Source organism: Lactuca serriola, chromosome 9, assembly GCF_051521515.1.
Source record: "Lactuca serriola cultivar US96UC23 chromosome 9, Lser_US96UC23_V15, whole genome shotgun sequence".
Taxonomy (NCBI): Eukaryota; Viridiplantae; Streptophyta; class Magnoliopsida; order Asterales; family Asteraceae; genus Lactuca; species Lactuca serriola.
This window is the reverse complement of record NC_136416.1, coordinates 161,800,623-161,872,711: the sequence shown is the minus strand read 5'-3', so window position 1 is coordinate 161,872,711 and position 72,089 is coordinate 161,800,623. Positions and strand designations below refer to the sequence as shown.

At 38.4% G+C, this 72,089-nt stretch overlaps 3 protein-coding genes and 1 pseudogene across 5 annotated transcripts; 2 read left to right on the top strand and 2 right to left on the bottom strand.

Annotated features, from left to right (window-relative positions):
- The first annotated feature begins 10,206 nt into the window (after positions 1-10,206).
- LOC145077160 (TMV resistance protein N-like) lies at positions 10,207-15,648 on the top strand (annotated as a pseudogene). Its single transcript, XR_013692986.1, has 6 exons — positions 10,207-10,839; positions 11,357-12,458; positions 12,551-12,856; positions 12,962-15,082; positions 15,266-15,353; positions 15,468-15,648. The product of XR_013692986.1 is annotated as a TMV resistance protein N-like (transcript).
- Positions 15,649-37,164: 21,516 nt separating this feature from the next.
- LOC145076889 (GDSL esterase/lipase At4g26790-like) lies at positions 37,165-43,239 on the bottom strand. The gene is made up of 3 exons (XM_079022688.1): positions 42,742-43,239; positions 38,282-38,771; positions 37,165-37,368 (listed from the first exon to the last, which is right to left on the bottom strand). The coding sequence occupies exons 1-3, from the start codon at positions 43,108-43,110 to the stop codon at positions 37,175-37,177; spliced, it is 1,053 nt and encodes a 350-aa protein (XP_078878814.1). The 5' UTR covers positions 43,111-43,239; the 3' UTR covers positions 37,165-37,174.
- A 7,673-nt stretch (positions 43,240-50,912) lies between these two features.
- LOC145072863 (grpE protein homolog 2, mitochondrial-like) lies at positions 50,913-54,145 on the top strand. The gene is made up of 5 exons (XM_079019346.1): positions 50,913-51,179; positions 51,999-52,346; positions 53,444-53,614; positions 53,686-53,814; positions 53,918-54,145. The coding sequence occupies exons 1-5, from the start codon at positions 51,039-51,041 to the stop codon at positions 53,984-53,986; spliced, it is 858 nt and encodes a 285-aa protein (XP_078875472.1). The 5' UTR covers positions 50,913-51,038; the 3' UTR covers positions 53,987-54,145.
- On the bottom strand, positions 54,081-55,449 carry LOC145072864 (uncharacterized). Of its 2 annotated transcripts, none has more exons than XM_079019348.1 (3): positions 55,089-55,449; positions 54,530-54,682; positions 54,081-54,426 (listed from the first exon to the last, which is right to left on the bottom strand). In XM_079019348.1, the coding sequence occupies exons 1-3, from the start codon at positions 55,368-55,370 to the stop codon at positions 54,295-54,297; spliced, it is 567 nt and encodes a 188-aa protein (XP_078875474.1). In that variant the 5' UTR covers positions 55,371-55,449; the 3' UTR covers positions 54,081-54,294. The 2 variants fall into 2 exon arrangements, with proteins under 2 accessions (XP_078875474.1, XP_078875473.1); XM_079019347.1 differs by having other exon boundaries at positions 54,081-54,432; positions 55,089-55,444.
- Between the last annotated feature and the right edge of the window lie 16,640 nt (positions 55,450-72,089).

Genomic DNA, 72,089 nt, shown 5'->3' with positions numbered 1-72,089 from the left:
TCTTGAGTGCAAAGGGTTCTTAGAGTTGTCTTGAGATCAACTGGAAAACCAAGCTTGTTCTTCAGATCCAAAATCTTCAATCGAAGCAGGTACACAATCTCCTTCACCTATTTTCTTTTATCCAATTCGAGAGTTTAAGATCTGGTCTTGAAAGCTTCCGCATATATAGAATAAGTTAATAAACTCCATCAATAATGTAACATCCCGAAATATCAAGAGTAGAGTGAAGGGCTAAAAGAGTAAATGGGGAAAGAGCAACTCGGTGAGTCCATGTGTGGACTCGGCGAGTAGAGTCGCGACTGGGTCGCGTGTTAAGTAGCCGACTCGGCGAGTCAATGAGATGGACTTGGCGAGTAGGCGCTGAGCGGAGTAAACCCTAATTCTCGGGGTTGAGCCCTATTTAAAGATCATTATGTCTCATTCTCAGCCTCTCTATCAACCCTTGAGTCCCAGAAACCCTAATTTCGAGGAGAAACACCATGGTTGAGCAAATTGGAGCTTGGAGAGGTGATTGTTGAAGAGATCCTAGAAAAGAAGAGGTTTGGAGCAAGGGGCTTTGCTTGGAATTGAGTTTCATTGCAGTTGGGGCGTCCTCTTGGAGGTAATATCTCGTTTTTGAGCTGCTATTTCTTTAATGCATCATTTTGGGGGTGTTAGAGACCATATCCTTGGATGTATTGGAGTCTAGAGGTTAGATCTGAGGTTGCTACCTCAGATCTGGAAGGGAGAAGGATCAGAGAGCATGAAAGTCCCTGTTTGTGAGTGATTGATGGAGCTATTTTGTCCCAAACCCAAACCCTAGAGTGAAAATGAATAGATCTCTTTGGATTCACGTAAAGTTTGCCACTTTATGTGATGGATGAGTGGTAGGAGGCTAGATCTATGTTTTGGAGCAATTGCATGGCCTGGAATGCTTCTGAATGGATTCAGACCGGTGGTACTCGGCGAGTCACATGAGTGTACTCGACGAGTTGCTTGAAGATGAGCTGGGACTCGGCGAGTTGGAAGAACAACTCGGCGAGTTGGATGAAGATGGCCCGGAACTCGGCGAGTTGTATGAACAACTCGGCGAGTAGGTTGATGATAGTCTTGGACTCGGCGAGTCTATTCTTGGACTCGGCGAGTCTTGTCGAAGAGTCCTGATATTCCGTGGATGAGTCGAGAATCGGTGAGTCAAGGGATGACTCGGTGAGTTGTGTGCGAGTGGACTCAGAGTTGTTGGACTCGGCGAGTCTCGGGGTGACTCGGCGAGTTAGGTCGCGAATTGAGTGAAGTACTGATTATGGGAACTCGGCGAGTCATAGGGTTGACTCGGCGAGTAGGGTCAGTCAGGGGTTGACTTTGACCAAGAATTGACCGTTGACTTTTAGGGTTTGGTCAGCGATGTGGCCTTTGGGCCAAGAGAGGGGTAGAATAGTCTTTTACCCTTAAGAGGGTGCATTGAGAGGATTGATTCTAGTCTCGAGAGTTATAGTCATGAGAGTTTTTGCCTTACGTGTTAGGCGGTGGCGAGTTCGAGATTCAAGTGTGGAGATATCTGCTTTCTGCTTGCCAGGTGAGTCTTCTCACTATACTTTACCTTGAGTAGGTAACCAGAGTTATGTGACAGAGTATTTGTATGCTATGTATGTTATGTGTTGTACTGCATATTTCTATGTGATTTATGCTGTGCATGTTTGCAGAGTTGGAACCGAAGGGTTCCTAGAGTTAGAACCGGAAGGTTCACAGAGTTAGAACCTGAGGGTTCACAGAGTTTGGGTGCACGGACCCATAGAGTTATAGCCTCGAGTGGCTTATATGTGTTATGTGTGTGGTATTTTGGGGAACTCACTAAGCTTCGTGCTTACAGTGTTTGTGTGATGTTTTGCAGGTTTCTTTCGGTATCACGGGACGGCACCGGCTTGATTGTACACACCAGAGAAAGAGTTATGTTTTGGAGGATCCTGGTTTTCTATGCAAGTGAAAATGGAGTTATGTTTTGTAATCCGATTATGAATGAGATTCTAAACAAGTGTTTCTAAGAATAAAATGATTATTTTAAATGAAAAATTGTTTTGAAATTTTCGGTGTTACAAGTTGGTATCAGAGCCTTGGTTTGAGGGATTCGGATGCGCCTTCGGGTAAATCTGGACTCAAACTGAGGAAGTAAGAAAAGTTTTTAAAGAAATAATTTTCTAAAAGTGAATAAGAGTCAAAGAGAAAGCAAGAAAGAGCAGTGTGTACAATCAGCCAGAGCCCGAACGGTGATTTCCCAAAATACCCTTACTTTTGTGTTATGAGATATTTATGATGCACTTTATGAGATATTATTGCATGCTAGAGACAGGATAGGTATTCCATATATTAGGACTAGAGTGGCCTGATTTGTGATGCCTTAGCCTAGGAATTGCTGTGATATGCGATGTGCTTTTGAGTATGTGATGAGTGAGAATATTTGATTGGAATCCTTTAGGGGATTTGAGTAGAGGAGTAATCTAGGGGAGATACCTAGATGAGTAATGTGGTATTTGGAGAAAGAATAGTTAGAGACCGCGAGGAGAAGAGTTGCAGAGTTCGGTGGTACTTCCGAGGATGAGCAGAGCAAGCGGAGTTATCACCCAGAGTGAGTCATATGTATTCTTCGATGCTCGAATGCTGCTTGCTTTGTGCTTTGTGGAACTCTCGATGATGAGAGTCAGCTACCAAGTGAATATGACGATATTCAGGAGGTAGATGGCTGGCATCATTAGGAGCTCTTCAGCAGCTGATAGCAAAGAAGTGGGAGGACAACGGAAGAGCCTAGGGAGTAACCCTAGCCAGATGAGTGCGCTGGCAGAGTAGAGAATTTCGCTGGGGAGCGAGCACGCGCGATGGGATTGGTGAAAGAGCAGGTAGAGCAGCTACTTAGGAGCTTTGGGATGGTCCGTGTGGAAAGTATGGGTAGATGTGGCAGGTAGTATGGGCCCGTACTACTGAAAGCAGAGGACCCATACTTGATACAGGGAGTATTCTGAAGGTTCTAAGGAGCGGATTGAGGAGTGATGTTATGGTTCGAGTACCATACATCGGAGCGGATTGAGGAGTGATGTTATGGTTCGAGTACCATACATCGGAGCGGATTGAGGAGTGATGTTATGGTCCGGGTACCATACATCGGAGCGGATTGAGGAGTGATGTTATGGTCCGGGTACCATACATCGGAGCGGATTGAGGAGTGATGTTATGGTTCGGGTACCATACATCGGAGCGGATTGGGGAGTGATGTTATGGTTAGGGTACCATACACCGGAGCATATTGAGAAGAGATGTCATGGAATGAGTACCATGGTTCGTAGTGAATGATGCTTGAGGTTCTCCGGTTATCCGGTCACAATTGATGAAGTAGAGATTGGACGCTATGGGTTTTAGGCCTGTAGGCCATGATTGAGTTTGGAGAGGCGTCCCTCGAGAGGGAAGTCGAGAGCCTATCAGAGTATTTTGGTAAGGAGTTAGAGGGAGAGGAGAATTTCGGTCTGAGTTGAGCAATCAGTCGATAGAGGAGAGGTCACCTTCTATGTGAGTGGTGCTATTTATGTTCGTGTGCGGAACATGAGAGGCCTGATGTTTTAGTTTTGGGGTTTGGGGGTAAACCCCGCAGGTCGTTATTGATGATGATTTCTCCCAGAGTATCAGGTAGCATGTGTGCCGCGAGGCAGTGATTTATCATGAGCAGATAGTCAGTTGGAACTGAGATAGTCGAGGACCACACTACACCTATTTGAGTATAGTAGGATGTATTGTAGTGGTATCAGTGGGGAGTTCAGTCGAGTTTAGCAGTGCAGAGAGTTTTCTATCTATGTTGGGTGTTGAATATGGGATTGGGTCCCTGTTCTTGGGATGATCCCGGTGTTGGAGCGATGTTTGATGAGTTGAGGTGAGGGGTACGATGATTTTGTGGTTCGGTCTATGAGCCAGGGATGTTATTGAGCAGTTGAGTTGTTTGGTACTAGATTGGTACGAGATTTGGAACGACTAGAGGCAGTCGTGGCGAGAAGTTCTTGAGGAGTTCATCTGAGGATCAGAGTTATGAGATCGATTAATTTCCTTAAAGGGGATTATCGGATGTTGCGTAGCACTTTCCAGGGGCAGGTGCGTTATTGCTGGTGGAAATAGTTCGTGAGGATGATGAGGTGTCAGATAGTGATGGTTCGAACCCTAAGTGGGGGAGAACCGGGTGGTTTATTGAGAGAACCAGAGATTTGTGCAAGAGCGGTTAGGGGTTGGATGCAGAACCTGCGGCTTGAATCATGAGATCAGGGTCATTGGTGATTAAGGAAAGGTGCAGGGCGAGATAATGCATGTGATATATGTCTAAGAGGAGGATGGGTGTCTCCACGGCGGGTGGTCATTGATCAGGAATCTGATGGTGGTCAGAGTCGTCTCGAGTGGAAGGATCGTAATGATGGTATGGGCAGTTGAGAACTTCTGGGTTGAGATATGGGTAGCCGATTATCGAGTAGCCAATTCCCTGGCTAGGATGTGTATTCTTGCTTGAATTTTGAGCAGTAGTGGAAAGGGTTTCGGAGGATCATCAGTGTGTTCTGAAGGGTTAGCGCCTTCCTTGTATTCCAATTGAGTGTTTGGATGCACTGAAGTTGCGCATCGTGTGATATCAGAAATTATTATGGGATTCAAAGGAGATGTATTGTCGTGAGTGTATGGTATTGGGAGTAAGGGAATCAGTGGTTGTGGCAGGATCTTGTGATGTTCTGTTGGGATATTCCGAGGTATCCGGGTATGATACCTTTATTTCGGAGTTACTCGTGAATCTTGAGTTGAAACAATTTGTGGTGTATCAGGTATCTACAGATCTAGTGGGAGCCCTTCGAGTATGGGCATCCAGGGAGATTATTAAGAGAGTGGAGCTTCGCAAGGGTGGGCATTTTGATATGTCGATTACTTTCAGAGTCTGGAATGTGTATTCGAGTCGAGTATGGGTAGCCGCTTGTGATAGTCTGCGGAGCATGAGCTAGTGGAGTTAGAGAGTGTCGTGATACTGCGGGGAGCCGTAGTACTCACTAGTCAGAGGGTGTTGTGATACTGCGGGGAGCCGTAGTACTCACTAGTCAGAGGGTGTTGTGATACTGCGGGGAGCCGTAGTACTCACTAGTCAGAGGGTGTTGTGATAATGCGGGGAGCCGTAGTACTCACTAGTCAGAGGGTATTGTGATACTGCGGGGAGCCGTAGTACTCACTAGTCAGAGGGTGTTGTGATACTGCGGGGAGCCGTAGTACTCACTAGTTAGAGGGTGTTGTGATACTGCAGGGAGCCGTAGTACTCGCTAGATGGCAAGAGAATGTGATGATGGAATGATCTCCGATCAGCGTATGATGTGGAAGAGTTTTGGGCTTGAGTAGCCCTAGTATTGAGTTTTGGAGCCTGGGTGTTGACCCAGGGGTGATACTGGGGTCTCCGTCTCTGCCAGGAGATGCGGCGAGATGCGCAACAGAAACCAGAGATTAGAGTTGAGACGATCCTCGGTTGGATTGTATTTTCTCGCATGAGGAAAAGAGAATTTTGTGACTTGCGTGCCCCTAGGCCGGGATAGTGGCCACGGGGAGGAAGTTAGCGGGATATTTGGATCATGATATGGGTGACCTTTGGAGGCTCAGCTGTGGAGCCAAAAGCTGACCTGGTGCTCAGTCTCGAGGAGAGATATGAGAAATGAGCTAGAGCTTATCATGATGATGTCTGAGGACACTTTAGAGCGAGCGAGCGATTCAGACGCTCGAAGACATGCTTCGGACATGTGTATTAGATCTCGGAGGGAGTTGCGACACGTATTTATCTTTGGTTGAGTTATCCTATATCAACAGCCATCATTAGTGCACTAGTATGCCACCCTTTGAGATGTTGTATGGGAGAAGGTGTCGGACCCTCATTTGCTGGGGAGAGGTAGCGCATGGACCCGAGAGTCCTTGCGAGCAGATCCAGAGCATGTGCGATACATGGAGTAGTGACAAGGTTGATAAGTGTATTTCCCTGGGTAAGGGAAGAGAAAAGTATGTAACCCCGAGGGGGGGGGGGGAAAGTGTTAGTTCACGGAAGTGAAAGTAGTAGTGAGAATGGAAGATTTGGAGTATGGTGGTTGAACACTGTGTCCGTGACAGTGGTATGGAATGACATAATGATGGGATGTCTGTTGAGGACGTGGAAGGGATTCCGTGGGTGTAGAGCCAAGAGTCTCAGGTTGGATGCAGAGATGGAGTCTGGGACTCCTAGCTTGATTCTGATCAAGGGTTGCGTGCGTTGTGGTGGTTCTTCCTGGGGATGTTAGAAATGTCGTCAGTGTGACGGGTTTTTCTTAAACCGAGGGTGCGAAGGTTGGTGTAGCATGTGTGTGTGATTGCAAGAAGAGGACTCGTGGGAGTTGCTCTGGGATTGAAGAGTGTGTCTTTCTGTCACCATGGAATGGATAGAGTGGGATTCGGATCGGGGATCCGGTGGTTCGTGATTATATCTAGCTCGTAGGGGGTCGAGCGATTGTTGAGATTTGGAGCAGTGATGCATCTCGGGTAATTCTCGATTGTTGAGTGTGATTATCAGAGGGTACAACCGGTGCCCAGTTCGAGACGGTGGTCAGGACACCGTAAGGAAAGGGAAAGTGTGTTCGAGTTTCGATGGGTATGCCTTGTGAGACCTGGTCCGATTAAGGCTAGGTGGCACGTGTGGGAGTATTTCTGGAGTTGAGTTGCTGTAGGCTTCGAGGACGAAGCCTAATTTTAGTGGGGGAGAATTGTAACATCTCGAAATATCAAGAGTAGAGTGAAGGGCTAAAAGAGTAAATGGGGAAAGAGCAACTCGGCGAGTCCATGTGTGGACTCGGCGAGTAGAGTCGCGACTGGGTCGCGTGTTAAGTAGCCGACTCGGCGAGTCAATGAGATGGACTCGGCGAGTAGGCGCTGAGTGGAGAAAACCCTAATTCTCGGGGTTGAGCCCTATTTAAAGATCATTATGTCTCCTTCTCAGCCTCTCTATCACCCCTTGAGTCCCAGAAACCCTAATTTCGAGGAGAAACACCATGGTTGAGCAAATTGGAGCTTGGAGAGGTGATTGTTGAAGAGATCCTAGAAAAGAAGAGGTTTGGAGCAAGGGGCTTTGCTTGGAATTGAGTTTCATTGCAGTTGGGGCGTCCTCTTGGAGGTAATATCTCGTTTTTGAGCTGCTATTTCTTTAATGCATCATTTTGGGGGTGTTAGAGACCATATCCTTGGATGTATTGGAGTCTAGAGGTTAGATCTGAGGTTGCTACCTCAGATCTGGAAGGGAAAAGGATCAGAGAGCATGAAAGTCCCTGTTTGTGAGTGATTGATGGAGCTATTTTGTCCCAAACCCAAACCCTAGAGTGAAAATGCATAGATCTCTTTGGATTCACGTAAAGTTTGCCACTTTACGTGATGGATGAGTGGTAGGAGGCTAGATCTATGTTTTGGAGCAATTGCATGGCCTGGAATGCTTCTGAATGGATTCAGACCGGTGGTACTCGGCGAGTCACATGAGTGTACTCGACGAGTTGCTTGAAGATGAGCTGGGACTCGGCGAGTTGGAAGAACAACTCGGCGAGTTGGATGAAGATGGCATGGAACTCGGCGAGTTGTATGAACAACTCGGCGAGTAGGTTGATGATAGTCTTGGACTCGGCGAGTCTGTTCTTGGACTCGGCGAGTCTTGTCGAAGAGTCCCGATATTCGCTGGATGAGTCGAGAATCGGTGAGTCAAGGGATGACTCGGTGAGTTGTGTGCGAGTGGACTCAGAGTTGTTGGACTCGGCGAGTCTCGGGGTGACTCGGTGAGTTAGGTCGCGGATTGAGTGAAGTACTGATTATGGGAACTCGGCGAGTCATAGGGTTGACTCGGCGAGTAGGGTCAGTCAGGGGTTGACTTTGACCAAGAATTGACCGTTGACTTTTAGGGTTTGGTCAGCGATGTGGCCTTTGGGCCAAGAGAGGGGTAGAATAGTCTTTTACCCTTAAGAGGGTGCATTGAGAGGATTGATTCTAGTCTCGAGAGTTATAGTCATGAGAGTTTTTGCCTTACGTGTTAGGCGGTGGCGAGTTCGAGATTCAAGTGTGGAGATATCTGCTTTCTGCTTGCCAGGTGAGTCTTCTCACTATACTTTACCTTGAGTAGGTAACTAGAGTTATGTGACAGAGTATTTGTATGCTATGTATGTTATGTGTTGTACTGCATATTTCTATGTGATTTATGCTGTGCATGTTTGCAGAGTTGGAACCGATGGGTTCCTAGAGTTAGAACCAGAAGGTTCACAGAGTTAGAACCTGAGGGTTCACAGAGTTTGGGTGCACGGACCCATAGAGTTATAGCCTCGAGTGGCTTATATGTGTTATGTGTGTGGTATTTTGGGAAACTCACTAAGCTTCGTGCTTACAGTGTTTGTGTGATGTTTTGCAGGTTTCTTTCGGTATCACGGGACGGCACTGGCTTGATTGTACACACCAGAGAAAGAGTTATGTTTTGGAGGATCCTGGTTTTCTATGCAAGTGAAAATGGAGTTATGTTTTGTAATCCGATTATGAATGAGATTCTAAACAAGTGTTTCTAAGAATAAAATGATTATTTTAAATGAAAAATTGTTTTGAAATTTTTGGTGTTACAAATAACAATTTAGTGTGCTCAGTGTGCTCAATTTTTGCTTAAATAGGAAATGGTTAGTTTAATTTTATTTAACATTGTATTATTAATAGTATTTAAAATGAATTTGATCATAAAATGAAACATTCTACTATTGATATTAACCATGTAGTTTTATGTGCTATGAATAAGTAAAGACAATTAAATTTTTTTGGGCCTTCAACATGTGAAGGTGGAAAAATAGAATGTGAAGAGTAGTGTTATATTTTTTGAACTCAACTATTTAAATTTTTTACAATTTTTGAAAATTTACCTGTAACTCGATTTCTATTGCTACAGGGGCAAAAGGGAAGAAGAGAGTGATTCGCTTATAAATGTGTGTTTAAATATATCGTATTAGTAATCCTATATTTATGGCAGACAATGGAAAACAAGAGAAATCATATGTTGAAAAGCCTCTAAAGATCTAAATTCCATCAACTCTAAAAAAGAAACTTGTCGATGTCGTCAAGAAGATTATGTAGGAAGTTGTAATCATCGTTTGGGTTGTCTTAAGAACAAGATTGCTTATTTTTTTTTACTCATATCATTAAGTGTAAATTTGGATTAGTACAGAGTTGGGATTTAGATTTCCAGTTACTTACTTATGGTATTATAATCGCTTAAATTACTTTGTAGAATCTTTGGGTATACCAAGTTTTATACCGGATTTTGTTTGTGTTTTATGTGCTTTATATGTGCATGTTGGTGTAGCATTTTTTTACAAGTTTTTTTAAGAAATGCCTGTGGATCGTGCTTAGCACAACCCATACACCTACCTATTATGATAGAAATGAATTGATATCTTTACATATTTAAACTTTCATTTCTATATTGTGTACTGGGCTCTCTAGATGGTAAAGCAAGAAGAGAATAACCGACTTCTTTTAATCTTTCTTCATGACGAGTTGGAGAGAAAATTTTCAGTCATTTAGAAATTCAAATGATGAGGTATATTTTACTCTCAACATATTACGATATTTTGTTTAAGCATAGTTATAATTATATATGTTTTGTTTAGGATAACAATCCAAGTCAAAGTTATGAAAATGAAGATATATCAGAATTCTCATAAAGTATCACATCTTATTTTTATAGTTAATTATATAAGTTTTATATTTTTATATTCGAAGAATTTCGTATATACCCCTTTATAATTATTTATTGGAATTTATATCAGTATAATTTTAACAAAATTTAGAATATTCATATTAAAAATTGGAATACCCATAACACCCGTACTTTTATTTTTTCTTCAAATTCGTTGAGGAAACTTTAGCCAACAACATATATAAACGAAATCTTTGTCAAACACCTACCATAGTTATCTATTAGGAACATGAAAATTTACAAACGTAATCTAACCTTTCTCATAAAAATCATATAAAATGGGGATTTGATTTCCCACTCATCTTTGTTTTATTATATAAAATAGGTAATCAATTCAATATGAAATGGGGATTTGATTTCCCACATTGATTTTTTTTTAAAGAGAATGGTGCTTTTTTTTTTTTTTTTTTAAACCCCGTATAAATTCAAACAAAAATGGCCTTTCCTAGTTCCTTCTCGAGAATACCACTTTTTCAATCACTCCTCGTTGGCATTACCAGACAACCATCTTCTTGAAAGGGTTAGTCAACTCAACCAAATTCACATAAACTTTTAGGCAACAAAGATCCGAATAGGAGATCCTTCAAGCATTAACCTTCAATGGCCTCTTCTTCGATTGCATCCATTCAGAAAAGCTTTACATATGATGTATTTTTGAGTTTTAGAGGTGAAGACACACGCACCAATTTCATTGATCATCTTTATGAAGCTCTTAAGCAGCAAGGCATTTATACTTACAAGGATGATGAGGCAATTAGAAAAGGGAAAAGGATCAGTGATGAGCTCATCAGTTCCATTAAAGACTCAAAATTCTATATCATTGTTTTCTCCAAGAACTATGCATCTTCAGCTTGGTGCTTGGATGAGCTTGTGATGATAATGGGGTGTCACAAGACGACTGAGCATACTGCATACCCCATCTTCTATGATGTGGAACCGACAGAGGTCCGGAAACAAAGCGGGGCAGTCGGAAAAGCTTTTGTTAAACATGAAAATGATGAAGCTGCTGGGAAATGGAAAGAGGCTCTAAAAGAAACCGCAGATCTGGCTGGATGGGAGTTGAAGAACACTGCAAATGGGTAATTCCTTACTTCATCGATCATATCTTTGTATAATTATTCTTTAATTTTGATCACAAGATCCCGTTTTGGTCGATATAGTTTGGACCGGGTTGTTATACCTGACCCGATTTTGACCTGCCGGGACCCCTTTTTTCTTATCAATTTTAACCAAACTTACGACTTACGAATAATTCCTAATCATGTCCATTGCAACTCAGTTTCCAATTTCAATTTTCTAATAATTTCTCAAAAGAGGTCTCTGTTTATATTGTTTTCCATAATTCAACCTTAAGGAAAAAATAAGTTATTTGAGCTTATCTATTAGTTTAATTTCCAATCTGCACGGTTATCACTATTCTATTATCATATCTCTACAATATTCCTTCATTTTGTTTGTTAGTAATCTATGTCCCAAAAGGTCATCCAAGATATCTCATGTTGTTGTATGGTTATGTTATTATTTCATATACTTTGTATTTTGTTATAGTTCACGTGGGATTTTGAGCAAACTAACTGAATCTTCTTTAATATATAGGCATGAAGCCAAACTCATCCAAAAAGTTATTGAAGAAATTTCACTACAGTTACGTTCCATTGATTTCAATGCTGATGAAAAACTAATAGGCATGGAGACCAGGGTAAAGGATGCTGTATCATCTTTAGAAATTGGTACCGATGATGTTCGTGTAATCGGTATCAAGGGGATGGGAGGTGTTGGGAAGACAACTTTGGCTAGAGTGGTTTTTGATCAAATATCCTTTCAGTTTGAAGCTAAAAGCTTTGTTGAGAATGTCAGGGAAAATTCAAATACTTCTTTGTGTGGTTTGAAATCATTGCAAAATCAAGTCCTTAAAGATGTCTTATTTGATCAAGGCAATGTGAATAGTGTGCATGATGGGAAAATCATGATGAAGAAGATGCGTAATAAAAAGACTCTTCTTGTTCTAGATGATGTGGACCATATAGACCAGCTTGAGGCGTTAGCTGGTGATCTTAATTGGTTCAAACCGGGAAGTAGAATTATCATTACAACAAGAGATGAGCAGGTGCTCGTGGCACACCGGGTGAAGTTGATTCTTGATGTCAATTTGTTATCAGAGGAGGAAGCGATTTGCCTCTTCAGTAGGTATGCATTTGGGGGAGAGATTCCAATTCAAGGGTATGAAGATCTATCGGAACAAGTTGTACGGTATGCTGCTGGTCTTCCCTTAACGATAAAAGTTTTGGGTTCATTTCTTTGTGGTAAAAATGAGAGTGAATGGATAGATGCACTAGAAAGATTGAAAACAATTCCGTTAAAGGAAACTCTTCAGAAATTGGAATTAAGCTACATCAGTCTAGAGGAAGATTACAAGGAAATATTCCTAAATGTTGCATGCTTACTGAAACGGTGGTCGAAACCCGTGGTAATTGAAGCGCTTGAAAGTTGTGGATTTCATGCCACAAATGGTTTAAAAGTTCTTGAGCAAAAATCTCTTATAACTATTACTAGAAAACCTTTTGAGTTTGTGCACATGCATGACCATATTGAAGAAATGGGCAGAAATATTGTTCGTCGTTTGCACCCAGATAAGCCTCAGAAACACAGCCGATTGTAGATTGATGATGAAATTAAAGATATATTGGCTAATGACTTGGTAAGGTCAAGTTTATTTGTAAGTTTTATGAAACTAGCCTATTATGCATTTCTTATGACACAAGTTTCATGGTGACTGCTTTTGCATTACAGGGTACTAAAGCAACAAGATACATACAATTCCAGTTAATGGGAGGCAATTTTGAAATGGTTATGAAGGGTCTTAGAAAGATGAAGGAACTTAGATTTCTTCACATATCTCGGAATACAAGATATAATTTTGCGGAAGAAAGGAAATATGCTAATGTCAGCCAATACTTTCCAAATGCTTTACAATATCTTTGTTGTAAGGAGTATCCTTTCAAGTCTTTACCCCCAACATTTCAAGCAAATAATCTTGTTGCCCTTAAGATGGCTCAAAGCGAAATAGTACAACTTTGGGAAGGGGGAGAAAGAAAGGTAGAATTATGGTTGATTGATTATTTTACACGATTCATCATGATGCTATACATCCATTGCTTTGTAATTTAACCAATATTGATCTTGTTCATTTGTTTATGTTAGGTTCTTAACAAGCTCAAGAGTCTTGACCTCGGTCATTCAAAGTTGACGACCCTTGATCTTGAGCTTAGTCCAAATCTCGAGACGTTATCTCTAAGTGGATGTCGTGACTTGGTACAACTTCACATGCTCAATGGATGTCGTCAGCTCAAATCCATCGACCTCAGTTATTCAAAGTTGACGACACTTGATCTTGGGTCTAGTCCAAATCTCGAGGTGTTGTCTCTAAATGGATGTTATGACTTGGTTCAACTTCACATGCTTAATGGATGTCGAAAGCTCAAAGCCATCGACCTCAGTGAGTCAAAGTTGAAGACAATCGACCTTCGCCCAGCTGTGAACCTCGAGCTCTTACATCTTAAAGGCTGCAATGCTTTGGTAAAACTTTGCTTACCAAATGGATGTCTAAAGCTCATATCTGTTAACCTCAGTGGTTCTAAATTGAAGACCATTGACCTTCATTCATGTGTGAATCTCAAGTTGTTAGATCTTGAAGACTGCAATGCTTTGGTAGAACTTCACATGCCTGGTAGATGTCTGAATCTCAGATCCCTGACACTCACTAATTCACAGTTGAGGAACGTAGACATTGGGTGGACTCCGAATCTGGAGGATTTAGATCTTAACAATTCTTATGATTTGGAAGACCTTCACATGGCTGATAAATGTCTAAAGCTCACATCCCTCAACATTAGTCATTCAAAGTTGAAAACCCTTGACCTTGGGTTGACTCCAAATCTGAAGAAGTTAGATCTAAAAGAATGTAAGAATCTGGTACAGCTTCATGTTCCCATTGGATGTCTAGAAAATCTTGTCTACTTGAACTTAAGAGGCTGTTTGGGGTTTACATCTTTTATGGTTGACAAAAGGAATGTTGCTTCTAGTAGAAGGGATGAATCACTTGAGATTGGTCCTTCAGCTGAGTCACATCTGATTGCCAAGTCCCTTGAAAGATGTCCACTTCACCCGGACAATACTTTGCGACAGTTTCAGTTTGAATGCTTTTACATTGATGATCCCTCAGTGACTAGAAATCTTGAGAAGCTTATTTCTGAAGGTCTGTGTGCTTGCACAAACCTTGAGACACTTTCAGAAAGCATTTTTGGGTTACGATGTTTAAGAATGCTTAAACTCGAAGGCTATCCGGAGGCTCCTAAGGACCTTGACCGGGTAGAATGTCTAGAAGAGCTAAGTTTTTCTAGGACAAATATGAAACATCTTCCGGATAGCATTTGTATGTTGAAACATCTGGAAATTCTTCAACTTAAAGATTGTTGGAGTCTTGAGAAGTTACCCGAGGATCTTGGTCGATTAGAATATTTAGAGACTCTATATTTGTCGAATGCAAAGATCGAACATCTTCCAGATAGCATTTGTATGTTGAAACATCTGAGAACACTCACTCTATTTCGTTGTTGTTCACTTAAGACATTACCAAAGGATCTTGGCAAATTAGAACATTTGGCATGGCTAAATCTGTCATCCTTGATCATCAAACATCTTCCGGATACCATTTGTATGTTGAAATATCTGGAATGTCTCAGACTTGATGATTGCAAATTACTTGAGAAATTACCGGAGGATCTTGACCAATTAGAACGTTTAGAGCAGCTAGACCTAGGGGAGTGTAAGATTTTACAAGATATCCCAATCGGCATCTGTAAGATGAAATGTTTAAAATGGTTAAATGTAGCAGGTACAAGCATAAGTCGTCTTCCGCATGACATTTGTTTTTTGAAAGGCATGCGTATTTCAGGATCGAGAGACCTTCTTCAATCCTGTGGTTTTACATCCGAGATACAAACCTTCGAACATACTTGCTTCGTAGATGTGTGAATATCACAAGCCAGGAGTCTGTTAGTGTTAGTATCCCACATCATGACCCTGTATGTCTCTATTTATGTTGGAGTCTACCCAATATTCGTAAGGGCTCTTTTGGAGCGAAAACATGACTACACAAATATCAATGTTTGTGGGGGAGTGTTAGTGTTCCACATGATTCGGTATGTCTTTCTATATGTTGGAGTCTATCATCTCTCCACGAGGACTCTTTTTGAGGGTATATGATTTTGAGATGCTCCCATGGCCTAGGAAAATCCGATTCACAAAGAACTATTCTAATAGGTACTTTCTTTGTTTTTTTATTGATGATTTGAATTTTGAAATCAATGACTACAATTAATTCTCTTAGCAAAATTCAGTAATTGTACTTAAAAAAAAATACTAGTACTATTATGCATAAAAAGAATTACTGAATTTTGAATTTAGAGACTTATATTTGAGTTAAAACCATCAATGTCTTGGCAGATCCAAATACAATGTCAGAATTGATCAAGAATTAAGTAAAAAAAATCATAGAAACACATGTGGATTTCATGCAAATTGTACTTAACAAGTAAAGCTTGTATTCCCTTCTTTTTCCCATTTTTTGCATCATTATTGTATTTGTGTTGCTATCGATCCTAACATTTAAATAAATCATTTATTGCAATTTGGAATTTGATGTCAGGAAGCAATTGGAACACATGCGAGGACCTTGATGAAAATGGTGGGAACTTTGATATGACTTTTTAAATGGTCCTGTTAATAATATGTTAAGGAACAGTTTTTGCGTAATTTAAAAACATAAACAAGCTTGTATTCCCTTCTTTTTCCCATTTTTTGCATCATTATTGTATTTGTGTTGCTAATGATATGACTCATCCATGATTCATCGTTTGATTATATTTCAAAGCGATTATTTTGTTAGAAAAATGAGCTAAGAGTTCTTATTACTTCTAGGGCCATGTCAGTAAAGGGGACAAAATGCTGATGGTGCAGGGCAAATTGTTAGGATCCATTATATATATATATATATATATATATATATATATATATATATATATATATATATATATATATATATATATATATATATATATATATATATATATATATATATATATATATATATATATATATATATATATATATATATCACCACCTTCTTTTACTTAAAAAATTACTGTGAAGGGATTCATCTTTTATTTTTGTTTCGGACCTTAAATCAACTTGAATCGGTGTCCCTTCGGGGACATCCGATAAAACTGGAACGATATAGATGTTGAATCGGTTCTATCTGTTTGAACCCATAACTTCATTTAATTTTTTTGGGGGAAAGAGAGAATTTCAATATAGAGTATATAAATAATAAATATCAGTAGGATGGACATAGATTGTTGTCTAATTGCATATATGTAACATCTCAAACATAAGAGATCATCCAGGTTCTTCCATTAGTGACATTATTAGACATTTAAGGCGTTGTTTGATTTTTTTTTTGAGGTAAAATATATGCAGTCTGTGGACCACATCTACAGACCTCTGCTGTAGAAGAGGTGGACCAAACGTCTGTAGTTTGAAAGAAGAAGATTGTTTTTTAACATCTACAGACTGCTAGAATTAAATAAAAATTAATTAAACTGGTTAAAAAAAAACTTAAAAGAATTTTTCAATAATTTTGTGACTTTATTATAGATAAATAAAAATGAAGATCAACTTTTATGTATTATTATATAAAAGTGAAAATAAAATTGTACTAATTAACATATATATTTGATAAAAACCAATCAACTTTGGTCGCAAAATTATACATAAACATTGTAATTAGAGATAAAAAAATTTAGGACATAAAATGGATGAAAATAAACTTTGAACTTGAGTAAAAAATTTCAAAATTTTCATTTTACTTTTTCAATTAAATCTATTAAAAATTGGTCATAAATATTTTTCTCAAGAAATAAATGATACTACATTAGATAATGTTTTATAAAATTTGGCACAAAATTTATAAGACAATATTAGGATTTTTTCGTATCTATATAAATAACTCCAACGACCATTATTGCAATTAAATCTTTATTTATAAATTTATCACAAAGGTCATAATTATGTCGTCAAACCTTTTTCCTTAAAGTATTGTAACTTTTTTTTTTTTCAAATTGTTTATCATACATAAAGTTGGAATAAATCTAAGTTTAAAAAAAAAAAAGATATATGTGTTTTTTAGTCTAGAAGATGTTTTAAAACTCTGGTCTACATCTGTGCCGAGGACGCAAATACATTTTTAGGTCTATAGTCTTGAAAGAAAAAAAAACAGTTTGCGAAGTCTAATGTCTACGCGTGGTCTGCATGGTGCATACAGAAGAAGCCAAGTATAACATCCAAAAAATTTCAAACAATTAAATTTATTTCAAAACAACCCATTTACTAATAAAGGTGTTTACAAAAGCATTGTTTCCAAAACATTATTTAAAAACCAGTGTCTCCCAAGATCAATGACATAAAATCAGGATGTGTGCGGTCACGCCTTCGCCTTTCCACGGTCCTCTAAAGTACTTGAAACCATAAACCAAAACTGTAAGCACGAACCTTAGTGAGTTCCCCTAAAATACCACCACATAAACATAACAAATAACATATATAACAACATGTCGGGTCCAATCAACCATCGGGCTGGAATACCCCAACCCCAATCAACCTCCGAGTCCAGTCATCCTCGGGATGGAATATCCCAGGTTGGAATGCCATTGCACTATGGGTCCAGTCAACCATCGGTTGAAATACCCCAGGCCCAATCAACCTCTGGGTCCAGTCATCCTCAGGATGGAATACCCCAGGTTGGAATGCCACTATACAACGGGTCCAGTCAACCATCAGGTTGGAATACCCTCGGGCCCAATGGCCCCGGTCTGTTGGCTCATGTACATAGAAGTAAAGCCTCAACCACCAATCAAAATATATGCACATATAACAAATAAACATAAAATCAATCAACAGACAATCAAGCAGATCTACGTATCACTAAACATAACATCATCCTATATATCATGATATAGATCTAACAGATCAATACAACACGATAACATACAATCACATAAAAGAATATCCAATCCAATGGGCCGGCCGTGGTGTCTTCGACCCGTAAGTATAGTGAGGAAAACTCACCTTTCGATCTGATTAATAGCTGATGGGGTCCTAACTCTAAATCTGGGCTCTAAGTGTCACCTATCCATCCAAATGACCAATTCTCAAACACAATACAACATACCCAAAATACCCCTTGGTCACAATTGGTCAAAATCTGGTAAAAGTCAAAATTCCAAAAATTCAACCGAGTCAACCCAGCTGAGTACGCCCAACATACACGTTAGTTGACCAGGTATAGTCCTGTTGGCCACGTAAGAGCAACATACACCTTGTACACCCAGCGTACACAGCTGGCTGCCAAACCAAATCATTAAGAGGTTAATCCTTAAGCTCTTAAGCCCATTTTCCAGATCCAAACCCAAAATGATATCCTTGACCATAAAGTTTCCCACATTATAGTCTTACATGGTTCCGGGTAAAGTGGGTCTAGAACCGGAAAACCCGGAAACTTCAAAGTGGGTAGGTTGGAACCGGATAAAGTGGGTTTAGACCCGGAAAACCCGAAAAAACCGGAATTTTTTGGTAATTACTTACAACTTAGTGGGTTGAACTTTGAAAATTTTTATATTGATATCCCCACTTTGGGGGGCTGTAACTTATTGAATACGAAACCACAATTAACAAAATTATAGTCTAAAATCATGTACAAACTCTAAAATACACTTTGGAAAAACCCGCATGTCAATCCGAATTTAAACGAATGAGATATACTTGTGTTAATATTTTCACATAATACAAAGTACAAAAACAAATAGCTGAAAAGTTGAAAGTTTTCAGTTTTGATATCCCAACTTCGGAGGACTGTAAATCATTGAATGTTAAACCAAAAATGACAAAATTATAGTTTAAACTCATGTACAAACTGTAAACTAGAAGTTGGAAAAAACCACATGTCAATCCGACTTCAAACGAATTAGATATGCATGCTTTAAAACTTTCACCGAATACAAAAAAACTAAAAAACTAAAAACTTTCAGCTTTGGTATCTCAACTTTTGAGGACTGTAAGTCAATGAATATAAAACTAAAAATGAAAAATTTATAGTCTAGAATCATGTACAAACTCTAAACTACATGTTGGAAAAAACCGTATGTCAATTGGAGTTGAAACAAATAAGATATGCATCTTGTAAACGTTTCACAAAAAGTGGTTCCGGCCCTAAAAGTGGTTCCGGTTCCAAAAACCGGTTCCGGATTTTAGACCCGGTTTACCCGGACCCAATGGACCCAAACCCGGATTACCCGGAACCCGGATAAAGCCAATTTTTAAACCCGGAACCGGACCCAGTTCTATATATTCCGGTTCTAACGGGTCCGGTTCCGGTTCGGTTCCGGTTCCGGTCCGGTTTTCCAGTTCTAAATCTCATCCCTACCACCGACCACCACAAGGGTGGTTGTGGGTGTGTGTTATTTTTAGTATAGTGTATGTGTGTATGTTATTTCGTGAGTGCATTGTAATTGTAAAAATTGGAATAATGAAAGGAAAATCAAACCACCACCATAGGGTGGTGGCTGCCGCCACCGGCCGCCGTGTCGGGTGGCGGTGTGTTTTCCTTGTGAGTTTGATTCGTTTGGGGGTGCTTGAAACCCTAATGGGCCAAAGTAGCTCAAATGGGCCCAATAAAGCTTAACGGACCCTAATAAAACCCTAATGGGCTCAATGATATTCTAGTGGGCTTGATAGGCCCAATAAAGCCCTAAATAATCTAAAAGTCCAACAAATTAATAATGGGCTAGTATTTGTGTTGGAAACCCTAATGCCAATAAATCTTAATTTGGGGAATTAATCGGGACTCTCTGGAATTATATAATAATTTGGAATATTGAATAATAATCATTAGCGGAAATTAATCTAAGCAATATTGGACGTAATGGATTATGACCTTAATGGGTTAAGTAGGAAACTTAACCCTAATCATCATTTTATGTGAAACCCTAATTTCACTTGGGTTTAGTGTTGGGCCTTTCTATTGGGCCTAAATGATTGAGATAATAATGGACCATCCAAGAGCAAGCAATTGAACTAGAATAATTTAATGGGCCTAGGGTAAGGCCCATGTAAGGGGTTTAGGCCCAATTTGGAAAATTAGGCCATAGATGGGCCATAGTTTGGGCCTTAATAATTACATGATGTTGGGCCTCAGAATAAGACAATGTATAGGCCTAGGCCCAATTTGGAAAATTGGGCCATGTGTTGGGCTTTGATTCCTAGTCGACTTTGGGCCTATGGATTGGGCCTTGGGCTTGAATAAGCCAAGCTAGGGGTAATGTAGTAATTACCCAAAGAATGTACTTATGGTTATGTATTGGGACCCAATTATTAATTGGGTGTTATTTTGGTGTTGACAGTTCGGAAATTTGTCAGCCAGCAGCTGGGGTCGAGTCTGCGGGACTTCAGCAAGTATGGGATTGTGTCTTCGGGACTTCAGCAGTGTGAGGTGAGTTACCTTCCAGTAGCGGTGGGTCTACGGCCACAATGTCGGCCCACCAGTAGGAATTGTATGATAGATGTTTGTCTCTGTGATATTCATATAGGGTTGCTACTACCTGTGATATGTTATTGTGCTAGTATGATATGATGCTATGTGCTAGTGACAGTAGGGGGAGATAGTCCCCCAAAATACCGGTCGATAGGGCCGAAAGGGCGGTCATGCCCAGCCATGATAGATAGATTATGTGATATATGTGTTATGTGGTAGTAGTAGGGGTGAAATAGTCCCCAGTATCCGGTCGAGAGGACCGAATGGGAGGCCAGCTCCCAGACATACTAGTTAGTATCCGGTCGAGAGGACCGAAGGGGAGGCCAGCTCCCAGACATGCTTGTCAGTATCCGGTCGGGAGGACCGAAGGGGAGACCAGCACCCAGGTATGCTAGTCAGTATCCGGTCGAGAGGACCGAAGGGGAGGCCAGCTCCCAGATAGACTAGTCTGTATCCGGTCGAGAGGACCGAAGGGGTAGGTCGGGCACCCAGATATGCCTGACAATATATGTATGTTATGTGATTGTTTGGTATGAGGTATGATGGGGGAACTCACTAAGCTTTGTGCTTACGGTTTTCAGTTTTGGTTTCAGGTACTTCGTGTTTAAAGGAAAGGAGCCGGCTTGATCGCAGTGCATCACACTATGGTTTTCCGCACATGAGATCTTTGGGATTACACTTTGATATTATTTTATGATAACACGTTTGATTATTTCTACTTTGGTTTTGACATGACATGATATTACAGATGTTTTATTACACTATTGGTTTTATAATGACGTATTTAAAAATGAAATTTTTGGCCTGTATTTTTGGGATGTTACATTCACACTCTAAGAAGCTTTCTCTCTCTACTCTCTCTCTCTCTCTCTCTACAATTCCGAGTTTGATCAAGAACCATCAAGAATGTAAGTGATTCATCACCTTTCTTGTGTTTTAATCCCTTCTAAGTGATGAATCCATGTTTTCATTCCATATAATTTCATCTTTGCTAGATATCCTCTCTCACCAAGAACACAAGAACACACACTATGTTTGGTGGCTAAAAACCTTATTCCAAGCCTCTCTCCGTAAGTAACAACCCTCCATGCTTAATGTTTTTTGGAAACCACTGATTTTTGACCTACATCGACCCAAATCATAAACTCGGAATGGGTTTACGGCCATACACCCTTCAATAGCCACAATCTCCATTTTAGGTCGATTATTGGCCTTTAAACCCTACTTTGAGCTTTGCACAAGGCTTAGAATAATTCCAAGAGGCTAGAAAGGACCCTTTGGAGGCATTACCTTTATTGTACGAATTATTAAACGATTACGAGTGTGAAATATGAGGCAACGAAGATGGGTCGAATTATTAAACGATTACGAGTGTGAAATCAAGTACCACCCGGGCAAGGCCAACGTGGTAGCTGACACATTGAGCCGGAAGGAGTACTCTAATCGTCGTGTGAAAACACTCTCAATAACCATCCAATCCCACTTAACCACTCATATTGGAGTAGCCCAATCAGAGGCCATAAAGACGGAAAACAGAGCAAGCAAAGCATTACGCGGACTGGAGAAGAATCTAGAGGTAAAAGAGGACGGAGTATACTACTTCATGAACCGTATTTGGGTCCCTAAACTCGGAGGATTTAGGGAGGTAGTTATGAAGGAAGCCCACAAGACGCGATACTCCATCCATCCCGGTTCGGACAAGATGTATTTAGATGTTAAATAATACTATTAGTGGCCTAACATGAAGGCAGAGATTGCCACCTATGTCGGTAAGTGCCATACTTGTGCCAAGGTAAAGGTGGAGTACCAGAAGCCCTCGGGGTTATTACAGCAACCGGTGATCCCTGAGTGGAAATGGGAAGGGATTTCTATGGATTTTGTGACCAAGCTGCCCAAGACGCCGGATGGACTAGACACCATATGGGTAATAGTCGACCGCCTAACGAAATCCGCTCATTTCCTGCCAATAAAAGAATCCTACAAGATGGAAAGGATGACGCGTTTATACATTCGAGAAATCGTGAGACTCCATGGAGTACCAGTGTCTATTATCTCGGATAGAGACAGTAGGTTCACTTCGCGTTTTTGGCAATCACTCCAGAAAGCACTTGGAACCCATCTCGACATGAGCACCGCTTACCACCCACAAACGGATGGTCAAAGCGAACGAACCATTCAAACGTTCGAAGACATGCTTCGCGCATGTGTGATAGACTTTGGGAAGTCTTGGGATACCCACTTACCTTTAGTCGAATTCTCGTATAACAACAGTTACCATTCGAGCATCAAGGTCGCTCCTTTCGAAGCACTGTACGGGCGTAAGTGTAGATCACCGTTATGTTGGGCTGAGGTGGGCGACACCCAGCTAGAAAAGGCACTCACATCGGACAAGGCACTAACGGGACCGGAGATCATTCGTGAAACCACGGAAAAGATAGTTCAAATCAGAGCTCGATTACAAGCATCGTACGACCGACAAAAGAGCTACGCCGATAAACGGCGAAAGCCCTTAGAGTTTCAGGTCGGGGATCGAGTACTGTTAAAAGTCTCACCTTGGAAGGGAGTCATTTGTTTCGGAAAACGGGGAAAACTGAACCCACGATACATTGGATTCTTCGAGATCGTCGCCCGAATAGGTCCAGTGGCGTATAAACTGCAACTACTCGCAGAGCTAAACAGTGTGCACCCCGTGTTCCATGTCTCTAATCTAAAGAAGTGTCTATCGGATGAAACACTCGTCATTCCCCTTGACGAGATTGAAATCAACGAGAATCTCCTGTTCGTTGAAGAACCGGTTGAAATCATGGACAGGGAGGTGAAGCGTACTAAGCAAAGTCGCATCCCGATCGTGAAAGTACGGTGGAACGCGAAGCATGGGCCAGAATTCACATGGGAACGCGAAGATCAAATGAAGCAAAAGTATCCTCACCTATTCTAGCATTCTCAAATCTAGCTTTCAAACAGAATTTCCGGACGAAATTCCCTCTAACTGGGGGATGATGTCACAACTAGAAATTTTGTGCCTTGTAACTACAACAATTAAGTAAAATTATGAATCAAAGACTTAAGAGCATGTATGATGCTTACTTTATGACAACAAAAATTCAATCAAATACACCATGCAAGCATTTCAAGTAGTCAATAGGCAATTGGAAACCCTATAAGTTCTTGTTTAAGTCCACTTTTGGACTAGGACTTCCTTATTGGGCCCAATGGACCAATAAGCTTCCAATTTGACCATCTTGGGTTTAGAACTCTTAAATGGGCTCTAATTGGACCCATTTCCATTTAATTCAATATTTTGGGCCATATTGGGCCTAGAATGAAATAGATTAATTATATGAACCATTTTGGACCATAATTAACCTAATCTAGCCTAATAAAGCATAAAAATCACACTTATATTTTTATAGGGCCAAAAATCATTCAACCTAACTAGAACATGGGCTTAAGGGCAAAAAGCCCAAAAACCTCCCCTCACTCTCCCCATTCTCGGCCCAAGCCCAAGAGAAAGAGGAGTTGACTTGTGAGTGACACCTCACCATTATCCATGGGACACCCATGCATGAGAACTCAAACATCTATGCACTCACATACTTCCAAGCTTAGCCATTCCTTTCTCCTTCTCTCTCTCTTTCTCTCGGCTGATTTCAAGCACACACACACACACACACATTTCACTCATCTTTTTCTCTCAAGAAACTCTCTCATTTCTCCTCCAAAATTTCCAGATCTAAGGAGCTTTCAAGGAGATATCTCCACAAATTCTTCACCTAAGGTAAGATCAAGTTAGGATCTATGATTTTGGTACTTTGTTTTATCAAAATCTTCTTCTAATCCATGTAAAAACCTTGATCACTCTCCTAGAAACTCTCTAAGTTCGAGATCTTCCAAGGAGAGGTACTAAGGCCAAACTTTCTTCTCACTTCTTCTAAAGGCCGAAACCACACCCAAAGGTGAGCTTCATACCCCCTATTTTTCGGTTTTTATAAGTTTTGTGGGGGGGGGGGGAGAATACAAGCAAATATGTAGATCTATGAGTATATGTATGCTTTGTGTGATTTCTATGTTTATATATATGTTCTTATGTGATTGTGGTGTTGGATCTAGTCAAAAAGACCCTAAAACCGAGATCTACATTAAGTTGTATGAAATAAGTATAAATTATATTATTACACACAAATCATTTCTAGAAAAATAACCAAGTTGGTTAATATGAACATCTTTGGGCTTAAAACCCATTTTTGGGCTCAAAATGCTAAATATATAAAACTAAAGGGCCCAAAATGACAAAATAGAAATTCTGAAGGTTGAGATGAGTCAAAACAATTTTAAAAATGTATTTTCTGAAAATTTACTCTTTTGAAGGATTAAAAGGTGAATTTTTAAACATATTGGGCCAAAAATGAACTTTTCGGCCCAATATAGCCCAAATTGCGAGATTTTTAATTTAGAGGGGCTGAAACTGCACTTTTCTGTAAAACAGGGGACTACTAGTGTACCAAGTCCATTTCAAGGGTTAAAAATACTTTTCAAATTTAAGAGGGACCAAAAATGCAAAAATTTTCCATTTTGGGTCAAAATTGTAAAAATTGCGAAATTAGAGGTTTCAACCTAGAAAACTTCATTTTGAGGGACTAAAACAGTTTTTTTTAAAGTAAATTTGAGCTGAAAATTTCCTTTTCAACAAGTTTTGATACTAAAGTGTCAAGAAAAATGGCTTAAGGACTAAAATGGAAATTCTTTTATATAAAGGGTGAAAAGTGTAAATTTATACAAGAAAAGGGCTTCAAAAAGAAAAATTCTAAGGTTTTAAACAATATATCCTTTATGACAAAATACTAGTACCACGATTACCGACAAAATATAATACACCTTCAACACCAAAAATCGTTACCAAACGAATTGATTCGGTCTCGAATCAATAACGAATCAAAAATCTATTCACGACGATACTATAATACACATGCTGAAATTACGGGAAGTCAATACACACGTAGGAATTCATCAAACGTCGATACACCATCTTTGGGCCCGAAAGTTTCAAATCGCGCTTGCTGGGCCTAGCTAGCCCAATGACATGATCTTTAAGCCCGAAGGAAACGCGCTTACATGATATTGGGTCTTATACGACCTGATACCGTGTAAAAGGACTTTCAATAGCTTTTGCGCTGTTGGGCCCCAAGGGTCCTTTGGTACTGCTAGCAAAGTCGAGAATTCACAAATGCGAGTCGGGCTAAGGGCCTTTCGCATTCACGATAGCCTTTAACGACTCGTGGAATTAACGGGGGCTTCGCACCCTCTTTTCTTCTTAGGTTGTGTAGCTATGGGAAGTCAGGGTGGTTGGATTAGGTGAGTAGTACAGACGACGCCTAAGGGTTCGTTTGTATAGTCGTAAGCTAGCCATTTTCATTAATGCGTGATTACAACAACTCACCACCCTTAATTAATCCAATGTCACCTGGAATTAGCAAATACACACGTCACAACGGTATAACCAAATATAAAACGCGTAATTTAAAGTATTAGGAAAACATCGGGTTTTCCTAGGGGTTTCAACACTTACACCTACGTGATGCATACCAAGTATAACAATTTTTCACACTTATAGAAATAAACAAGCATACTTACGGATCTTCACACTTTTTCTTACTTACAATAATCTTTTAAGAAAATATCGGATTTTCTGGTGGTTTTTCAAAATAATACAAAACATCATGTTTCAAACATTACTTATGAACTCACCAACATTTCATATGTTGACGTTTTTCAAAATACTTGTATTCTCAGGTAAAAGGTAAATCGCAGGAAAAATGTACCCAGTGATGTCTTGTTGTTTGTTTAACTAGTATCGAACAATCTACTTTTTGGGAATGTAATGTTATGAAACAATGTACTAAATGTAAACGCTACCAGTTGTATTAATTCAATGCTTGGTGATGAATGATGTTATGTTTCATGTATATTCATTGTGATGTTATTCAATTGAGTCACAATAGCCCTCGGACGTTTCTGCCGTCTGGTTCGGGGGTGTGACATATAAACACTAAGGGGCCGAAGTGCTCTGAACTAAAAGTATACTTTAAAATATAAGTATTTTGGAAGAAGTATACAAGTATACCTATATACCAGAAACAGTAACCACGAGTAGAACAAAACAAAAGTAATTGGATGTTGGACACTGAGGTTAAACCTGGGCGGTTATGTAATCATGTCTAGGGTCAATATAGCATGATCAACTATATTCATTTGAGACATGACCAACATGTGCTTGGGAGTGACTGTGGTGTGCAGCAGGCCTAAAACTTACCAAATATCCATACAACATGACATCGGTACAACAAAACATAAAATACTATAGGAGTATTTTGCTAGAGTCAAATTCTTTGTAAAGATTCACTTCCAAGTGTTGCTACTCATTCTTCTTGCGATAAATTCTTTGCATTAGTAGTTTTTCCTTGTTTATCGCTTAGTAGAACACTCTAGCTGTCATACTGAGATATTTCTTGCTTCATATCTCTTGATTCAATTCAGAGGACTTACCATCCTCTTCTTCCTGATCATTTATAGAGCAAAATGCCTCCAAAGAAGAGACCCAGCGCAAAGAACAACAATCCCCCGTCGCCACCTCCTCAATTCGATCCCGTTATGTTTCAGGCAACCGTTAATGCCGCTGTGGCTGCCGCAATGTCACAGATGAATCCTGGCGGTTCTGGTGGGTCGGGAGATGGTACCCATCTCCAAAATCAGGAAGGTAGCCAGGGACACCAAAAGGAGTGTTCCTATAAAGACTTCATGAACGCAAAACCCACATCTTTCGACGGCACTGGAGGTGTTATTGCCTTGACTCGATGGTTCGAGAAGATCGAGTCTATCTTCGAAATCTATTCCTGTTCGGAAGCCAACAAGGTGAAATTCGCCGCCTGCACTTTCACCAACAGAGCATTGACCTGGTGGAATAGTCGGGTCAAATCCCTAACCCTGCCAGTAGCAAATGCTATGGGTTGGGAGAGCTTGAAAGAGCTCATGCTTGCTGAGTACTGCCCACGGAGCGAAATGCAGAAATTGGAGCATGAACTCTGGATACTAAAGATGAAGGGTTCTGATATTGTTGCCTATACTTCAAGGTTTGAAGACCTAGCACTTCTTTGCCCGGGAATGGTCACCCCGGAAAGCAAGAAGATAGAGAGATACATTTGGGGATTGACGCCCCCAACTCAAGGGAATGTCTTGGTTGCCAGGCCAATCACTTTCGATAGCGCCAAGTGCCTGGCGTAGACCCTCATAGATCATGGAGTTGATCTTGATGCAACGACAGCCACTCCTGAACCAGCAAAGGAGAGTGGTGAGAATAAAAACAAATTCTGGAACAAGCGAAAGGGTCAGAGTTCGCAAGGGTCCTCCAAGAAATAACAAACTATGGCAGTCCACGCTACCACTACTCCTGTCGCTGCTCCTGCAACTCAAGCACCTACCAGTGGATATACTGGTACCCTCCCTTGGTGTAGCAAGTGCAGTTATCATCACCGTATCCCCGGCCCATGTCGTGAAATGCTCTGCAACAACTATGGCAAGAAGGGTCACACTGCCCGAAGCTGCAGAACACCAGCCCAACCAACCAATCAGACATCTGGAGCAGGTGTCGGTCAAGCCTGTTATGGCTGTGGCAAGGTCGGGCATTACAAGAGAAACTGCCCCAAAGCAACAACAACTAGCAACACCGGGATGGTTCTAACGATGGGGCAAGAGGAGGCAGTCGCTGACCCTACCGTTGTTACGGGTACGTTCCTCCTTGACAACTCTTATGCATGCATTCTTTTCGATTCTGGTGCGGAAAGAAGTTTTGTTAGCCATTCATTCAAACATCTTCTCAAGCATAAACCCTAATTATTAACCGGAACATTTACCGTCGAAATGGCTAACGGTGAGAAAGAGAGCACTAACGATATATTTCGCAGCTGTACCCTTACCCTAAATGATCATTCATTTCCGATCGACCTCATGCCAGTTTCCATAAAAAGCTTCGATGTCATCATTGGCATGGATTGGTTGATCCCCAATCGTGCTGATATCCTTTGTTTCGAAAAAGTCGTCCGCCTTAATCATCCCTCTGGAGAAATCCTTGTGATCTATGGTGATAAACTCAGTTCAAACCTTCGCATTATCTCGTGCATCAAAGCCCAAAAACTTCTGCGAAATGAGGGTCATGCATTCCTAGCCCATGTGATTAATGAGAAACAGGAAGTTAAGGACCTCGAGAGCATCCCCGAAGTCTGCAATTTTCCTGATGTCTTTCTAGAAGAACTTCCGGGAATTCCTCCCGAGCGCCAAGTCGAGTTTCGCACCAACTTAATTCCCGGAGCTACCCCCTTAGCTAACTCCCCATATCGCTTAGCGCCGGCAGAAATGCAAGAATTGTCCAGCCAACTCAATGAGCTACTCAGCAAAGGATTCATCAGACCGAGTTCCTCACCCTGAGGAGCCCCGATTTTATTTTTGAAAAAGAAGGATGGATCTTTTCGGATGTGCATTGACTACCGCAAACTGAACAAACTCACCATCAAAAACCGTTATCCTCTTCCTCGGATCGATGATCTTTTCGACCAGCTTCAAGGAGCCATCTTTTTCTCCAAAATAGACCTCAGATCAGGGTACCATCATCTACGAGACCACAAGGGTGATGTTCCTAAAATAGCATTCCGAACTCGATATGGTCACTACGAATTCGTAGTAATGCCCTTCGGTCTAACCAACGTACCGGAAATATTCATGGACCTAATGAATCGGGTGTGCTGTCCTTTCTTGGACAAGTTTGTTATCGTGTTTATCGACGATATACTTGTTTATTCCAGAAGCGAGGAAGATCACAAACAACATTTGAGATTAATGCTGGAAACTCTAAGGACAGAGAGGTTATACGCTAAATTCTCCAAGTGCGAATTCTGGATTCGAAAAGTAACCTTCCTAGGTCACGTGGTATGTGAGGAAGGCATACACGTGGACCCTCCAAAATCAAAGCGATAGAGAATTGGTCAGCACCGAAGACACCCACGGAAATTCGTCAATTCTTGGGTCTTGCTGGCTATTATCGTAGATTCATCCAGAATTGCCAAACCCTTAACCACTCTGACTCAAAAATGTGTACCCTTTTGTTGGAATGAAAAGCAAGACACTGCATTCCAAACATTGAAGCGATCCTTTGTGCAACGCACCTATCCTGTCTCTGCCCGAAGGGACGGAGGACTTTGTTGTCTACTTCGATGCATCCAACCATGGATTAGGCTGGGTGCTTATGCAGCGAGGAAAGGTTATTGCTTATGCCTCGAGGCAGCTGAAAGCACATGAAGTTAATTATACAACTCACGACCTAGAGTTGGGAGCAGTGGTCTTCGCACTGAAGATTTGGAGACATTACCTCTATGGAACCAAATGCACGATCTTCACTGACCATAAAAGCCTGCAACACATCTTCGACCAGAAAGACTTAAACAGGAGACAACGGCGATGGGTAGAACTACTCAGTGACTATGAGTGCGAAATCCACTACCATCCCGGCAAGGCCAATGTGGTAGCAGATGCCCTTAGCCGGAAAGAATGTTCAGGTCGTAAAGTGAAGATACTAATTATGACCATCCATTCCCACTTAGCCGCACAAATCAGAGAGGCTCAGCAGGAAGCCCTAAAACCAGAGAACATAGCAGACGAAGCCTTAAGGGGTATGGAGAAAAACTTAGAGATCAAGGGAGATGGAGTCTATTATTTCATGAACCGTATCTGGACCCCAAAGTTCGGTGGATATAGAGAGGTTGTCATGGACGAAGCTCACAAGACTAGATACTCCGTTCAACCAGGATTGGATAAGATGTACCTTGATCTCAAGAAACTATATTGGTAGCCAAACATGAAAGCCGAGATTGCTACCTTCGTGGGCAAGTGTCTGACTTGCGCCAAGGTGAAGGTTGAATATTAGAAGCCCTCAGGTTTGCTGCAGCAGCCCGATATACCTGAGTGGAAGTGGGAGAGGATTACCATGGATTTCATCACCAAATTATCCAAATCTCCGAGTGGGTACGACACCATTTGGGTAATAGTCGATCGGTTGACGAAATCTGGTCACTTTCTGCCAATCAAATAAACTTTCAATATGGAAAGACTCAAACGAATCTACATCCAAGAGATAGTTCGACTACACAGTGTGCCTGTATCCATTATCTCCGATCGAGATAGCAGGTTCACTTCTAGATTTTGGCAGTCCCTGCAGAAGGCTCTTGGAGCTAAGCTGGACATGAGCACATCATATCATCCTCAGACAGATGGACAGAGTGAGAGAACCATCCAAACCGTGGAAGATATGTTGAGAGTCTGCGTCATCGATTTCGGCGTGTCATGGGACACTCATTTGCCCTTGGTTGAATTCTCCAACAACAATAGTTATCATACCAGCATCAAGGCTACGCCATTTGAAGCCCTCTATGGTCGTAAGTGCAGGTCCCCTCTGTGCTGGGATGCGGTGGGCGACATGCAGCTAGCCAAGGGACAAGTCCCCAACAACGCTCTCACTGGTCCAGAGATTATCCGTGAAACCACTGAAAAGATCATGCAAATCCAGGAATGACTAAAAGCTTCACGAGATCGACAAAAGAGCTACGCCGATAAGCGACAAAAACCCTTGGAGTTCCAGGTCGGAGACCACGTCCTATTGAAGGTATCGCCCTGGAAAGGCATGATACGCTTTGGAAAGCGTGGAAAGCTAAATCCAAGATATATAGGACCCTTTGAGATCCTTGCTAGGATCGGTCCCTAGCCTACAAACTCCGTTTACCACAAGAGCGTAACAATATTCACCCTGTCTTCCACGTTTCAAATCTTAAGAAGTGCTTATCTGACGAAACCCTTGTGGTCCTTCTTGACGAAATTGAAATCAACGAAAATCTGAACGTCGTGGAAGAACCAATCGAAATCATGGACCGGGAGGTCAAACGAACAAAGCAAAGCCACATCCCGATAGTGAAGGTTCGCTGGAATGCCAAGCGGGGACCTGAATTCACTTGGGAACGCGAAGATTCAATGAAATAGAAATATCCACATCTCTTTCCAAATCCATAATTTGTATCTTATTTTCGAATTTCGGGACGAAATTCCCTCTAACGGGGGGATGATGTGACAACCCAAAATTTATTCCGTTATTGTAACCCACTTCTGTTAATAAAATTTAATTTTTATTAAAATTTTCCGTCAACTTCTTGGGTTAAGTTAATTAACTAGGGTTATTGTCATAAATACATACGTGTCGGAAAACGAAAAACTCACGATTCCCTCGAAAAGCCACGAGTTCACGGCCAAGGCGAGTTTACGGCCATAAACTCGTGTACGGCCGTAAACTCTATTTGAGGTCAGTGCCAGGTGGACCCCCACCCCTGGTCGTAAACTCACCCTATATAAGGGCTGAGTGGCCTCCATTTCAACCTTTTCACACTCTAAGAAGCTTTCTCTCTCTACTCTCTCTCTACAATTCCGAGTTTGATCAAGAACCATCAAGAATGTAAGTGATTCATCACCTTTATTGTGTTTTAATCCCTTCTAAGTGATGAATCCATGTTTTCATTCCATATAGTTTCATCTTTGCTAGATATCCTCTCTCACCAAGAACACCAATAACACACACTAGTGTTTGGTGGCTAAAAACCGTTTTCCAAGCCTCTCTCAGTAAGTAACATCCCTCCATGCTTAATGTTTATTGGAAACCACTGATTTTTTACCTAGAATCGACCCAAATCATAAATTCGGAATGGTTTTACGGCCGTACACCCTTCAATGGTCGTAAACTCCATTTTAGGTTGATTATTGGCCTTTAAACCCTACTTTGAGCTTTGCACAAGGTTTAGAATAATTCCAAGAGGCTAGAAAGGACCCTGAAACACCGAAAATCCCACATTTCGTCCAGTGTTTACGGTCATAAACCCTTAGACCACAAACCCATGGGTCGTAAACCCATGGACAACAAACCCAATTCATGGCCGTAAACAGCACATTCGTGGGAAAAAGCCTGTTTTCCTCGATCCAACCAATTCCCGATGACATTCCTTAGCCAAAAACCAAGTGTTTATCTAACACCTATCTAACGAAATCGCTAATTTAAATACACATATGTATTATTTGATATTAGGATCCCGTTAAGTGCAACATACACCAACTCAAGGGTCGCCCAATTCAATCCTCTGCATCCAACCGACTGTGAGTTCATACCCCTACACTTTTCCGAGTTTTTCATGTTTTCTGGGGGGATACAAGCTAAACATAAAGGTTTTCATAACCTAAAAACTGATGCAATTACAACGATTTTCTATCAAACATTTAGATATAATTACCCCTTTTGTAATATGCGGAGCATAAGGGATGTTTTCTAATCATAATTGCATAGTTTTCAAAACAATACATGAACGTAACTAACCATTCAAAACTATAATGGGTATATTTTGGGATTTCATTACCAGTCTTACAGATTCAAACTTCGTGCAAAAGGAAACATATAAACTATGTCAGATTTAGTTGATCCATTACTACAAATACAAAACTAGAGTATTTGCCTAATAATTATTTTGTGTATAATTATTTGTACTCTGCACTGTTACAAACGATTTCGAACTCGAGAACGACCGAACAACACGTAAACTAGTTAATACAAGATTGTGAGACTTATCTTCGTTATTCCCCTCGGGGTACCAATAAATCCTCTCCGGTAGTATAACCAGAGTCTCCTGAAGGGAGAGCGTGAAATTTGTGAATAGATCTATTCGGGACCGACAATCCCACACCTGAACTGCTAGCTACAGTTAGACGGGCACACCTGGGGTGACAAATTTTGGAAATCGTACGACGACTGAAGAAACGTCAAGGAGGTCACCGGTCATATTAGTATGGTTATACGACTCACAATATGTAGAAACTAACCTTTATTTACGGGATTTCTTTCTTCTAAGGTTTTATTTTAAGTAATAAAACTACTTATCTACTTACTGGAGGGTATTCCAGGGACACAACTTTTGGTTTTATTTTAAGTAATAGAACTACTATACTCACTGGTGATAGCCAGGGTTTTCTAACAGATCTTACATACTGGTGGTAACCACGGTTTTCGAACGGAACGATACTTTTCATACAGAAAAATCAATAAACATGTTAGAAAATATGGGATTTTCTTGGTAAACCTACATTCATATTCAAAGCTTGATAACAATGGTTTCCAATACAAACGACCTTTTACTTATATTGAAAAGAAACCGTCTATAAAATTCAGTGACTAGTTTTCATTACAAAAACATGCTTATGAACTCACCAGCTTTATGCTGATACATTTTTAAAACCGCTTGTATTCTCAGGGCAACGATAGACAGGTACCATCGCCAGCTTTTGGAGAAGACGGAGCATTTTGGAGTCTCATCTTTATCTTTTGTTTATATCGGAGTATACAAACTATGTTCTCAAACACAGATGTAAATATTCATATTGTAATGTAATGGTTATGTTTACTTTGATTGCTATGATACGACTGTTTTGATACTACGTATGACGTCACCCACCCTCAGATGTTTTTGCTGTTGTTTTTCTGACGGTTCGGGGGTGTGACATACTACAACTTAGTTAAGATTATTTATTATAAATAATCTTCTATCAAAAAGTCATTTTCGATACTTAATGTCTCTAAGTTGACTAGCATGGATCTGTGGGCATTACACAAGACATATTCATCCAACATATCAATTTTCTTAAAATTTGTCTTAACCTATTATGAACTTATATACTCTATGTCAAAATAATCATTTAGTTAATCATAATTCTAACATCTCATTTTCTACTTCTAAATTTATTCCACCCAATGAATTAATCATCCCATACTACCTAATTCATTACACTCTAATCTATTCGTAAATTCCCCACTCTAATTAGTTAGAGTTTGAAACCCTAACTTTACATATATGGAGTTCACCTTTGAAATCACCTATAAAGCTTGTTCAAAGCTTTTAGATATTCTCATCAACATCATAATCAAGCTATAGGTTGATCAATTCAACCATTTTAACCAATCTAGCAATTTCACTAATTAAGCTCAAAACTTAATCTAGAGGAGAAATCTTTATCTTAAGAGTGCAAGGATGTTAATCTTTGTTATCCTCTTTCTCTAGCTTGTCTTGGCACTCTCTTAGCTTCTAAATCGCCATTCTCTAACTCCAATTCGATTTGGGGAGAAAATGGATCGAAAAGGAGGCTAAAACATATATAAACTTGTTTCTTGACTACGAAACCACATCGTGGTGAAGTGCATGCTCAACACCCTGTGTTATGTGTTGTGGTGCCTTTCCCACAAAGCAACTTACTTTCACCACCGCACCATGGTACCCCGTAATGCCATGCCGCGGGAAAGTACGTTTCCATCCACTTACGACAAGACTTCTTGTCTGATTTTGTGACAACCCATAGTCTACATCCTTAGCCACTGTCGACAACCAACGTGAAAACACGATAATACAAACCTGTAAACGCCAAAATTTCAACCATCACTCTCATTAACGTCAAACCATAGGCTAAAAAATAAGTGCACAAAATGTCGCATCACTTTTTGAGCATGTTAATATATTTAGATTCTAAACGGTACCACAATTCCAGAAATATAAATTTGGCGGGAATCTGACACAGTATGAGCGAGATATGTCATTTATAGTAAATAAATGTTTGACGTACTTAAGAAGTTACATCGTCAAATACAACAGAGAGATTGGTCGGTTTTTGGAAAAGTCGCCAACTAGAAAAATGTAGTGCTATTTAAAGTAGGAATTATGGAGCAGATAACACCTAAGATGGAAGTCATATGATGGAGATATGATTTTTAACGATAATAAAAACTAGTCGAAAAACAAAAGTCAAAACTAGCCAAAACGATCAAAAGGAAAGTTGTAGAGAGTGAAGAGATCTACAAGAATATATAAAAGTCGTAGGAAATGGAGTTTGTATGTGAGAGGTACAAATTTTTAAAGTTTAATTATTCCATCACTCGCGCTCACGCGCATTGCACCGCTCGAACTAACACACGATTTCATCAAGATACAGGATGACATGGCACACTGAGGAGACGATACATGGCATCATTGTACGGTTTGCACGCAATTGCACAACGCACACCCAAAAAACAGCTATAAGTAGCAAGATTCGGCAGACCATTTTCCTCACCCCTCTTACCCATTCTCTCTTTATATCGATTCTTGTGCCACTATCCCGAATGTCTCTCGAAGTACTAGATTGTGGATTCCTACCCTACATCAATGGTTACATAACTCTTAGGTGAGTTTACGACCCCATTTTCAACTCTTATCGGGGGGGGGGGGGGGGGGGTAATACATGTCTAAAATACAACTTTACGTAGTTATCACTACTTATAGTAAGATATTTATGTCCATAGCATTAGGATAATATTATGACCGACTGTAACTCTACCCAAACTCTTTATCTAATATAATGCCTAGTTGTTATCTTGAACCATTATGATAGATAAGAAGATACCTAGTTTTCGTGTTGGCCAATTACCAGGAAACGCTGAAACTCGTTATTATAGCCGCATTTGGATAAACTTAGTACCTAGCGTTACTTTGGCCAAGTTCTCGACTACGCTAAACTATATATATATATATATATATATATATATATATATATATATATATATATATTAAATAATATAATAATAATAATAATAATAATAATAATAATAATAGTAATAATAAGTATAAGTATACCGTATAAAATACAACGTAGAATAACAACACGAATGACCACGGGAGGCCCCCATGATAAGGGTTAGATAAGACACAATTCATTAACACACTGATAGATATTCAACTTGCACCCAGCCTATAATCATTAATTCTTAAGTGAGCGAGAGAGATATGTATAGATCTATACGAGATTGACACTCCCACTTGTGGTTGCTAGCTACAATCCGACGACAAGTTGAAGCAGACATGACTTTCTAAACATAGTGACATCCGATGAAGCGTCCTAGTATTTTCGAGATCAACAATTATAGCTAGATTATAGGAACTCATCGTAACTTTTTCAAACTAAAACTAGCTATCATAAATTAATAATAAGAATTAATTAAGCAGTGATAGTACACACAAACTCGAAGAAGTGAGTTTAGGTCAACCAACTTCTAGTTGTCTTAGACTCTCACTAGGAACCTGCCTATGGAAGTAGTAATAGTACACACAAACTCGGAGTAAATGGTTTAGAAACCCATGTCCATATATAGAGAGCAATCATCGTCACTATTACAACGATATTACAAGTCTTTTGTGAAAAAATTCTTATATTTTTTTTCCAAGAGATATTAGAAAGGAGCAAAAAGGATTTGAATAAGGTCCCTTTAATTGAGAATAAAACTCCATTGCTAACTCCTTTATAAATGTTTTGTTCAATGTTTCAAATAAAAGTTTTTATATATGATAGATGACAAATTTGCGTTTTGGTGGCCCAAGACGTTACGAGGCGTGGGGAGACGTCCAACCTATCCAACCCGCACAACCCAGTTTTAACTGTTCAAAAAAAAAGATGTATGAACGAAGTGAATTCTCCTTTTTAATATACAACGATGTTTTCTACCTTTTATCTCATGAAATTTGCAACAATTCCCATTTGGGATGTTCAATAAAATTTAAAGGATTATACTTTGAAGTTTTTTTTTTTTTTTTTTTGAAATATACCTGTCTATATAAAAGTAATTACATAAATGCAACCAAAGATGTCTTGATTGCATGTTGTGCAACTATTAGATTTGTCTTCTCAGATGGGTGAAATGAATCCCAAAATACATATTTATTTGCAACTTTACATGTAAATGGGTTATATCTGTTGCATAAGTAACTCATCTCAAATCTTCCTGTCGCACAACATGCTCTCTCTCCATCATCAAACCCTGCAGATAGCAACATCAAATTCACCAACAATGTCAAAGTTAGTATTCTTATTCCACAAACAATATTCATCTTTCTTTGTTCATAAACAAACAAATAATGCATATACATATTTTTCAAATTATTTGCTGATCATGAAGACTTATCAAAAGAGTGTGGATTCTCTCCAATCCATTACATCCTTTTAAATCACATCTTTTTTACTATAGTAACCATATAAATTATGTAATTAGACTACTTGTAATATAATTATGTGTTTTGTTTAAATGTGCATAGTGGTCAAGATTATTAAACAATATTATATTTCTAAATAAGCTTGAAAAATCAAATTTTAATTTAGTTTTATCCTATTAATCTCTATTTAGTAATAGTATAATATCACGAGTAAAATAATAAAATATAGAATATCATTATACAAATAATAAACTAGAATACATAAAATTTAAAATTGAAGTATAAGGAAGATTTAACATCCAATTTGGTGTAAATAAATAGTATACCATCATATTTGGTGTTTTGCTATTTATGAACATTAAAATGGTGCATAAAAAACAGTATTTGGGGTTAATTGGGATGGAGATGCCCAAAAGCTATATACGGCTGATAATGCATATAAATATAGGTTAATGTCGAAAATGGGTGGAGAAGTTTTTGTTGTACAAAACACCATTGTTTTACAAAATATTGTAAGAAGGTGAGCAACTGAAATGTCTTGTACGCAATATACCATTATTTTAATGGTATTTTGCGAATGTTTAGTTCTAGATATTGTTTACTTTCTATAATACTTTATTAAAATAACACGGTGTTTTGTACAAAAAGAAAAAAGTTTGTTACCTACTTATGACATTAACTCAATAAATAAATGTCATATTATTAATTTGCTCGTTATAAAAGCATCATAATTAAACATACCAAAAGAGCGTGGATTCTTGATGACATCTGATAGAATGTAATATATATCCGAATAGACCAATTGTATACCAGCCAACTCCTTATTTAGCTTCTTGACCAAATGCTTCAACTTCAGATTAAACTCCTTAGCCACACGATTATATAGTTGTACACATTTCGTCCCTGAAAAGTAATTTTCAGTGCGTTCTAGTGGCAAACAACCCATAGGAGGAAGCCCATTTAGAGATATTTTTCGAGCTCCTAAATTATATAAATCTTTGACAAAATTTCTGGCTATATCTTCAAGAAATTTCTCATATTCTTCAATGGAATAGACTCTTGATCTAATTGGAAGTGCGAAATAGTTTTCTAGGAAATCATTGGTTCCAAGGCTTATCAAATAAAGTGCTTCACTCAATACTTTGCTAGCTTTTGCATCTCCCAAGTGAGCTTTCAAATTGGTTTGGTATTCCTTGAAGTATTCCAGCTCCTTCCATAGTGGTATTACAGACTGCAGTTACATTCGAATCTAAGTCAAAGATTAAATTGTAAACTGGAAAATAGGTCATTAATTTGATATACCTTCCTAAGATAGAAGATATTGCAATTTTAATTTGGGGGGGGGGGGGGGGGGGGGGGGGGGGGGTATAGCAATAAAATGATAAATACATCCTTTACGCATGAGTCATGACCAACCCGTTTATTTTGCCCAAGGGTGTGCAAAAAACCGGAAAATCGAACCAAAAACGAAAAAAAATCAGCTATGTTAAAAACCAGCAGAATGGATTTCTGATTCTGAAAAACTGAAAATTTCATAATGGAATGGAATTCATAAAGTGCAGGGAATCAATCTTTCCAACCCCTCCTATTCCTAACCCACATACCATATATACCTCACATAAAAAAAAATATCGTTTAAATCCCTCTTAGGTGTGATAAAATAACAAAACTGAATAACCGAACTTAACCGAATGATGTTTGGTTTATTTGGTTCGGATTATTTGGTTATTTGGTTAATTCGGTTTCGTTAACCGAATAAAGGTACCTTATTTGGTATGAATTTTATTTATTTTTCATTATTTTGGTTAAAATGAAGAAGCCAAATAAGCTATTTATATATATATATATATATATATATATATATATATATATATATATATATATATATATATATATTAACATTTTATATTTAAATTGATATGTAGTTACCAAAAGTTATATTCTTAACTCATTATTTAACTATTAACCATTATAAATTTATAATTTTTTATATATTGTATTAAAAAACAACTAATTAGACAAAATGTCATTTAATTAACCTTCCATCAATCCTTTTCTTTTCATATACCACTAAAATTATATTAACCTACCTCTAACTTATATGATTATATCGATATTTCAAGACAACATATAATAGAAGACCGAATATAATATTGTATGTATTAGTGTAATTTTTTTTTTTATTTGGTGAAAGTTTAGTAAGTTTTTTTTTTTGTTTTAGTTTAATAGTTATTGTTATATGAAGAATTTTATTCAGTTTATCCGGTAAACGGAACCGAATAATCCGTAACCGAATTAACCAAAACCGATTAGACCGAACCTTATTTGGTTTGGTTATGGTTAGTTTTAAGATGTAAAAAAACCGATTAAACCGAAAATCGAAAAAACCGACCGAATAACACCTCTCAACCCTAGATATTTGGAAATTGAATCCTCTCAACCCACACATTTTTAAAAAAATAGTACATTTAGAAATTTAAAGTTAAGTAAGTAAAACTAAATATAAAATTAACATTTCATTAAAAAAACCACACTACGACAAACATTAATTAAAATCTTAAAACGACAATTAAAATAAAATTAGAAATTCTACAACTTCCAACAATAAATCATTTCCAGTTCCCGTTTATAAGCGAACAACACATCTGACATCCATCTACTCAAATGGTCATGCGGCTAAAGAAAGAACCACAAATATATTTTCCATTCGTGTTTCCTTAAACAAGCATAACTACTCCTCCAAGATTAGTATAATTTTTGCGTCTTCATTTCCATGATACACAACTTATCCTATTGATATGTATACGAGGATGGAGATACCGATTTCTTCCCTTTTCATTGTAGTCGTTGCGTTTCTTCAACCAGAATCTATTCAACCTCTACGTTAAATTTAGATGGAAATTGTGCATCTGAAGAGGATGTGTATTGTTGGAGTAAGATGCTTTGGTCCTTTTCGATGAAGGATGGAGAGTATCACCCATTGCACCCACGGTTTAACATTTCGGATGTGTTTTCAAAATGTTTCATGTCGCCTCCTAAGGAAAAGTTTTCATTTTTTTAGAGTTTTTTTTATACTTACTTTGTGTTGCCTTTAAAATAGAGAATTCCAATCTTCCAATTGCTCGTGGTTTCATCTTGTAGTTGAAGATGCAATTAAACTTGTTCAAATTCTTCCACTCTGAGTTCACTTGATGCATAGTATGATCCGAACCCCCAAGTTGAATTTTGAAGTTATCAAGTACTCGATTACCAAAATGAATCAAGTTGTTGTTGATTTCCACGTTCCATTTTATATATTTTTTACATTGAGTAAAACTTTTAGACAATTGATTCGATTTGACAACATATTGGGGTTATTCGTCGATTGATTCTTGGATTTGAGGGATAGGTTGGGTTTTATCGTTTGATTTGGTTGAATTGACATTCTAGACATCACAAAGTTGGGTTTTGGGATTGGATTGTGGGTGTAATATCCTATTCTCGGTTGCGTGATTTTGTTTGTTTAACTTCAAAAATGATTGGACCTTGGACAATTTGGACTTGGATTTGCTTTTGGGCTTGTTCAACCTGGTAAGGCGTGGTGCACCCTTATAAAGTGTGGGGCGCCCAGGCCTATGGGTTGCCTGAGTTTTTAGGGTTTGTAGGTTATTTAAGGACACTTAAGTCTCTAGGGTTAGATCATTCTCAGCCTCTATCGACCCTAGAGAATGTTTCCAGCAAACCCTAGTCATCTTCTCCCATATTTGAGCTTAGAATCCTCTTTGAGAACTTATTTTTATCATTTTGGTGGTTAAAGCTAATAGAAGAAGGCTCCATCTTGGTGTGTAGAAGCAAAGGAGCATTGTAGATCCATAAAGCTTACTTATCTTCTAAACTTTTGTGAGTATAAATCTCCCAACTTTCCTTCTCATATGATAGATCTAATTATTGATTCATTTTTATGCTTTTAGTCCCATCTTGTTGGTAAGCTTGGACCTGAGATGACTCCAACTCCTTCTAATTAGCGACTCGATCAAGCCTAGAAACTCAATTGTTTTATCACGTAGAGGGTGCGGGGCACCCTTATGGGGGGTGGTGCGTTTTTTGACCGGAATATGATATTTTATTGACTTTTGACTAAGTTTGACTTTGGGTTTATGGTTTTAGGTCTTAGGTTATGGTTGACCTTGAGTTATACGTTTAGATGGTTATTGTATCAGTCTTCAGCCGCTGCAAGCTATAGTGATTGTGTGATTGTAAGGTTGATCTTGAGATACTTAAATTTGATTATATGAATGTCGTATAGGACATTAACAATATTTGGGTAGATATTGTTGGTAGTGAGGATAGTGCGGAATTTGAGTTTCAAGAATCAAATTTGGAAAATTTAGCGAACTCCTTCTTCTACCACGACTTTTTCTTTCACTTATAACATGTTTTTTTTTTGGATTTGCCATTGGTAAAATCCATTTGAATGGAATATTAAAGATCGGAATGAAATAAAGAATTGTTTTAATTGAATCGGAGAGAATTAAAATGAAATTGAAGAGAGTTGTTAAGGTTGATGTGGTTTCTGAAGTGGTTGATGGTAATATATACGGGTAATAAATTGTGTAAAACATATGTTTTTATTGTTTATTAACGGTCACAAAAGTAGATAACCAAAAAGATGTTTGGGTGCTTCAAGGCTAAAACTCTCTCCATTTTTTGATACCACAATAGTTGTGATGGTGTTCCTCGCGATACCATCGAGTCACCATACCAACCCAAAGGCCATTTCACACGGTTCCGTCCACCCTAATAAAAATTAAGGCGATGAATTTTTATTTATTGTAAATATATATAGTTTTAGTTTTAGTTTTATTAATTTAATAAATATATAATAAGACTATTTTGGTCTTTTATTAAAAGAGGAACCACATTAGATTTGTGCTCACCAAACATCGAATTTAATAGATCCCCTTCCATCGAAATCCATGAACGGTTTCAAGAAGCGATTTTAGTTACCAAAAACTATTAATCCAAAACAAAACCAACAACCAAAACTATAAAACACCAAACTCAAACGGTTCTTGGGGCTCAAAAACCAAATTATTATGGTTTAATTTAAATTTTAGGCAAAATCCGATTGAACCCGACCCATAGCAAGCCAACTTTGCCCACTTGACCCGTTAGACATAAGAAATTGAACAAATTAAGCAACAAAAAAGTTGAAAACTTACAAGTATTGCAGCAGTAAGATTATCATAACCTGTTCCAGCAGAAGCAAAGCTGACCCCTTTTGCAAAATCTACCATATTATAATTCGGATCCAAATAAGCCGGCACAATAGACCGGATCCCAAAAGCCTCCGATATGAAATCAGTAGCAATCCGACCGTTACAAAACCGGCCAGTGGGCCGGCTGCCATAGAAATCACGACCATAAGGTTGAAAGTTGCTTCTCAGAACTGTTGCCACGTGGTTATTGTTCCCAGCATCAACAGTAGAGTCTCCAAATACAATAATCGATGATACTTTCGCATGAATCATGATCAATTGAGCTAAAAACTGACCAAATAACAGCAAATGTATAGCCTGCATCTCTGCCATAAGTTTAAAACCGATTTGCACGAAATATCATATAAATTCAAGATTTTTAGAGATGGAAAGGTTGCATTAATGGCAGAAATTTATGGTTTGTTGATACAATGACAAATTAATGTCGTCATTATGTGATTAATGACAGGAGGGATTCGAGAGGGAGGAAAGAGGACAAATGTACAACTCGATCGATCACTGGTTTTGTGGGCGTTTTTTTGATTTCAAGAAAGGAGAGATGTGGAGGGTGGCAAGCACTTCGCATGTTTCACCTTAAACTTGTTCTAGAAGTTGGTGAGGAATCAATATAATAATATTATTGTAACGGAAGATATTGGTTTCATTAAACGTCTTTGTTGCTAGCTGATGTAGCAAGTTTTTATAAAAGGTTAAAAAATAATGTGTGGTAAATATAGTGAATGATATTTACATATGTAAACACAAGAAATCAATGAACAATTTTTTTATGAGATATTAATTCTTTTGGGAAAGATGAATAAGGTTATGAAAGTTTGTAAATTATGAATAGGCTGTCGAACTAAAAAAAGGTTAAGGGTCATCTAACTTTATATGTTTTGCACAAAATTTTCACTAATGGCTAAAATAACAATGAAGTGTAATGTGGGGTTGTTTAGACTAAGAGTGTTTTTTTGTACTTCAAAGTGTTTTTTTTTTTTTTTAGAAAGTGATTATTGGTTTATGGTTTTTTCTAAAAACAGCTTTAAAAAAGTATTTAGATTAGCTTTTAGGATGACAAAAGCTAAAAAATCAATAAGTTATTTTTTTTAAATGTATTTGGCATAGTTTTTACCTGTAAAATGACTAAAAAGGATATGGATTCGTATCTAGAATGATTTACTAGTTTACATATAATATTTTATAGTCAACAATTTTATTACACAAAATTTTTGTTTTTTTTAAACTTTTTTTTTTACAAAATACATAATATAATTTTTTTAAAACATTTTTACCATTGATAATATTAAAATTATGTTCATACAAAAGTAGAATAAAAATTCTAAATAATTCATAAAAAATATCATATGTTACATCAAATTACATTCATCTCCGGAATTCCATTATATCTTGTGCAATAATATCTCGTATCGTTGTCATATACGAGTTATCATTACTCATGCGATGTGTACTTGGACCTTCTTCGTCACCTTTACTACTAGTACGATTGTGTGTGAGATTGTAGGATTTTTGTTGTGCCCTATTAAATGTTTCATCAAACCTATCAGCATTTCTAATATAGTTATGGATGTCTCTTAATAACGCTCACCTAGCTTTCCACATTCTAAAAGTCTGCTCAATGGTATTTCACAATGATGAATGGTAATAGTTAAATTTCTCTTTCGGTCCACGAGGTTCACGCATAGCAGCAGTATGTCCACGTCGAAAATCCGATATATGATAACGAATATTAGTTCCTTTATAGGGAGCAAGATACCCTCTGGTATTTGGGTATCTGACATCAATAACGTAATATTTATCTGTAAAGAAAACAAATATTTGTTATCCGTTTCAAACAAGTATTAAAAACATAAAACTCGTGTAACTAAAAATTTATACTAACTACCTGTTGGAAATGGAAAATGAAGATCCGGTCTATGTAAGGCTTCATTGAAAATTCTTGTGCCATGTGCAGTTCCCTCCCATCCGGCCCACACAAATGTAAAACATATGTTAAAATCACAAACAATCATTATATTTTGTGTTCCATATCCCTTTCAACCAATGTATTTCGCTTCCTCATGCTGTCGAACTAATGCCCACGTGTGTCTCATCTATAGCGTCAATGCAATCCTACAAATACAAAAAGATATCATAAATAAATCATTTGGTGAAGTAACGGAACATTAGATAATACCTTGAACATTGGATAATACTAAGGATTGTTTAATATATATTTGGGAACTTCATCATTATAGTTGGTGGTTGGCCTGATGATGCCGGCACTCATCTTAACGGCACTCATCTTAAGCACGGCTGCCAAAACTATATGGAAATGCCTATGAATCATTTCCCTGAAATGATCAAAAAATTCTTGCACAAATCTATTGCTACATCCATGGGCCAAAGTCATCAAGAACATTACTACCGACTCATCAATAAATATATTTTGTGTTTGTTATAGTCTGTAATTTGTAGCAAGATCTATGCATAATTATCTAAAAACTAGTACATGCAGTCTAAACATCTCATAACATCATCTAGGATGACCATTTAATACTTCATTAATAAATATGTTCCCTGTGCGGTCTGAAGTGTGACATGACCTACGTATGTTACAAGCTAGTATTATCCTTTTCAGAGCTAGCCCACATAACATTTCGAATTCTCTATCCTCTTTCACCCAACATTCCTCATTATCGTCAGATGAATTAGAGTTATCACTATCCATCCTACATAATTCAAAATAATATTGTCAAACAATAACAAATAATATAAAATGTCAATTACATAACGACAAATTATAACACATAATATAAAATGTCGATTCACAATGAAAAACAATAACACATAATATAAAATGTCAATTACATAACGTCAACAGCTGACACATAAAAAGATAACACATAATGTCAAAAATAAAATGTCACACCCCCGAACCGTCGGGAAAACAACGGCGGAAACGTCCGGGGGCGGCGACGTCATACGTAGTATCACAACAATCGTATCATAGCAAGCATAGTAAACACAACCATTACATTACAATATGAATATTTACATCTGTTTGAAAACAAAGTAGGTACATAGTATTATATAACAAAAGATAAAGACGAGACTCCAAAAATGCCCCGTCTTCTCCAAAAGTTGGTTAAGTGCCTGTCTATCGTTGTTTTGAGAATACAAGCGGTTTTGAAAAACATATCAGCATAAAGCTGGTGAGTTCATAAGCATGTTTTTGTATTGGAAAGTATAAATAGTTTCTTTCCATTATAGGTAAATACCGTTTGTATCGAAAACCGTTGTTAACAAGTTCTGAAATATGTACGCATGCTTACCAAGAAAATCCAATATTTTCTAACATGTTTGTTGGTTTTTGAATGACAGGTATGTTCTGTTTGAAAATCCTGGTTACCACCAGTATGGAATATATGATCGTTCGGAAAACCCTGTACCACCAGTATGTATAGTAGTTTTTATTACTTAAAATAAAACTATAGAAGAAAGAAATCATGTAAACAATGATTAGTTTATACTTATTGTGAGTCTTATAACCATGCTAATATGACTGATGACCTCCTTGACGTTCTTCAGGCGTCGCACGATTTCAAAATTTGTCACCCCAGGCGTGCCCGCCTAACTGTAGCTAACAGTTCAGGTGTGGGATTGTCGGTCCCAAATAGATCTATTCATAAATTTCACGCTCTCCCTCCAGGAGACTCTGGTTATACTACCGATGAGGATTTATTGGTACCCCGAGGGGTAAAACGAAGATAGTCTCACAATCATGTATTAACTAGTTTACGTGTTTGTTCGGTTGTTCTTGAGTTCGAATTTGTTTGTAACGGTATAGAGTATAAATAATTATACAAAAAATAATTATTTAGCATGATACTCTAGTTTTGTATTCGTAGTAATGGATCAACTAAATCTGACATAGTTTATATGTTTGACTTTGCATGAAGTTGAATCTGTATGACTTGTAATGAAATCCCAAACTATACCTATTATAGTTTGAATGGTTGTTACGTTCGGATATGGTTTTGAAAATTATGCAATTATGAATTGAAAGCATCCCTTATGCTCCGCATAATACAAGAGGGATAATTGTATCTAAACGTTTGATAGGAAATCATTATAATTGCCTCAGTTTTTAAGTTATGAAAACCTTTATGTTTAGCTTGTATTCCCCCCTGAAAACATGAAAAACTCGGAAAAGTGTAGGGGTATGAACTCACTGTTTAACGTAGGATGCGCGTATACGATCGATATGAATGCGGTGTGTCAACAGATGTTCTGAACGCAAATGGACCCTATTAATCATATGGTAACAGATATATGTATTAGATTAGGGTATTTCATGACTAATCATGACGGGAAACCATCCTAAGGTCTTAGAATTGTTTGAACTAAGTGTTCTATGTTCCACACGTAGTGATCCTTGTAAGTTTAAGGCCACATATGAGCATTAGAGTGGGTGTATGGCCATAAAGGTGAGTGTGTGGCCAGGGAGTGTGGTCAGACTTGTGTGTGCGGATGCACACAGGAATGTGCAGTTGTACAGAGGGTGTGTGCGGTCGTACACTCCTTGTTTGATCCCGAAATGTCGATTTTGAGGTATTTCAAGTTCCAAACCATGTTTTAATTCGAATATAGGGGCCATACTCTCACTTTGTAGGGTATTTGAGTGTGTGCGGCCACCTTATGAAGGTGTGCAGCTGCACTCCTTCAAAGGATGAAGAACATGAAGAACACTATGGGTTTTAGGCTTAGATTCAAGTGTCTTACCACTATAACAAGCTGGATGATGAAGTAGTTCACGTTTTTGAGTCCTTAATGATGTTCTTGGATGAAGTTTGTAGAGAGAGAAAGTAATGTGCAGCCAAAAGAGGGGAAGAATGAATGAAGGGGGGTCTCCTCCAACACATAGGGTCAGGTGTGAGGCTAGAAGGTGTGTACAGCTGGGCTGTGCAGCTGGCTGGCCGCACACACCTTCCTTGGTGTGTTTGGCCCGATTTTGCGATGCTACACACTTTCTAACCCTTCTTAAGACTCATATCTATGATATTCCAAGCCTAAAGCACTCATACGGACCCAAAATTTCGCTAAGAGATGATAAGTTCGAGATAAATATTGATATACGAATCAATTGCACATGATAAAAGTTTCGAGTTGTCACATCATCCCCCCGTTAGAGGGAATTTCATCCCGAAATTCAGAAATGTGGATACAATTCATGGATTTGGAAAAAGATGAGGGTACTTCTGTTTCATTGAATCCTCGCGCTCCCAAGTGAATTCGGGTCCCCGCTTAGCATTCCAGCGAACCTTCACTATCGGGATGCGACTTTGTTTCGTTCGTTTGACCTCTCAATCCATGATTTCGATTGGTTCTACCTGCTGAGTTGGGGAAGATCCATGATACCTTTCATGTCTCGTAGTTGAGGAAATCTATTGTCGACGAGTCGGCAGTGGTGCCGTTAGAGGACATTTAGGTGGATGCGAGCTTGAACTACGCGGAGAGACTGGTTGCGATTATGGATCGGAAGATCAAGGTTCTGAGGAACAAGGAAGTGCCTCTGGTACAGGTTCAGTGGCAGCATCGGAAGGGATCCGAGTTGACCTGGGAATCGGAGCGGGAGATGCGGGAGCAGCATCCAGAGCTATTTCAGGAATGAGACTTCGAGGGCGAAGTCGGATTCTAGTGGGGGAGAATTGTAACATTCGGGATTTCAGGTATATTAATTATTCTTTTTTATTTTGAGTTTTGTGGAAGGACTCGGCGAGTTGGTGCGTAGACTCGCCGAGTTGAGACGCGATTTTTCACCCGGATTGATGCCCCGACTCGGCGAGTCGCCTTGGTGGACTCGCGCGAGTCTTCGTTGTTTAATGAAACCCTAATTTCTCGGGTTTGAGGCCTATTTAAAGGGCCTTATGGCCGTCATTTGCACTCATCAGTCCCCAGAGTGAAATCCTAGAGCATTTGAGTGATTCAAGTGAGGGAAGGAGCCATTGTTGATCTTGGAGTTATTGTCTAGCAAGGGAAGAGGAGATCTAGCCAAGAGGAAGCAAGAGAGGGGTGGATTCTTGAAGAACTAAGGTCCAGGACATCACAACTGAGGTACCATTTCGAATTCTTCCTTGTTATTGTGATGTTCATATAGATTTAGGGCTTTTGAACCCATTTGTGGCTAGATCTAGTATCCTCATGGTCCCTTGGCGAGTTATGGCTCTGAATCTAGACCCATAGAGGTCTAGAGCACCTCTTTGCCCAAGCTTTATATGCATCCATGGAGGTTTTGGGTTGGGATCAATGTATTTGAGGCTAAAACACCATTAATGAGCTATTTGATGCTTAATGAGCACCAAGACTTGGACTTTACGTGGTCAATAAGCTTAAGGGGACTGGATCTATGAGTTAGTAGAGTGGATCTGACCTCAAAAGGTCGATTGGGGTTGTGCATGGAATGCACTCGCCGAGTCCAATCCCAGACTCGGCGAGTTGGTGCGGGTTGTTTAGTGATTACGAACCAGGGACTGAGTAACCGAGTCGGGTGAGTGACTCGGTGAGTCGGAAGAGATTCAGAGGGATCGGGTTCCCGTAGGGACTCGGCGAGTTGGGTCAACCGTTGACCGTTGACCGTTGACCAGAGTTGACTAGTTTGACTTCATAGTGTTAGTCAGCCTGGGTCAAGGTGGTATTAAGTAGAGATATGCTTGTGTTGTAGGAGGACGATAGCTTAGGAGATCGAGCACTAATAGTTACGAGATTTACGAGTTACCGAGATACGCGAGGTGAGTCTTCTCACTATTCATTACCTTGAGTAGGTATTTCGAGTTGACCAGAGGGTCTCATGTGCTATGTATGAGTTTATGTGTTGTCTTAGAGATTTCATGCTATGTGTTATTTGTATGCTGTATGGTTATATAGACCGGGCTGGAGGGTCCAACGATTCTGACCGGGCCGGAGGGCCCAACGAGCTATGACTGGACCGGAGGGTCCGACGAGCTGCGAGACTGGAGGGCCCCGCTGAGACATCTTGACCGGAGGGTCGGGTTTAGCCTTGAGTGGCGTAATTGTGATATGTGGTATTTTAGGGAACTCACTAAGCATTTATGCTTACAGTTGTTGTGTTTGATGTCTCAGGTACCAGCGAGGACCGTGGGAAGGCGAAGGCTTGACTTGTACACACCCACACCGATGGAGTTCATGTTAGAGAGATCTTGAGATTTGTTTTGAAAACACTGTTGTTATGGATTTGAGATTTTGATATGTTATACATTTTGTGGTTTGAAAATGAAAAATTAAATTGGAAATTTTACGTTGTTACATCAAGTCTTCTGTTGTCAAATATTATGTTTTTGAATCTAGTTTTTGAATAAAAACCCAACAGATACTAAGAATATTAAGTGTCGTTATATTAAAAGAAATGTTACATAAGAACGCTCTTGCCTATTTATCATGACCAATATTGTCTCGCCTATCACGTTGTGTCAGAATTACACGTTATAGCTTAGCTAAATTTTCTTTGATATCAGACATTGCATACACATAACATGTCTACGAAAACAAAACTTCTACCACTCAATTCTTTTACCCTTAGATTCTAAGGTCATAAACAAATTCCAACGACAATAGCCATGATACGAATATGGAAAGACATGACTAACGATAATGTGCATGTAATAGGTCATATTAGATATGAAGGCTACACTCCGAAAATCCGTTAGACATCATTCCCCCTCATTAAAAACTAGGACCTCAATTTGGAACTCTATCATGTGCAAATCATATGATAAGGGAATGGTATGTTGGTTTATCGTTGATGGCAACTCCTAAGCACATTGTGCATAGTAATTCATTTTTAGAAGAACATAGAAATATCCAAATATTCAAATGGTTCTTCATTTTTATTAACAATTTAGTTTCTTATTATTAGTTTGCTAAATATCCCACCTAACCTATGATTTTTTTTAATATCTCCTATCCTCTATTTGTTAGGTATTTTTGTGATTTGCCTTTATTTAATTTTGTTAATCTAAACTAGTTTTTTTTTTTTTTTTTTTTTTTTTTTTTTTTTTTTTAGAGAATGGAAAGCTTTTGTGTAGATAATATTTGGTATAAAAAAAAAGATCTTTGCCCGCCTTTTCTATTTTTCCCCTTCTCCTTTCTTTCTTCCCAAGCACAAGAACCCTAAAACCCCTATCATTCTTGACAAAAATTTCTCACAAATCAAAAGCCATATCTCCTTGTTCTCTATTTGAAATATGGTGGTCGGTAGAATTACCTCCCGGATTGCAAGAACCGTCGTTACTCGGTACCAAATTTCTTCGATCCTCCACGGCCGACCTGATAATCGTTACACGATTCCAATAATCGGAAACCATTTTCCTGGCTCACAGAACAAGGTAATCATCTACAACTTGAAATCATTTCCAAGGATATATGTATTCATTTGTTTTTACTGTTACGTTTTACATCAGCTAGGGTTTTTATCAGGGTTTAAGGGGCTGTGCGTTGTGTGCGAGGACTTTTAGGGGCTGATTTTCATTTGATAAGGATTTTGATATATGCTTATTGTAGTTTCTGAATCCTAGCACGTATTTGCCAAAGTTTATGCTTAGAAACATATGCATTTGCTCATAGGTTCAAATTAATAAAATGGCGATGAATAGAGATCGATATAGTCTAGTCAGCCAGCTTTAGCTTTTAGAGTTGTAGTGTTAGGGTTTATCGTGTCGTATCTATCAGTCTGTTAAAATTACATCGATTTCTATTTCATAAATTGAAACAATTCTTATTTTAAAATTTTCAACAATCCAAAAAGTACTAGTTTAGTAGTTAAGCCCATCTGACTTTTACTTTAACCCTGTTTTTCATGATGTTTTTGAATGAAGTTACTCTCTAGTCTCTGGTGTCCTATATGGTTTTGTTCTTGGTGTGTTTCATATTTGAACTTGGGCATGAAAATGCATGTTTTATCATCAGCCTCTTCACAGGACAGAGGCTGCTGAAACTTACAATTACAACAATGGATGCATAATTTACAAAATCATAAAGCATTATATATTCTGATTAACAACTTGATCTTCTTACACCAAGGTGTATTGATATTGTTGTATTTCTATTTTTATGTTTTGGTAACTTTTGAAACTTTTGCCTACCCTTTTGTGTAACTTTTCAAAAATCTTAAAAAACTTTTGTGATTGTTGGTTTAATTGTTGCAGGTGATAACAGGTCAAATATCTCGAATACATAATTCTGTTCTTAGTTCATCAGCCTTCCAAAGATTTGGGTTCTCATCATCTGCATCTACACAACCCAATGAAAAGGGAACTTCTGAAAATGGAAAAGAAAATACAAATGATGAAAATTTGGGTCAAAAAGAAGGTTCTGATGATTTGACAATGGAGGATTTGATTGGACTTGTAACTGAGAAGGAAGAACTTTTGAAGACAAAGCAAGAAGAGATTAAAGTTTTGGAAGATAAACTTCTTCGAAGCTATGCAGATATGGAAAACGTTATGGCAAGGACAAAAAGAGAGGCTGAAAACTCAAAAAAATTTGCAATTCAGGTTAGGGTTTAATGCATTCTAATCACATAATATAGCAATGGAAACAAAAATAGATAAACCCTAAAAACCATGATCACATTAGTACATTACTAAACAATTAGCCATTCAAAGTTTAAAAACAAAATTACAATTTTGTTATCCATATAACATGATAACTTCAAAGTTTAGACTATATTTTGGTTTTTTCCGGATTAAACCTCAACTTTGTTTTTTCCCCAAAAAAGACCTTGCATTTTTTACATTTATTCCGATTCGGTCCTTTTAGTAGGTTTACCAGTAATTTTCTGGTTTTAGACAGTTTTTTTCCTGAAAAAAACCCTTAGATTTTTACTCTTTTTTTTTTTCCGAATAAACCCTCAACTTTTTTTCTCTGAAAAAAGGGTTAATCTCATAAAAGAACTTATATTTTGTGTTTTTTTTTTTCGGATTAAAACTCAAATTTATTTTTGCCTGAAAAAGAACTTGTATTTTTTCCAATCTTACCCTTCTAGTAATTTTTTTTCCAAAAAAAATTGTAAAATGTGAGGTTTTTTCGAGAAAAACTAAAAAAGTTGAGGGTTCTTTCGAAAAAAATGAAAATATATAAGGTTTTTTCAGGCAAAAAATAAACTTAGGGTTTAATCCGGAAAAAAAACAAAGTATAAGGGCTTTTATTAGATTAAGTGATTAACCCCTGAAAAAATTGTTAAATGTGAGTTTTTTTTTGGAAAAATAAAAAAAAATCTGAGGGTTTTTTTGAAAAAAAAGTTGAGGGTTTTTTTGAAAAAAAATGTTGAGGGTTTTTCCGGTAAAATAAAGTCTAAAACCAAAATATTACACTTAAACTTGCTAAAAGGGACAAATTAACAAAATGGAAAAATGCAATGTCATTTTTAGAAAAAAAATAAAGTTGATGTTCAATCTAGAAAACACCCAAAATATATAGGTCTTTTATGACATTATTATTAACCCACCAAGTACTTGTCCATATTTTAAACGGGTTGAGTTATAGTAAAAAAAAAAAAATTCAACTCTAACCCAATCCGTTTTAATTTTTGGTTAGGTTAATTTTTGCAAGCTTTTTTCTTGCTATTTATGTTGGATATTCTATGTTGCAGAATTTTGCAAAAAGTTTACTAGATGTTGCAGATAATCTAGATAGAGCATCATCAGTTGTAAAAGAGAGTTTTGCAAAGCTTGATACATCTGGAGACGCTGCTGGAGGAGCTGTTCCACTTCTGAAAACACTTCTAGAAGGAGTCGAAATGACCGAAAAACAGCTATCAGAGGTAACATAATCTTTCAAACATAGTTTCATCAAACAACATTTGATTGAGATAACATTTGTTTTTTTCTTTAGGTTTTCAAGAAATTTGGAGTGGAGAAATATGATCCAACAAACGAAGAGTTTGATCCAAATAGACATAATGCAGTGTTCCAAGTACCCGATCCTACCAAGGCCCCTGATACTGTTGCAGTTGTGCTCAAAGTATGTGATGATTGAAATCCCATCACCAAAACAAAATTTAAAAAAAAATGTTTTAATTTTTATTATCAATAAAATTTAACCTAAATTGCTTCGATTTTTGTAGGCGGGATACACGTTGCATGATCGCATCATTCGACCTGCTGAAGTCGGTGTCACCATAAAAGTTGACTAGAAATAACACCCATGTTTGACCTTGATATTAATTATATCTTTTGAACCTTTTGATTTACTTCATTTTTTGTATCGGATGTAATAAAATATGGATATGCATTAAAGGCTGTTGAAACTTATATTTGAGAACAAACACACCTTGGGGGTTATTTGATTTAAACCTAAAGATGTCACACACAGAGAGGGATTATCTACAAACATAGTCAACAAAGATTAATTTACATGAATCCTAAAGTACACACACTTAATGACAAGTTTCATCATCTTCACATCTTCACAATCATGTTCTTAATGGAGTTCTTAAGTTATTCAGCGTGCAAAACCCCTCTGAGCAGCCTTAACCCAGTCAGCCACTTTGTTCTCACCACCTAAATCATGGTCTTCGTCATGCTCTTCCATTTCCATTGGCTGGTGGTTCAAGTCTTCGGTTGATGGCTCATTCTGAGACTGAGATTGATGTTAATGAGATAATTATACAGAATAACTGTGTTTGTTGTTGAAAATAGTAAGTAAAAGATAATGTAAATTAGTTTGGCTTCATTACCTGAGATTTAGCTGAAAGGACATCATCAAAGTTCCTTTCGTTTTCATTATCAGTTTCTGATGTTTCTTGAGCAATAGGTTGATGTGTCTTGCTTTCTTCTTTAACATCATTATCAGTCCTTTCAGATTCCTTTTTCTTCTCCAACACTACAATCTGTACAAGTAATTATTGAACTTAGTACACACTTATTTTACCAAATGCTCACCTTTCTGGATTGATACTAAATACTGATAATATGTTTGTAAAAATTAATAACGATGAAGCAAATAGGTAGTTTGAATTTGAATCTATGGCACTGAAAGTAGCAAGAACACAGAGTAATTCAAGGTAATTACTTATTTTGATGATTTGGATCAATAAAGGGTAAAATTGAGGCAAAGTTAATGTTTCTCCTAATTTAGTAATTTAATTTCGAAACGTAACTCATGAATTTGAAGTAAAACGAATAAACAGAGAGAAATCTGAGAGTGACTTATCTAAAAGTAAAATCCCAATCAGTTCGATAAAACCTAACGGAACGTTAAAAACCCCAAACTTAATATGCGGAACTTGAGCTTACCGGAGCATACCGCAGCTTCCGCCGCGGTCTTTCTTCTGCTCCAGACTCCGTTTCTTCGCCGGACGGAGCTGAGGAAACAGGAGTCCAACGGCGAATTCGTACAGTAGAGGCGTTGTTGTTGCTGTTGCTAGAATTGTTGTTACTGTGGTTGTAAGTGATGGAAGAAGACGATGATGAGACATGGACCCACTGCTTTTGCCACCTTCTCACCGGTCCGGTGAACACCGGCGCAGAGCCGTACCGGGAAGATGGTCGACCGGTACGCGAGCCGATTCCTTCCATAGAGCAGAGACAGAGATTGGACTGGGTACTGAGAGTACAACTGTTGTCGAGTACTTTGAGTATTCGATCTTCAATGAGGACCAAGGAGCCATGTCTACGGTGAAACGACGCCGTACGTCGGTTTTCGGGGTTTAGCTGGGGGTGGATGGCACGTGTGGGTTAAAGGGTCAATTTTTCAATTTGTACCCCCTACTTTTTAACACTTTTAATTATATACTTCTTCTTTTCCATTTTTCTATAAATTTATATACACACATGTGTGAAAATTCAAACATTGTAGGGATTTTTACATTCATATCCTTATAAACTTTAAAAATTACTTTAATATCCTTATAAACTTTAAAATTACTTATATATCCTTTTAAAACTATAAAAATTATGTTAATATCCAAATCCATATTTTAATTAAGATTATATCAATTTTTTAATAAATTATTTATCTAATATTCAAAAATATATTTTACTTTACCAAAATACCCCTATCTATATTTTCAGTCGAACGAGCCCTCTTCTTCATTATTTCCTCCCATGATTCAGCACCTCCTTTACAATCTCCCACACTTTTTTCTCCCTTACAACCCTATAACTTAAACAACGTGAACGGAGCATGTTTACTCTCATAACCAAAGTATTAAACATGTTATATTGGGGAGCCCAGATGATAGGCGGTTAGATTTTGGCTTCAAAAGCAGGAAGACGAGGGGGTGGCTGGAATCAGAGTGGTGACGGTGCTCAGCACCGGAATTTGGATCGGCGATTGTTTAATCAGAGGGATGTTGGGTTTTACTCTTGGATTTTTTATGCAGGAGTAATCTAGGTTGGCTGATACAGAGCAAAAGTTTGCAAAATTTAGATCTTCCATATAGCTCTCAAGGAACCTAATCACTAGTGCTATATTGAATTGACCACTAGGTGGCCACTTGATATTTTTTTACTATAGATAAGAATGGAGATTTGGAAGTACCAATAGATCAATCTAGTCTTGTTGCAGAGCATATAGTTTGAGTTTTGGCACCATAAATCAAAATCGTAGCCATAGGGTAAAAAATCAAAACTGATTTACTACATTTACGTGTAGTTCCCACTGGATGCCATAGCTAAAATTAGGAAAAGATAGAATATATATCAAACTGCATCACCGACACTAGATAGCGAAGAAGACGGCTCGTTTGATTGAAAAGATAGGCAGGGGTATTTTAGTAAACTAAAATATAACTTTGAATATTAGATAAATAAAATACTAAAAAATTAATATAATCTTAATTCAATAATAGATCTGGATATTAATGTAATTTTAATAGTTTTAAAAGGATATATAAGTAATTTTAAAGTTTATAAGGATATTGAAGTAATTTTTAGAGTTTATAAGGATATGAATGTAAAAATCCCAATATTGTATGGCATTAAGAAAAACTAGGTGAAGATACAGAAAAAGGACTTAAAGCATCGGTAAGCAAAAACCTATATAGTAAGTAGTTTGGATGCTAGAATTTTAAACACTAGCATTTAAAAAAAATTGAGCTATAAATACCTCTCTTCATTAAGATATAATGTCATATCAGAATAGATGCACAAACATTATTACACTCACATGTAGGGATACACAACATTGAAGGATACGTATAAAAATTGTCGTTAAAAATCAAAAAAGAAATCTAGTAAGTGAAAACATCATTAGTGTACTTTGAACCGAGTAGCAAGATATGTGATTAAGGGGTTGTTTTATAGTTGTTATTGATTTAATCTAATTGAGTTAAGGTTTGATAGAGTCAAACTCAATTTTTAATCGGATCCAATAAGAGACCTATTGTAGGCTATATGACCAAATTAATAAGAGACCTATTGTAGGCTATATGACCGAATTAGAAACTGCTGATTGTGATATCAAATAATACTTAGTCAAACTCAATAAAAGACATATCAAACAATTCTAGATTATTGATATATAACATAATCACTAAATTAATTACCGATGTTTAATTCTTTATTACTACTTTAAATAGATTATTGATATATAACCTTGATTTTGATTTTGAACTATCAAAATATCTAATTCGTGTTTTAAATATAATTGAGTTTGTTATTCAAGTTAACTCGTAAACATTATAATTCGTGGTTCAAATCTAATTGACTTTGTTATTCAATTCAGCTGCGAATTGAAAGTGTTAACAAGAAACCAATTAAGGGACTACATGGTAAGGCGTGACGTATAGTGATCTAAAAGGAAATGAATGTAGAATTCAAAGTCTTAATGGGTGTAAACGAGCCGAGTCGAGTCGATTATTGCCCTGAAGCTCGACTCTGTTAAAATACTCGAGCTCGAAGCTCAACTCAAACTCGCTTTGAGCCTAAATTTGAATCTCAGACTCGGCTCGTTAAATATTCGATACCGACAAGTTCGGCTCGACTCGAGTAAGCTAAATTAAAATCATTAAAGTTTAATAAAAAATTAAAAATATTTCACAAACTAATACATTATCCAAACTAGCAAATAATTCACAATAACTATTTAATGTAAATATAGCATCAACAATCTATATCATTGACTTTATTTATATCCAAAATATCAAAAAAAAAAAAAAAAAAAAAAAAAAACTAAAACAAAAAAAAACAAAAAAAAACCATTCTGCCATCATTTTTTTTTTCAAAAACAATGATAAAATTGCAAAAATAGTCATTGTAGTTTGTCAAAAATTGCTACTTGGATACAATTTTTTTGGACTAGCACCGTTGGTCCCAAATTTTTATTTTTTTTTTACACAATTTTTGACTAGTACTATATATATATATATATATATATATATATATATATATATATATATATATATATATATATATATATATATATATATATATATATATATATATATATATATATATATATATATATATATATATATATATATATATATATATATATGGGAAAAGTGAATATGTGGGTGTATGTATGTAATGTTAGGTATAGAACTATCAAAATTGACTTCATTTTGTTTAAACAACAAAATTTTCTTTCATTGTTAGCTTTTTCCTATTTTCTTTAAATTCATATTATATCTGATTTTGTGATTCATCCTCAATATCTATCTATTTTGAATGTGTTTTTATCATATATCTAGTAGGTTTCGTAACTTTTTTTAATACCTATCATATGTGTACTTGTATGTTTTTTTTTTTTTTTTTATCATGGATTATAGAAAGAAGTTTAGTGGGTTTTTTAATGAATAATTTCAATCTTTTAAAGTAGTTTTATGTTTTAAATTTCAATTTCGAAACCTACAAGTAGTTGGTAAAATATTCTTATACATGGTTTGTGGTGCATAATTAAACTTATAAAATTCCATAAAACTATATACAAGGCTTAGCATAAGCTCTAATAGAGGATGTAAGAAAGATGGTACAAAGATTTGATTGCATTTAGTTAAAACTACGTAGCTTTTTATGGTTCTATATTTAACATTAGGTACATGACAGTCACATATTCCCTAAGCCATATATATATATATATATATATATATATATATATATATATATATATATATATATAGTATTTCGCCAGAAACCACTCCCATTGTCAAAAACCATCGTCACTGCTAGAAATCACCACTATGGAAACCATCGTCGCTGTCGCTGGAAACCTCCACTACGTCTCTGAATTCACCTTCGTTGTCAAGCTTTTTGATGATCTACAAGACGACATGGACCTCTTCGTCGGAACGCCTTTGATCTGAAAACCCTTGTCGAAATGTCGCCCTCGTCTTCGATGACGTTGAGCTCCATTCTTCAACGACGTCGTTTTGATATTTCAAATCTGTTCGTCGTCGATTTTCAAATCTACATCGATATGGAAGATACAGAAAACCCTAGCAACGACCGTTGTTACTCGACTTCACCGGTGTCACCCATTTCGCCACCGTCGTCGTTTTCTGAAACCCTAGCTCCGCCTTCGATTTGCATAGGCGGTTTGAACTTGAAGTTTCTAAAGTAAAACCCTTTTTGAAATCTATGTTTTTGATTAAGGATTTAGGTTTATTGAAATATTTTTTGGGAATTGAAACTGTAGATTTTATAAATGGAGTTTGTTTATGTGACATTCCTATTTTCACGGTCAGAAAAGACTTTTTTATTTATGCTTATTTTAAAACAGAGTATTCTTTATATTGTGGAATTTGTCCCATAAAAGTATTTCCGAATAAATGTTTTCCATTGATTATTAAAACTTGGGATGTCATAACCGATACAAGAAACAAAAGCATAAACATAGTCATTATAGGCCTTACAATTTCTTTTATACTATGGCATATCATTCCTCGAATCTCTCATCATGTCTGAACATCATTATCTTTGTATTGCTTCCTATGATACAAAGAAACTAAGTATAACAAGTCACAACTTATCATTTCACACAACCTTTTACTAACTAATATTTTCTTTGATACTATGCACAACAGTACATTAGTATTTTAGGTAAGTACAACAATACGATAATACTTTGGTGACAACACAATAGGTCACAACTTATCATTTCATCCAACCTAGAAAAATTGGATGCCATGTATTATTTGGAATCGGTGTTGACTCTGTTATTTGCTAAGTGTATGTTTTCAAAGTTATATAAGATTAGGAATGCATAGCCCTAGCATGATGGATTTTGCATCATTTCATGTTCCTTGTTTGGTTGTGGAATTAGGGTAAAAACTTTATTTGACATTCTATGTGATCTTGTTTGTGTATAACTTGCATGCATAAGGCAACCATCGATGTTGATTGATGTTTCTGGTTCTGTGAGGATTGAGAAATCCTAGAAGAGTCTAGGATATGTGTGTGCTATGTTGTATGAGTTATGTTTCTAAGTATAGTATGGTGAATTGGAGGAATCAGGCCTGACCTTGAGGAAGGTATATGTAGGTGTGGAAAGTAGTATTGGGCCCATACTACTCGAAGCACAAGACCTGTACCTAAGATGAGTGCAGAGCTGGAAACTCCAAGGAGACCAGTGAGGAGAAGTCCCCTTAAATCTCTTTATCGATTGTTTTCTATGTTGTATTTTCAGTTTGAGGAAGGTTATGACTACGCGAGGAGGTTCAGGTTCAGGATCGGGCTCTGGTTCGGGTTCAGGTTCAGCCGTTGAGCCAATTAATGAGAGGCTGCATGAGCTCATCATAATCGAGGTTACTCGTGGCATCCTTGACGCTACCCTAGTGATTTTCGGTACTGTGAAGGAGGGGATTATAGAGAGCATACAAGAGCGGATCCAGTCATTTCAAGCCGAGATTTCCGTAGGATAGATTAGGGATCGAACTCCCTCATTCTGGGAGTTCAAGGCATGCGGAGCACCTGAGTTCTTTGGGGTTAAGGACCCCATTACTAGCCGATGTTGGATCACTAACATGGAGAATGATCAACGGATGAGCTTTTTCCCCGAGGCGGAAAAGGTGGGATTCACGTCCTGTTTGCTGAGGGACGCAACACAGGACTGGTGGGAGGAGGTCACCAGGGCGGTTGTGACGACAGTTGTTATAGTGATGACTTGGGAGGATTTTGTGCATAGGTTTTATCAGGAGTTTGCACCGGCTATTGAGGTGCAGCAGCTGGTGAAGGAGTTCAAGGACCTTCAGCAGACTACAACCACTGTAGTTGAGATCACCACCAAGTTCAAGGAGAGGGCATTGTTGGTTTTGTAGTACGATGTGGATGAGGAAGATGAGATATCATGTTATGCCGAGGGACGATATCAGGGAGTTTGTGAGCTTTTCAGGATGCAAGACCCTAAATGATATGATTGAGAAGGCATGTGAGCAGGAGATTGAGTTGGAGCTCCGGACGAAGTGGAAGCCAGAGCAGGTGCAGATAACAATGGGCCAGGACAAGAAGCCCAAGACCACCAATACCCACAACAGAGGCTAGTAGGGCGGGCTCCCGATGTTTCAATTATGATCAGGAAGGTTACGTAAGCAGGAATTGCCCCAAGAGAGCTCTGATTTGTTTCTACTGCAACCAGACCGTCCATGAAATGCCGATTGTCTGAGACTGAGTGGAGGAGCAGTGGTGGCGAGGACAAGAAGCCCAAGACCACCAATACTCATAGCAGAGGCCAGTAGGGCGGGATTTGGATGTTTCAGTTATGACCAGGTAGGTTACTTAAGCAGGAATTGCCCCAAGAGAGCTCTGATTTGTTTCCACAGCAACCAGACCGGCCATAAAATGTCGATTGTCCGAGATTGACTGGAGGAGCGGTGGTGGCGCCTGTGCCTGCCACTTTGAGGATTACTGATGGCCGCTAGGGCAAGGTGGAGGCTCCTACGGTGAAGAGCAGGTCTTTTCAGTTGACCATCAATGAGGCCCATCCAGCGCCATATGTAGTTGCTAGTATGTGACTTAACTATATCTTTTATTGTTTCCTTGTTATGCTTATATTTGCTATGATCTTGTATATGGACCTTTTTGGTCAATGGGTTTTCTTCTCATGTTTTGTTTGATTTGAGGGCTACCCGATCCTTTGTATCTATTGCGCTCAGCAAGAAGTTTCGATACACTCTTCGGCCGTGCACAGGAGTGTGCATCTGTACACTCCTCATTTGTGCCCAAAATGTCGATTTTGAGGTGTTCTTGTGCTAATACCAAGTCCTACTAGTGAATGAAGGCCAAACTCTTGACTTTGGAGAGCTTTAAGGTGTGTACGGCCACCTTATGAAGGTGCGCGGCCATACACCTTCATGTGATGAAGAACATGATGAACTTTGGTGGTTAAGGGCTTACATCAATGGGTCCTTCATGTATGATAAGCTAGGTGATGGAAAACTCACGTTTTTGAGGCCTTGAGAGCGTTCTTGGATGAAGTTCTTAGAGAGAGAAAGTAGAGTGTAGCCAAATGAAAGGAATGAGTGAAGGGGTCACCCTATATAAATAGGGATGAGTGTGCGGCTGGAGGATGTGTGTGTGGCTGCACACTCGGGTGTGTGGCCGCACACTCGTGTCTGTGGCCACACACTTATGTGTGTGCGGTTGGGAAGAGTGTGTGTGGCCGCACACCCATGTGTTTGGCCACACACTCCATATGTTGGAGTGTTTGGATCAATTACAAGGTGTAGAACTCATATACACTCATCCCAAGACCCATATCTTGATTTCACTAGGCTTGGAACACCCGAATAGAATCTAAAAAAAGGCTAAAAGATAGCGAAAACAAGTCTAACTTTGATGGAAAAGAATGTCGACACACGATATAAATTATAGGTTGTCACATCATCCCTCTGTTAGAGGAAATTTCATCCCGAAATTCAAGGATAAGAATATAACTCGTGGTCTTGGAAAAGATGGAGGTACTTAGGGTTCATGGGACTCTCGTGCTCCCAAAGTGAGTCCAAGTTCCTCTTTGACATTCCAGCGGACCTTCACTATCAGGATGTGATGTTATTTCTTTCGCTTGAATCCTCGATCCGTGAGCTCGGATGATTCTCTCACAAAGTGTAGACTCTTGTCTAACTCGAGGCTGTCGAGGGGAAATCGTAGGCATCTCATCGTACGGACACTCATTTTGGTTCGACACGAGGATGGAGGAATGGACTTTGTTGAGTTCTCGGGGTATCTAGAGTTTATATGCTTACGGGACCGATCCCAGCAAGGATCTTGGACCGTCCCACGTATCCTGATTTTATCTTTCAACGCAATCTGAAGCGTATCAAGCCTTTTCCAGGGTAAGACCTGCAAAAGACACGTCCAACAATCTGGAACTCCAATGGTTTTGTCTCTCATCAGCGTAGCCCTTTCATATGATCCTTTCAGTCGTCTTACGGATGGTTTTAGGACTCGTGCGAGTGTTGTCGGGGACTTGACTCTTGACTACTTGCGTGTCGCCCACCTTAGCCCAGCACAAAGGGGATCTGTACTTACGACCATAGAGGGCTTCTAACGGAGCAACCTTGATACTGGGAAGGTCATCGTCGTTTGCAATAAGTTCAATTAAAGGTAGATGAGTGTCCCACGATGCATCTTCAATCGTACAAATCGCCTTCTTACTCTGTCCATCTCTCTGTGGATGATACTCTTCACATGAATACTTTCAGGTTTTGAAGAGAAATGAATTCTCTGAAGTTCGCATCTAGTTTGTCATCACGAGTGATGGGAGTTTTGCGTTTGAACGTTTTAAAACAAAAGGGTTCCTACTAGATCTTCTTATGATTGCTTGGTGTATACAAGTCATGTATAAACACAACTGACTCTGATGTATACACTAGGCTACCATAATTTACCCATTAGGGCATCAACTCTTAAAAGTGAGTTGTGATCTAATTTGGATGGGAAAGAAATCACGATTATAAATAATTATTGAAGTTTTCAAAACATACCAATACATAGCAGGTTTCTTTGATGCTTCCTCATTCCCTGAGGTTAGACTCCTCCTGTTTCCTCATTGTTCTTCTCTGTTGGGTAGTCTCTTTTGAGATGTCCCATTTCGCCACATACACAACACACTTGGACTATGCTAGCATCAGTAGTGGAAGTGATGTTTTGGGTTGGGGTCTTCGCGAAGCGAGCTTCCTTGCCATCCTTAGCCCTTGGACAATTTCTTTTGAAATACCCTACACTACCACATAGGTAACAGGTTGCATTATCCCCAACATTGGTATTTAGAGTGACGAACTCGACTAGGGCCCTACATCTTCTAGAGGTGTGCCCCTTCCTGTTGCATTCGGTGCAATGCAACACTCGGCAGACTCCACGATGATGGAAGTTGCATTTGCTGTAGTGTGGGAGATTTCCCAAGTAGGGTGTGGTTGGGGTTGAAACAACAGGGCTGACTGGGGTATTGACTTCCCCAATTCGTTGCCTTTCAGTAGGTCCTTGGGTTGAACAATTTCCTTTGAACTTTCATTTCAAGGGGTTAGGTTGAGGATCAAAGGTGTCCTTTCCAGTAGGCACTTGTTATTGAGGTTGGTTTACACCAAGGTTTGTCCTGCCATTAACACTTCTACTCGCATTTGTCTTGTTAGCATTAAGAACAGCTAGGGCGGCTGCTACGGTTGCGGTGACAGTAGCTTGGAACGTAGCTGAGTCCATCTGGAGGATTGGGGCCTTACCGGTGGGTTGGTTCTTCTTCTTCGGAGGCATGATCTGCTATATGTCAAGAAAAGAGTTTGTGAGCAGCAATGGTTGCCTCTGGATGTATCCTAAATGTTTATCTATGCACTGAGATTTCTCGTTTTTGATTCGACCCACATCCCCATGATGTGGTCCTAGCAAGAATAGAAAATGATTTGAACGCAATAAAGTTAACATATAATAACTTACGAACTCCTTGCTGTTCAGCTCATTGTGCTGGTTGGATAACTCTCACATTTTTGTCGGCTCTAGACGATATGGAGATTTAGCTATAAGGATAGTTCCGGGGATCAAGTTGATACGGGATTTGTGACATCCCCAAAATCACGGCCAGAAAAGACCGATTTTTGTTTATGCTTATGAAAATCAGAGTACTTCATTTTATAAAAAGGTTGCGGAATTTGTTCCCAGAAAAAAAAACATGGTAAATACGTTATTAAAACATTTTCGAGGAAACGTATTTATTTCATTTTAAAACGTTTGGGATGTCATCGTTAATACCGAAACATAAGCATAAACAGAACTTACAATGATTTACACTAGTGATCTACATCTCTTGAAATCTCTCAGTATAATGTCACTTCACTTCGTCACCTGTGATATACATAAACTGAGTGGGTCAGGTTGGGAAACCTGGTGAGTACATAGGGTTTTCAACCCACAATAATATAATTATTATGTTCAATCAAAGAATCAACCCAATTACCCATCCCCGTTATCTTCTTTACTTTTAAGGATTTAACCTAAGAGTCGTCTATCGTGCATTCGTTTATTCCGAAGTCCTTTACTTCCAGGGTCATAGGACTGACACTAAATCCATAGCTGCCAATGTTCGTTCGTAAAGCACTAATTCCATAGCTGCTATATCTTACTCATCGGGTACTAAATCCATAGATACCAGTGCTCAACAGGTAATAAGTCCATAGCTACCAATTCCTACAGGTACTAAATCCATAGCTACCAGTGTCTAACTAATAGGTACTAAGTCCATAGCTACCAACTCCTAACATGTACTAAATCCATAGCTACCAACGTCTGACAGGTACTAAGTCCATATCTACCGGTGTTTGTCCCATAGGCACTAAGTCTATAGCTGCCAATGTATACTCACATTATCTTCTATCTCTCATCATTCATCTACCCATCTCATACCCAACATATTCGTAAAAATACATATACAGTTTAAATTCTTTAAAATATGTATAAAACGTTCATCCAACATAGACAGCAAGTATTCAGATAATATGCACACATAGCACGTAGTTTATATTAAATACTTCATATCTATGTGTAAGATGAAAGGGACTATGCACTCACCTGATAGGTGGTGACTCAACACTCGTACAACACTTCGATACTCTCAAAACAATTTCCTTCGATAAAACCTAGTATCAACACCACTAGGGTTTAGTCTAACGATAACCGCGACTAATTAATAGTATAGCTATTATTATTATTATATAAGCATTAAATAACACTCAATATAACTCATAATAATAGCCTAAACAATTATTTTAAGGTCCTAATAATGTTACTATAATTAATTAGAAGCTATATTAAAACTTGCGTAGGCGTAGCTCACTTACAACGGGTTTTTTCGCAAAACCGGGCTTCACTGGAGCAGCGTTTCCCAAGCCGAAAGGCTCTTTTCTCGGAGCCGTTGGGCACTCCGGGGCTTCCGCCTCATGCTAGGGAGTTACCCTAGGCTTTAGGTGGTTAGGGAGGCTTAGAGAGAGAGTTTAGAAAGAGAAAGAAGGTTTGGGAGGTGTGAAGAGAAGGCTAGACCCAACACCTCTATTTATAGTGCAAAAACCTGATGGAATCGCCGAGTCTGAGTCATGACTCGCCGAGTTGGTGCATGTGGTGGCCTTCTGGTGGTGCCACGTGTCCAATTCTGGTGGTGCCACGTCACCCCCTATTGCGTATCAGCCCTCAAACTTAGAAAAATCATAACTTTCGCATACGAGCTCCTTTTTCGACGTTCTTTATATACACGCGTAGGTAAAATCAAGATCTACAACTTTTGTTTAGACTCCATCGGCTAATTCTCGACCGATCTCAAATTTAACAATAGGAGGCGTTTAGACTGTTAAATGACCGAGAAGAATTCATAACTCCTTCATACGGACTCCGTTTCGTCTGTCTTTTTACCGTTGGTTCCTATTAACGAGATCTTCAAATCTCATTTAGGTCGTGTAAGCCAAAAACCGCTCGAACTAAAATTCGAGTTTCGGGCCGTACACTGCTAAGCCGAATCTTAGAAAAATCATAACTTCCTCATACGAAGTCAGATTTGGGCGTTCTTTTTATCGACGCTTTTAGTTTAACATATTCTATGACTTTCGTTTATATTGCTAAGGATAAATCTCGCTCTATCGTAAATTCACTATTTACGCTTCCCGGTGTCGTACCGGTTTTGCCGTAAAACTTCGACGGACCATAACTTCTTCGTTATAACTCGGATTTTGGCGTTCTTTATATGTACGGAAACCTTGTGACATATTCCACAACTTGGTTAAGATTATTTATTATAAATATTCTTTGGTCAAAAAGTCGTTTTCGACCCCTATTGCCTCTAAATTGACTAGCCCGGATCTACGGGCGTTACAGGATTCAACTTGACACTCGAAAGAAATCCCTTGAATGTCTTTGGGGAAGACATCAGGAAAGTTTCAGACTTCGGAGATGCTCTCGAGGCCTTTAACTTTTTGCATCTTTTCGACAACAAGAGCCAGGAATGCATAACATTCCTTCCGCAGATGCTCCTAGGCTTAACGCAGGAAATGATACGAAGTTTTGAAAAATCTTATCACTGAGACCAGTGAGGATTTCATTGAAGGAAGATTGAGACGAATCATTTCCTCGAAGCAAAGGATATCAGCACGATTTGAGGCTTAACCATTTCGATATCGAAGCTGATACGAAACTGACGGGGAAAAGGAATAATCGTCTAAGCACATCTTATGATTCATGTTTTGAGGACAAAATAGTGATGAGACCTTGAAAAAGTTTCTCAAGTTGAATGCTACCGTTCCAAGGTATACTTTTGACAATGATAATCTTTTACTGAAATATAATAGCTGCCACCACTGTCGATATTAAGATTCCATAGAGTTTGGAAAATTTTGACCTAGGAGTAGGTCTACAACATACCAACACCCCAAATTCTGGTATGTTATTTAGATAATTATTTTTCAAGTTTTCAAGAGGAACTCGACGAGTCTGTAGCCTGACTCGTCGAGTAGAGACGGGATTTTAAGCACGTTTAAGTTGGCGACTCGGTGAGTCCATATTCTGGACTCGATGAGTCCGCCAGTCTGGATGAAACCCTAATTTCAAGGGTTTACACCCTATTTAATCAACTTTTTGGGACCCCAAGTCAACCCCCATTTCTCCCAGAGCATCCTTCTCGAAACCTTAGAACTCTCTTAGCATTTTGTGTGATTTGGTGTGATTCTTTGAAGATCTTGAAAGAAGAAGGAAGGTAGATCAAGAGGAGAAGAAGGAGATCCAAGATCTTTGTGGATTTTCAGAGTATAGTAAGGTATAACTCGACCGTTTTCTGTTTCTATGCTTTAATCCCTATTGGAATACCATTAAAGCTATTCTTGAACCATTTCTTGGCTTGGTAGTAGCATAGAGGACACATTGAGATGAATAGCCTTAGGATCTAGCTATGCTTGAGTTCCAGAAGCCTAGATTTAATACCTTTATGGATCCATATTGCATGAAAGCCCTAGATCTATTCTTATAGTGTGTTTTGAGCCTTAAAACCTTCATTTGGTGTTTATTTACACGTAAAGTTGGAAACTTTACATGTTAAACAAGCCCTTAAATCCTAGATCTACAAATAGAATGAACTGGATTCAAGCAGAATCGAGTATATAGTGATTGCATGTATACGAATCGGCGAGTCGTTCTTCAGAGTCGAGTCACGAGTCCCCTGTTTTCCCCTTTTCGAGTTATGTCGAGTGGAACTAGTGAGTAAGAGATGGACTCAGTGAGCTAGAGGTTAGACTCATTCATGGAAGGACTCAGCGAGTCCATTCCCTAACTCGGCGAGTCCAAGGCAATCTTCATGCCTCAAGAGCAGACTTGACGAGTTGTTCATACAACTCGGTGAGTCACAGTCAGAGTGTTCATGTATTGAAGGAGAACTCGACGAGTTGATCATATAACTCGGCGAGTCGGATGCAAATTGACTGAGTGTTAGCATCGAAGAGGAACTCTTCGAGTCTATGCCAAAGTCGACGAGTAGTAGCGAGCAGAAGCAAGAAAGTGAGAGTAAGGAATCGACGAGTTGGTGACCCAACTCGACGAGTCAGGTCAACTAAATGTTGACTTTGACCAATAGGTTGACTTTGACCAGGGGTAAGATAGTCATTTTACCCTCGGTATTATTATCAGTATTTGATCGAGGGTACTTATGGAAATTGTAGCCGGGGTGAAACCGGAGTCGCAACAGACAAATTCCGGAGCAGTTCTTTCATTAGCTAGGCTACGAGGTGAGTTTCCTTCCAGTAGGAATGGGTCTAAGGCCACAATACCGGCCCATTTAATTAGTAGTAGTTTTCGGACCTCAGTCCGATGCAGTAGTTAGAATGTTTGATGCCTTCGTGGCTCAGACAAGTTTTGTGTGTGATGTGTTTCGGGTACGGCCAGACTCAGTATGCAACCTATGTTGTTATGCTAGTTGCTATGTGTATGCTATGCTATGTTCAGTAGTTCCGGACTTCGGTCCGATGCAGTTAGTTCTGGGCTTCGGTCCGAGGCAGTTAGTTCCGGAATTCAGTCCAATGCAGAGGGCAGGGCCCTGGTTAGTTCCGGACTTCGGTCCGATGCAGTTTCCGGGCTTCGGTCGGATGCAGTGGGCGGTGTGACATCCCTATTTTCACGGCCAGAAAAGACCGAATTTGTTTATGTTTTTTAAAAATCAGAGTCCTTCTTTAAATAAAAATTTTGCGGAATTTGTTCCCAGAAAAACACGATAAATACGTTATTAAAACATTTTTGAAGAAACGTATTTTATTCATTTCAAAATGTTTGGGATGTCATCGTTAATACAGAAACATAAGCATAAACATAACTTACATTTATTTACACTAGTGATCTCCATCTCTTTAAATCCCTCAGTGTAATGTGACTTCATATCAATACCTGTGATATAAATAAACTGAGTGGGTCAGGTTGGGAACCCTAGTGAGTACATAGGGTTTTCAACCCACAATAATATAATTATTATGTTTAAACACTCAAACAATCAACCCAATTACCCATCCCCATTAACTTTTTTACTCTTAAGGATTTAACCTAAGAGTCATCTATCCTTCATTTGTTTATTCCGAAGTCCCTTACTTCCAGGGTCATAGGACTGACACTAAATCCATAGCTGCCAATGTTCGTTCGTAAAGCACTAATTCCATAGCTGCTATAGTCTACTTATCGGGTACTAAATCCATAGCTACCAGTGTTCATCTAATTGGTACTAAGTCCATAGCTACCGATTCCTAACAGGTACTAAATCCATAGCTACCAACGTCTAACAGGTACTAAATCCATAGCTACTGGTGTTTGTTCAATAGGCACTAATTCTATAGCTGCCAATGTATACTCTCATCATCTTATATCTCTCGTCATTCATATACCCATGTTATACCCAACATATTCGTATATATAAAATACGCATACAGTTTAAATCATTTAAAACATGTATAAAACGTTCATCCAGCATAGACAGCAAATATTCAGATAATATGCACACATAGCACGTAGTTTATGTAAAATACTTCATATCTATGTGTAAGATGAAAGGGAACTATGCACTCACCTGATAAGGTGATGACTTGGTACTCGGACATCACTTCGTTACTGTTAAAACAATTTCCCTTGGACAAAACCTAGTATCATTACCACTAGAGTTTAGTCTAACGTTAACTGCGACTAATTAATAGTCTAGATATTATTATTATTATATAAGCGTTAAGAAGCAATCTTATATAACTCATAATAATATCCCAAAAACTCATTTTAATTTTCTAATAACGTTACTATATTAAAACATAAGCTATACAAAAGATAGGGTAGGCATAACTCACATTAGACTCCAAATTATGACCTTCAAGTCACAATGTCAATGCTCCGTTGATACGAACTTAAGATAAGTTCTTTCATTACTACAATGGAACGATGTGTCATATTTTAATGACCTATCATCGTGTGATGCATTGCTTGGACTCAGGTCGTTTAGAGTCAAATTCCGGAACAGACTATACCTTCCTTCATATTCTAATCACATCTTAAAGGGTAGCATTTCAAGCAACCATCGCGATACTTCTACTGATCGCTTTGATTAATTCTTCTGGCTTAAGTCGGTGCTGCATCGAACTTGGTTCTCTGAACCACGTAACATACTCATCGTAGCCGGACTCAATTTGATATGACCACTAGGGTCGGAATATCAACAATCTTCTTAGTCATTACCGAAACGATAGTAACAACACACTTGAATAAATCGAAATCAATTACTACTTTCTTGGTAACCTTGTGACTTTCCCTGATCCAAGCGCGAGTCCTGTGCTTCCGGTAGTATATGCATCTACTACCTTTCACACCTACTCATACTCGTCCCAAGTATTGTCTCGCAGTTTTCCCAAGTCACCATACAAGAAAACCACATAACAGTTTAACACATCAGATAACAAAACGAAGGTTTTATTATTTCTTGAAACTATTACATAGGTGTTCAAGTTCACCCTAGACTATGCCTCTAATAGGCTACATCATACGATGCTATGGCTACTGCATAACTTGATCTTCGCATATGAAGTCCTCATCCTTGATTCCTCGCACGGTTTTCTGCTTCGTCGAGGATCATGTGGAACGCCCGTGGTCTCGGTGGCATTTCTGGTCTTGCTGCTTTATTTTTCCCCGAGCAATCCCTAGAAATATGCCCTTCCTTGTTACATCCATAACACACCTTCTTGTTGGACGCACACTTGCTGGCGTAATGCCATGTCTTTCCACATTTGTAGCAAGTCACCTCCTCACTACATTTCCTGAAGTGCTTCTTTTTACACTTCTCGCACCACTTGGTTTCACCTCCTCCTCCTTCTTTAGTCTTTGAGAATTTGCTTTCCTTGTTGTACCTCGAAGATCCTTCAAACTTCCGCTTCTCTCCTGCCTTATCTTTTTCTAGACCCTTTTCTCTTATCTGGGCCTCTACGTTCTTAGCTGTCCTAACAGCTGTTTTCAAGGTAATTGCCATTTTGACCATTGGGCCAAAGTCAGTGGGCAGTCCGTTAGCAAACCTATCAATCTTGGAGAGTTCAGTAGGTACCAAGTAGGGGAATAGCTTCATCTTCTCGGTGAATGCGGTGGCATACTCATCAACACTCATCTTCCCTTTCTTTAGGTTCTGAAACTCGTTGTTTAGGTCTATCAGATCTATCTCCAAACAGTACTACATTTTCAACTGTTCCAAGAACTCTTCCCATGACATCCTTAAGGCTTCTCCTTGTGGCATCGTATCTGCCAATAGCTTTCACCAACTCAAAACTCCAGTTTTCAGTTGTCTTACAGCGAAGACAGTCTTCTATTTCTCGCTACAGTCGCAGCTCTCAA

Bases quoted from the DNA above. Each gene is read 5' to 3' on its own strand.
- LOC145076889 (XM_079022688.1), bottom strand. From the start codon at position 43,110: ATGGCAGAGATGCAGGCTATACATTTGCTGTTATTTGGTCAGTTTTTA. The intron at 38,772-42,741 runs GTAAGTTTTCAA...ATGTAACTGCAG, and splicing joins ATCTTACTGCTGCAATACTT to TCTGTAATACCACTATGGAA. The intron at 37,369-38,281 runs GTATGTTTAATT...TGCTATCTGCAG, and splicing joins CAAGAATCCACGCTCTTTTG to GGTTTGATGATGGAGAGAGA.
- LOC145072863 (XM_079019346.1), top strand. From the start codon at position 51,039: ATGGTGGTCGGTAGAATTACCTCCCGGATTGCAAGAACCGTCGTTACT. The intron at 51,180-51,998 runs GTAATCATCTAC...TAATTGTTGCAG, and splicing joins TTCCTGGCTCACAGAACAAG to GTGATAACAGGTCAAATATC. The intron at 53,615-53,685 runs GTAACATAATCT...TTTTTTCTTTAG, and splicing joins CCGAAAAACAGCTATCAGAG to GTTTTCAAGAAATTTGGAGT.
- LOC145072864 (XM_079019347.1), bottom strand. From the start codon at position 55,370: ATGGAAGGAATCGGCTCGCGTACCGGTCGACCATCTTCCCGGTACGGC. The intron at 54,683-55,088 runs GTAAGCTCAAGT...TTACTTGTACAG, and splicing joins GGAAGCTGCGGTATGCTCCG to ATTGTAGTGTTGGAGAAGAA. The intron at 54,433-54,529 runs GTAATGAAGCCA...CATCAATCTCAG, and splicing joins TCCTTTCAGCTAAATCTCAG to TCTCAGAATGAGCCATCAAC.